The 66,590-nt window shown below is 51.7% G+C and overlaps 8 protein-coding genes across 20 annotated transcripts in view; 4 read left to right on the top strand and 4 right to left on the bottom strand.

The window, feature by feature from the left end:
• The first annotated feature begins 348 nt into the window (after positions 1 to 348).
• PRR30 (proline rich 30) lies at positions 349 to 2,936 on the top strand. Its single transcript, XM_059891804.1, has 3 exons — positions 349 to 707; positions 786 to 837; positions 1,118 to 2,936. The coding sequence occupies exon 3, from the start codon at positions 1,480 to 1,482 to the stop codon at positions 2,674 to 2,676; it is 1,197 nt and encodes a 398-aa protein (XP_059747787.1). The 5' UTR covers positions 349 to 707; positions 786 to 837; positions 1,118 to 1,479; the 3' UTR covers positions 2,677 to 2,936.
• A 1,010-nt stretch (positions 2,937 to 3,946) lies between these two features.
• PREB (prolactin regulatory element binding) lies at positions 3,947 to 8,044 on the top strand. Of its 2 annotated transcripts, NM_001076875.2 has the most exons (9): positions 3,947 to 4,308; positions 5,113 to 5,305; positions 5,493 to 5,713; positions 5,903 to 5,983; positions 6,084 to 6,208; positions 6,395 to 6,568; positions 6,699 to 6,771; positions 6,959 to 7,118; positions 7,296 to 8,044. In NM_001076875.2, the coding sequence occupies exons 1-9, from the start codon at positions 4,174 to 4,176 to the stop codon at positions 7,388 to 7,390; spliced, it is 1,257 nt and encodes a 418-aa protein (NP_001070343.2). In that variant the 5' UTR covers positions 3,947 to 4,173; the 3' UTR covers positions 7,391 to 8,044. The 2 variants fall into 2 exon arrangements, with proteins under 2 accessions (NP_001070343.2, XP_024854516.1); XM_024998748.2 differs by lacking the exon at positions 6,959 to 7,118 and having other exon boundaries at positions 3,968 to 4,308; positions 7,296 to 7,349.
• On the bottom strand, positions 8,001 to 14,963 carry ABHD1 (abhydrolase domain containing 1). Of its 2 annotated transcripts, NM_001035094.2 has the most exons (9): positions 14,817 to 14,963; positions 10,518 to 10,678; positions 9,723 to 9,902; positions 9,458 to 9,503; positions 9,187 to 9,299; positions 8,882 to 9,055; positions 8,664 to 8,712; positions 8,400 to 8,565; positions 8,005 to 8,268 (listed from the first exon to the last, which is right to left on the bottom strand). In NM_001035094.2, the coding sequence occupies exons 1-9, from the start codon at positions 14,928 to 14,930 to the stop codon at positions 8,057 to 8,059; spliced, it is 1,215 nt and encodes a 404-aa protein (NP_001030266.1). In that variant the 5' UTR covers positions 14,931 to 14,963; the 3' UTR covers positions 8,005 to 8,056. The 2 variants fall into 2 exon arrangements, with proteins under 2 accessions (XP_005213019.1, NP_001030266.1); XM_005212962.5 differs by lacking the exon at positions 8,664 to 8,712 and having other exon boundaries at positions 8,001 to 8,268.
• A 4,195-nt stretch (positions 14,964 to 19,158) lies between these two features.
• Positions 19,159 to 35,618, top strand: CGREF1 (cell growth regulator with EF-hand domain 1). Of its 3 annotated transcripts, none has more exons than XM_005212945.5 (6): positions 19,159 to 19,260; positions 32,395 to 32,485; positions 33,527 to 33,592; positions 33,670 to 33,740; positions 33,880 to 34,004; positions 34,499 to 35,618. In XM_005212945.5, exons 2-6 carry the CDS (start codon positions 32,406 to 32,408, stop codon positions 34,943 to 34,945), a joined length of 789 nt encoding a protein of 262 aa, XP_005213002.2. In that variant the 5' UTR covers positions 19,159 to 19,260; positions 32,395 to 32,405; the 3' UTR covers positions 34,946 to 35,618.
• A 1,043-nt stretch (positions 35,619 to 36,661) lies between these two features.
• Positions 36,662 to 49,850, bottom strand: KHK (ketohexokinase). Of its 5 annotated transcripts, none has more exon segments than NM_001076351.1 (9): positions 36,662 to 36,949; positions 37,036 to 37,193; positions 37,337 to 37,425; positions 38,471 to 38,617; positions 39,455 to 39,527; positions 41,364 to 41,498; positions 41,700 to 41,834; positions 45,754 to 45,870; positions 49,220 to 49,367. In NM_001076351.1, coding segments are annotated over 9 exon segments (1,032 nt in total). In that variant the 5' UTR covers positions 49,312 to 49,367; the 3' UTR covers positions 36,662 to 36,863.
• Positions 49,851 to 50,205: 355 nt separating this feature from the next.
• Positions 50,206 to 58,171, bottom strand: EMILIN1 (elastin microfibril interfacer 1). The gene is made up of 9 exons (NM_001192434.1): positions 57,997 to 58,171; positions 57,535 to 57,766; positions 56,471 to 56,596; positions 55,813 to 56,033; positions 52,558 to 54,477; positions 52,064 to 52,180; positions 51,669 to 51,686; positions 51,381 to 51,518; positions 50,206 to 50,954 (listed from the first exon to the last, which is right to left on the bottom strand). Exons 2-9 carry the CDS (start codon positions 57,702 to 57,704, stop codon positions 50,617 to 50,619), a joined length of 3,048 nt encoding a protein of 1,015 aa, NP_001179363.1. The 5' UTR covers positions 57,705 to 57,766; positions 57,997 to 58,171; the 3' UTR covers positions 50,206 to 50,616.
• Positions 58,172 to 65,285: 7,114 nt separating this feature from the next.
• Positions 65,286 to 66,495, top strand: OST4 (oligosaccharyltransferase complex subunit 4, non-catalytic). The gene is made up of 3 exons (XM_002691457.6): positions 65,286 to 65,361; positions 65,487 to 65,624; positions 66,258 to 66,495. Exon 2 carries the CDS (start codon positions 65,488 to 65,490, stop codon positions 65,599 to 65,601), a length of 114 nt encoding a protein of 37 aa, XP_002691503.3. The 5' UTR covers positions 65,286 to 65,361; position 65,487; the 3' UTR covers positions 65,602 to 65,624; positions 66,258 to 66,495.
• Positions 66,359 to 66,590, bottom strand: part of AGBL5 (AGBL carboxypeptidase 5) — a 19,208-nt gene continuing 18,976 nt past the window's right edge. For all 5 annotated transcript variants that reach the window (XM_024998942.2, XM_024998941.2, XM_024998947.2 and 2 more), the window contains one exon: positions 66,359 to 66,590. This exon is cut by the window's right edge and continues 297 nt beyond it. The gene's annotated coding sequence lies outside the window, so the exon portion shown is untranslated.

Here is a 66,590-nt window from a genome sequence, read left to right on the forward strand (position 1 = left end):
GATTTTATTTTATTTAAAAAAAAAAACAAAAAAACATATAAGCATATCCAAGGGGGGAAAGGTGTGGACCATGAACCACAGTCAGAAAGCAAAGGAAAACAAGAAGTTGAAGGGAGCACCCAGCCCAGACAGGCTGTACAGTTGGGGAGAACCCTGGCTGGAGGAGGTGTTGGGAGCTGTGAAGTACAAGCACAGAGAGCAGAGGTGGGGACTAGGCCCAGAAGGAGAGACTGAATGCCCCAAAGAATTGTGCTTGCTTCAGTTTCGCCAAGAGCCAGGCTTCGAATGATCTCTGAGAGAAGGTCCCAGAGCCTTGATGAGGAGAGCCTATGATGTCAGCACCCGGCCTTTGTGACATAGGCACTAGGTGCCAGGGAGAACTGCTCCAGGAAATGGGGCTCCCAGCTCCCAAGGGGGGCGGCAACGCCGCCCCTTAGACACAGTCTCTGTCTCCCAGAGGCTTTCACCAGCTGGCCCCACTGCTACTGCTGCTACTGAGTGTGAAAAGCCACCTGGGTTGGGGCCAGGCTGAGTCAGAGGACATCAGCATTAGGGAAGACAGGGATTAGGGCCACCAGAGTGCCACAAAACCAGGATGCTTGCAGAATCTGTGATTTGGATTTAAGAGAAAGAAAACCCGTAATAGAAGACCTCCTCCTGGCTGAACAAGGACTGAGGGCAAGACTCAGACCAAAATCTGAGTCAGAGTGAGTTTAGGTTGACAGACGCTGGGGGCAGAGAGGGGCATATCCACCATTTGTTGACTCTATTTCCCTCTCTCCAAGGTCCCCTCATTGCTGAAGTGCCTTGAGAAACAGCCCAGAGGAACCTTTATTGGTAAGAGTTCCCAGGACCAGAACACCCTCAATTCCTAGTTCCATCTCAGTCTCCATCTCCCAATTCCCCTCCTCTAACTCCATCCTCTCCACCCTACCCTCCCTTGCCTCTCCTCTCCTCCTCCATTCTCACCTTCTCTGGAGCTTTTTGCCAGCTCTTCTGACCCCAGGGGTGGTATGGATTTAGGATCGTGGTGAACCAGCCCATACACAGTACATAAACCAGAGCCAGAAATGGACCCAGTCTCCCCGTGTCATGGGCTCTGTTTCTTTCTCTACAGATCCTATGAGCTGTGTCTTCCTCCCTGGCCCACCCAGATAACTGTTGCTGCCCCTCAGCTCCCAAGAGGCAGTTCAGATCCTCCGTGCCCTCCACCCCTCATCAATGGCCGGCTGCAAAGAAGTGAGAGACCACATTTAGAGCCAAGCTCCTGCCTGAACACTCAGAGAACCTGCTGCTCCAGGGCTGGGTGGCTCCTTCGTATGCTACCAAGAGCCACACCAACTACCAGGCTGGAGCCACATTCTGTGCACAGAAGGTTTTGATTTCTCAGCCACTTCAGGCTTCAGAGATACTGGTCTTGCGTCTGCGAGGTCTCTCGTCTCTGGTCTTGAGGCCCCAGTCCCTTCCGGATTCAAGGCAATGTTGCCTCCAAACAAGGCCCAGGTGCTGCTACGGAACACAGCGTCCCCTGGGCGGCCCCCTCAGGGCCCCTCACAAACTGAAGACTCCCTTTTCTATAACCTACAACCTCAGCCTCGCCAACAATCACTCCGCTCCACCCAGCCATCTTGCTCTCCTCCCCCACGGTCCCACTCTGCGGGGTCCCATCTCTACTCTTCTGATTCAAATTCGGACTTTGTCCTACATCCCTACTCTTCTTCTCTCTCAAATTCCCCCACTTTCTTTCATCAGAATTGCCTCTCTCTCTCCCCTCCCTGTTCTTCCTCACCTTCCCGCCGGCTATACCCCTCTGCTACCCTCACTCACTCCTCGCCCTCTCAGCCACAGAATTCCTCTTTCCCCCACTCCCCTTGCCAGTCACCTTTCCACCTCGAAGATCTACCTACCTCCACTCTCACGTCCCCGAGCCCCAGCCCACCTTCTCGTGGGGTCCACTCTAACAGCCAGGCATGGCACTTGCATCAGTACAGGAACACCAGGTCCCCTGGGGCGGAGGGGGTATGCGTGGCAAGCGGGAAGGACCCTGCAGAGTTCAAGGACCCAGGAGCCCTGGCCCAAGCCCTGGTGCTCCATCTGGGGCACCGTCGTATCGCCCACGACTTGCAGCTACTGCTTTTGCAGCGCCTGTGGCTAGGCCAAACCGACAAGGCCCCGGTCGTGGAATACCCTGTATGCCTGGTGTGTCTCCGGCTCCGCACCCCCTCTTGCCCCATCCCCAGGTACAGGACTGGACCCAGGCTGCTTGCTTTCCCCCAGCTGCTGCCCTGTGCCCAGGGCAAGGAATCTGGACCACTCCGCATGGGCATTGGCTTTGGCCTCCGCCTGCCTCAGGGCCAGGCCAAGGCTCTACATCTGCTGCCAAAAAGAAGGCCGGAGGAAGCAGGGCCTCAGGCCAAGGCTGCTCAGGCCAGTGGGTGTCAAGCCCAGGTAGCTCAAGCCCCAGCAGCTCCAGCCAAGGCAGATCTAGGGGCAGGCACCCTGTCCCAGAACGGGAGCTTCAGGTCTGTAGACCGTCAGTCACTAAACTCCACACGCCATTCAGAGTCTCTAACTCAGGCACCAAAGCAGGCTACGGTCCACTTGAAGCCCAGGCCTTCCTCTGCCCCAAAGAGACCTGCCTCTCTAGGGCCCATTCCCCAAAAGTCACCACTCTAGTTCCAGAGCCACGGAGGCCCCCTGGAGCACCTCTTCTGAATCCCACCAGCCCTGCTCGGCTCCAGACCTCAGGGAGCCCCCGAGACACTCTGAAGGGCTGGCTGGCTGGAGGTCAGGTGTGTTCTCCAGTCCTGAACCCTGGGAGCCCCTTGTGGAGTCTGCTTTCTCCTGGCTGAAGAGGACCAAGGGCATCTGAGGCCCCACTCAGCCTTCTGTGTAACCAATTAAAAAAAAAAAAAAAAGCCTGACCCTGCAAAACTTGTGTTTGCATCTTGCTGAGCAGATACTGTGGGTGGCTGTACCTGCAGGGTGACCAGAACCCAACAAGGGGTGCAGGAGAGTCAAAGTTAACAGAATGGTCAAGGATAGTGCATGCAGTATATCTGAAGAGGTCAAGGGACCCACAAGACCTGAGCAACTGAGAGGTGCAGAAGGCTCTGCCAGGCCCTTCAAACATTTAACTCAATTTGATGGGACAGTTAATGGCATCCCCAGAGATGAAGCCACTGGGCCCCTTCCTCTGGTTACACTTCAGATTAACAAAGACTCATGCTGATGTCGCCAGGGGAGCAGCAGAAGGTGTTTCCTTGAAGGGAAGGGCAGGCCTAGGGTTCACTGCAGAGAAAGAGGGAATCCCCACATTGGATGGAGATCAAAAACCCAAGGGCCCTCTCAGGAGGATGGGGGCTAGGCAGAGACCTTCAACTGCCTGGGGGTCAAGTTGCCTATCTACCCATGAACCCTGAGGTGCCTGGAGAGGGTGTGGGGCGTAGAGAATAGCCAGCTCCCACCTCTGCAAACTTTGTAGGACTGGTGTTCATTGTAAATAGTAGCTTCCTCATACTACGAAGCGGTGGCATCGGGATTTGAAGCCAAGTTTCTTTTCAAGTCCACGCTGCCTCCGTTTAAGAGGCAAGACAGCCAGAAGTGTGACCTTGGATTAAATCACTTTGTCTCAGGGCGGGGCGGTAAACCTAAGGGCTACTGCTTGACGAGTCTGCATGTCACTCTTGAAGTGTGGACAGCCCTGATCCGAGGATTTATTAAAGGCTTATTAACCTCCCTTAATCTTTTAGCCTGCCCCCGCCCCGAGCCAGACGTTTCCGTGAAGCAGCCGCCCGCCTCCACCGCCCCGCAGAAAGATGGCGTAGTGTGCCATCATCTGAAAGCGGAGAACGGAATTCACACGGCCGGGTTCCGCCAGCCAGATGCCGGCTAGTGCTGACGCGTATCGGTGGCTCTGCGCCTGCGCGAGGAGAGCGGTCTGGGTGCGCTTGCGCGCTGCGCGTCTGCGAGACCGGGTTATACGGCCCCGAGCAGTGTTAGGGATACTTACAGTGTGATTAGAGTTTCGGCAGCTCGGCGGGTGTGAGAGGGTCTGGAGTCCTCTCGGCAGGGACCGGACCAAGGTCCACAGCGGCCGGGACAGCAGTCGAAGGCCGGGCGCGGCATGTCCCGGGGACCTTGGCGCCGACAGTGAAGCGCGCGGCGAGCGGGATGGGTCGGCGCCGGACGCCAGAGCTGTACCGGGCCCCGTTCCCGTTGTATGCGCTTCGGGTCGACCCCAGCGCGGGGCTGCTCATCGCTGCGGGCGGAGGAGGTGCCGCCAAGACCGGCATAAAGAATGGCGTGGTGAGTATATAGGCCCGCTGGGGCCGGGTCGCACAGCGGGCTGAGGGCGATTCCCGGAGGTCGGGGAGCGGGCCGCATCCCCGCTTCGGACCCTGCCCCTCCCGGGTGGGAACCGCGGCGTGCCGGGCGTCCCGGCGCGAATTTGTCTTGAACCACTCACTGGTGAATTGAGAGGCTCCTAAAGTAAAGTGAAAACTGCACACAGCGCTGCCTAGGCAGGAACGCTTCAATTCGATCTCAGGAATCAACTCCAGGGGTTGTAACCTGGCTTTCTTGTGGAGGCTGCATTAGACTTGTCTGTCTGCCCACTGGTAGCGGCGAGAGTGGAATATAAGGTAGGAGGATTCTTCACTCGTTTGAGAGTTACCATGTTGTTTTGCAGACTAGACATGATAATCCCAGCCTTGTTTGCTGTACGCAAGAAAGTGAAAAAAAAAGTGAAAATAATAGTCGCTCAGTCGTGTCCGATTCTGCTACCCCATGGACTGTAGACCGACAGGCTTCTCTTTCCATGGAATTCTTCAGGCAAGAATACTGGAGTGGGTAGCCATTCCCTTCTCCAGGGGATCTTCCCAACCCAGGGGTCGAACCTGGGTCTCCTACACTGCAGTAGATTCTTTACCGTCTGAGCCAGCAGCGAAGACCAGTACACATGAGTGAGGCTCAAAAAAGAAAAAAGTTTGGAAAAAGTCTTTAAACTAGAAAATGCAGGTAGCAGAGGGGTTGGGGCTTCTGACTACAGGATGTAAGTTTGCCCTTGAGGTGCTCTCTGAACCTTGCTTGTCCTGGTTCCCTCTCCCACAGCACTTTCTGCAGCTGGAGCAGATTAATGGGCGCCTCAGCGCCTCTTTACTACACTCTCATGACACAGAGACACGGGCCACCATGAACTTGGCGCTGGCTGGTAACATCCTTGCTGCAGGGCAGGATGCCCACTGTCAGCTCCTGCGCTTCCAGATCCATCAGCAGAAGGGCAAAAACAAGGCAGAGAAGGCAGGTGAGAGCCTCCCCGCTAGCTTTGGGCAAAGGGTTAAATTAGTGAATTCTTGCTCATCTTGGTCTCTGAAGAAGTGGGGCTGGAGGTGGGATTACGGTAGCAAGAGAGAAGCTGATGTTCACCACTGGAAAGGGCCAGTAGGACTTACTCTAGAAGCCTGGAACCTGGCAGGCTGTTTGTGTTGCAGGTTCCAAGGAGCAGGGGCCTCGGCAAAGGAAAGGGGCAGCCCCAGCAGAGAAGAAGTCTGGCGCTGAAACCCACCAGGAGGGGGTGGAATTCAGCGTAGAGAATTTGCACGAAGTGCAGACAGACTTCAGCCGTGATCCACTGCAGAAAGTTGTGTGCTTCAACCATGATAATACCTTGCTTGCCACTGGAGGGACAGATGGCTGCGTTCGTGTCTGGAAGGTGTGGTTTGGGGAGGTAGAGGATGAGTGTCAGTAACGGCAAGGCCAGAATTGTGAGAAACTGAACCTGGGTCCTGGGAAGCTTGTGAGTAAAGCCTGCACCGAGTGGCCATTAGTAGAGAAGAGGAGTGGGTATCATTTGCACTCTTGCTGGGTGCCTAGGCTGACTGTGGTGGTGGTTTGGCTGCAGGTACCCACCTTAGAGAAGGTTCTGGAGTTCAAAGCCCACGAAGGGGAGATCGAAGACCTAGCTCTGGGGCCTGATGGCAAGGTGAGGAGGTAACAGGGTGGAGAAAGTAGGTGATTATGCTGCTTGTCCAGTAAGTGGATCCCCCTAACTGTCCATCCTTGGAATCTTGATCCCTGACTAGTTGGTAACTGTGGGCTGGGACCTTAAGGCTTCCGTGTGGCAGAAGGATCAGCTGGTGACACAGCTGCACTGGCAAGAGAACGGACCCACGTTTTCTAACACGCCTTATCGCTACCAGGCCTGCAGGTGTGAAGACCCCAGAGGGTGGCTGAAAGAGGCACAGCCTAGATGTGGTGCGGGAGTGGGAAAAGGCCGGGGGGAAGCTGGTGGGGAGGGGATCGGAGCCTTGTTGGGTGTTACCCCAGACCTGACCAGGGTACAGGAGGGCTGGGCAGGCCCCGGGAGCTGAACAGCCTCTCGCCCGGCCCCAAGGTTTGGGCAGGTTCCAGACCAGCCTGCCGGTCTGCGACTCTTCACGGTGCAGATTCCCCACAAGCGTCTGCGCCAGCCCCCGCCCTGCTACCTCACAGCCTGGGATGGCTCCACGTTCCTGCCCCTTCGGACCAGGCCCTGTGGCCATGAAGTCATCTCCTGCCTTAGTGTCAGGTATGAGACAGCGGTGGCTTGGCTGGGTGTGAGGGTGCCCGGGGCAGCTTAAGGAGACATGCTGCCCACATCCCTGGGGGCTGTTGCTGCTGCACAGGATTCCAGGACAGTGAGCGTTTTTTTGTTGCAGTGAATCGGGCACTTTTCTGGGCCTGGGCACGGTCACTGGCTCTGTTGCCATCTACATAGCTTTCTCGCTCCAGGTAATGGATGGACCTGGGCACAGCCCTGAGGGCTCTCTGGGGTAGAGATTCTAGGCCTCCTTCACTGAGTGTGCACGAAGGTGTCGGGCCCAGCCTGTAGAGGGAAAGTCTGGGGGCAGAGCGTGTGTTTTCCAGAAGGAATCTTCCCAACTGGTCTTTCCCTCACTAGCTTTCCTCTTGTCCCCAGCGTCTGTACTATGTGAAGGAGGCCCATGGCATTGTGGTGACAGATGTGGCCTTTCTGCCTGAGAAAGGTCGTGGTCCAGAGCTCCTTGGGTCCCACGAAACTGCTCTGTTCTCTGTGGCTGTGGATAGTCGTTGCCAGCTGCACCTGCTGCCCTCACGACGTGAGTCCTTGAGGTGGGGTAGGAGTACCACTCCCCCTTTAGCTGGAGCAGAAACTTGCCCCCCCGGAGAATAGGATGCTTGTCTATAGTCACCTGTCCCCTCCTTGAATGGTTCTGTTCTCTGGGCTGCAATGCCACTCCTTTGCCTTCTGAATTCTTCCCTTCTCCCTCCTGCAGGAAGTGCTCCTGTGTGGCTGCTGCTGCTGCTGTGTGTTGGGCTTATTGTTATGACTATCCTGCTGCTCCAGAGTGCCTTTCCAGGTTTTCTTTAGCCTCCCTGCTCCCAGGGAACCAGGGGCTTGGACACTGCCACCTTCTAGACCAGAACAGGGGCCTGGAGCCCACTGCTCACTCCACCTGGGTCCACAGCTGAGGTTGCCACGATGAGACTGATGGGCAGTGCCTGCCCTTCCCAGTTAAAGCCTGGCTCTGGCCCTGTGCAACCCTGAGTCCTGGGAACCTTGTGTTCATCATCTGTGGATCCGCCCAGGACAGTGGTGTCTGAGGGCCAGGCCGTACCACTTGCCTCCTTCCCACTGTCTACCAGGGGCTCCAGAGTTGAGCTTGAACTTTTTCTCCAGAAATATGTGAAGATGCCCAAGAACTTGGAGGCACTGCTGTGCTGTCCTTCCTGCAGAAACAATCATTTTCTCCTCGTACCCCACAGCCTTATGGCCAGTTGCTCTTCACATGAGGCCCTGGGATTTGCTGGGGGCCTGCAGTGGCCTGGGACTTGCTATTAGGGAAGGAAGGAGCAGAATGAAGATGCAGGCAGTAATCTTTGGGTTCCACTGGGTAGCTCCAAGCCCACCAGGCCATATGCAGTAAGTTCCTGGAGAGTCTGCCCTAGCCTTGAGGAAAGGGAAAAGGAACTTCAGCCCATTTGGCATGAAAAGTTGATATTTAATAAACAAGGGAAGACTGAACTAAGACTCTTGTCAGCTCTTGCCTGCCTCTGAAGGGGTAGGTGACCTGGGGCCCGGCAACTCTGCCGGGTGCTGGAAGATGGCTTCGGCGTACTGATGCAGGAGGCGGCTCATGTAGCAATGCTGCCAGGGAAGCAGTCCTTCCAGGAAGCCGATGTGGCCGCCCCGGGCCGTGACTAGCAGTGCAACGTGGAGAGAGTGTTGGGCAGCCTGTAGGGGAAGAGCTGGGGCGAGAGGAGTCGGAAAGGAGGTTAGGAGCCCTGGCCTCTGCCAAGGGTCCAGGTGCTCTCCACTTGCACCTCACACACGGCCCATTTCCCCTGGGGCCTAAAGCATCTGGATCCCCGGTGCTCACCGTCAACGGGGGAGAAAGGGTCATCAGCTGCGTTGAGACAGAGCACAGGGATCTGGATGGCATTGACCTTGGTTCTTGGACTGGCTGCTTGGTAGTAGGCAGTACAGTCTTGATAGCCAAAGACCACAGCTGTGTAGCGCTCATCAAATTCGCGGATGGTGCGGGCCTGCAGGTGGTAGAAGGCGGGATAGGCTAGGATGAGGACAAGGGAATAAGATGTGGGAAGAACAATATGGGGCAAAGGGGAGAGCTGGAAGACCACACCTGTAGGACAAAGTCGACATTCACCACGTTATCCATCACCTTTCTGTTTCTACAAAAGAACAGAGGTTTGGCTCTGCACCCGGACCCGACCCAGAGCCACCCTCGGTCTTATCTCAATGGAGAAAAGTACACACACGGAGCTGACCCGAGCACTGGGAGGGCCTGGCATGTGCCATCCTTCCCTGTTCTCTGCCCTTTGCTGCTCATCAGGACCCTACCGGTTCACGACTTGACAGAGCCCAGCAGTGAGGCGGTGATTGAAGAGCAGGGAGTTCAGGGGGGTCTCCAGGGAGCGGGTGGTCTCAAAGGAGTCCCAGCACGCAGACAGAGTCAGTGCTGCCACCAGGCCTGCTGCCCGTCCCGTCCGAGCCAGGTGATTCAGCACTAATATCCTGCAGGGTTGGACCAGGCCGTGAGAGAAGGGTCGGCACTGGGGAGTCAGGACTGGAGATGGGGAGAGGATGTGGAGGAGGGAAGGGGGGAAGGAAGACTGGGCCTTTGGGTTAAGTGAGGCAATCTTTACCCTCCGAGAGAGATGCCCACAGCCAGCAGTGGGGCTTGGGGGTAGCGACTCTTTATGTGGTTGATGACTGTCACCAGATCTTCAGTGTTGCTGGCACAGAAGGCCCTATGGGTCTGAGGCAAACTGGATCATTGAGTAGAGAGGGGGGCCTTGGACAGAAGGCAGAAAAATGAAAGGACTCAAGAAATGGAAGACAGGTAGGTAGAGGTGCAGGACCCAGGATATCCGAAGAGGCGGAGTGAAGGACCACTAGAGGAAGGAGGGTACTCACCAGTAGTTCTTCCCCGCGGCAGCCCCGGTTATTAAATACAACAGCCCTGTGGCACACACAGGTACATGTTAGCCAGACCCTCCCTACAGGCTCTTCTCCCCTCCTGGTACCTTTCAGAAAGACCTCAGTCATAAAGTGCCCTTCATATGGCACCTCCCCAGAGCTAGCAGGGTCTGAATTGACACCGCCCCCATCCCACCCCACCACACACACAATTACAAGTTATTAGACATCACCCAGTTCTCTGGGCTGCTCCCATCCTTACCTGTAGCCATCCTTCAAAGCTTGATCAACTAGGTGCAAGATATATGTCTCCTGACTACTGCCTGTGATGCCAGGAAGCAGTAATACAGTGGGCTGGGTGCTAGGGTCGGGGTACTGACTGTTAGATTGGCTGGCCCAGTCTAGGAGGATCTGGCCTCCATCTGGAGTTTCGAGAACTTCACTGTGGTTTTGGAGAAAAAGGCACACAAAGATACTATTAGGATTAGGAAGTCCATGTACTTCAAAAGATTTTTTTACCTTCCTCTCCCTCCCCAATCAACTCCCACAATTTCTCATCATTTGAGGGCACGTATTGCACAAAACCTGAAGATCATAACAAGGTATAATGGGGACATAAAAGATTGAATATTAAATTACCTCATGGTTGTACATAAGCTCTTCCATATAGCCACCCTGGTTACCCTCAGCACACTGAGGTAGATGGAGTGAAGGTTACCTCCATTTTAAAAGAGGTAGATGAGGGACTAAGTTGGTGGTCCAGTGGTTAAGAATCCACCTTCCAGTGCAGAGGACGTGGATTCGATCCCTGGTTGGAGAACTAAGATCCCACATATCATGAAGCAACTTAGCCTCCGTGCCACAACTACTGAAGCCCATGTACTCTGGAGCCTGCAGGCCACAACCTGAGCTTGCCTGGCACAACTGGAGAATTAGTGTGCCGCAACAAAAGATCCCGAGTGCCACAATTAAGACCTGACACAGCCAAATAATTTTATTCCCTATAAAGATTTCCTTATATTTGCAGCTTCCTATTCACTCCATCTGTTTCTCTTACCTCGAGTAAGGGACTACCGGCCGGGACTGCAGTAAGACTCTGAAGATGGTTTGTAGCCGCCCCTCAAAACACCAGAGTGTAGGATAGAAAGTCTCCAGAGTGACTGGACAGTGTTGCTCCAGGAAGGCCAGAAATCGAGACCCAGTCACCAGCTGTGGCCTCTGTAACCACACAAAACCATTGGCCTCACTCCCCTGATATTTGCACCAAGCCAGTGAGGTGCCCAACACCAGAGAGACCTCTTCCCAGAGGCCAGCCTGGAGGGCACTGCCTCATCTGGGGGTGAGAAATCTAGCATACCTCAATCTGGAGTCCCACTAGAACTCTGGAAATTCCAGACCTAGAGTGCCACCTCTCCAGAACTGACCCTGAACCAGCTTCCACACTCAGCCTATCCATGCCCCAAACCCATTTTGGAGATAGCAAGTAATATAAGTTACCCAGCTGATCTCCTGCAGGAAAGGTTGGGGTCCTGAGCAGAGGCTGAAGAAATGCAGTACCATTCAACCTGTGACTTCTGCCTTGCAGTTGAATTACCCACACTGTCATCTCAAAACCATCTCTGGCCACACTGGCTCCTGATTTTAGCACTCCATTGTCATATGTTCCCATCCCTTACTGTGCATGCTTGCAACTGAAGGGCTTCTTTTTACCACAACACCTCGTTTTCTTAACAGCCCCTGCTGTTGACTGTACTTTAATGGAGGAATAGTCCCAGTGTAAACAGATTTTCTCTTCCTGCCAGCCAGGGGGAAGGTAACAGGGATAGGATGAGGGGGCAGATGAGGTCAGTGGGCGCTTAGCCCTAACTTTCAACCCCTCTGCTTGGTTCTTCTGGATATACATCAAGTAAATGAGAGGGCCTTGTCACATAGAAGGCTTGTAAATGGGGAGTATGCTGTACAAAGACAAAAGGTCTCAGAATCAAAAAACAGAAATGGCATTTCTGTTGCAGGCCTGAGGGGACCTGAGGACCAGACTCCTGTCTCTTCCTGTAGTCAAAAGGGGCCAAGTAAGTGATGAACTTGAGAGGCCAGGTTGGTAGTATGACTGTTGTGACTCATACCTTGGTTCTTAAGCCCTGGAATAATAACATCTGTGATTCACTATATGCTATTTGCTAGCACTAGGCTAAACCCAACCTTACTATAAATGAAACTATGACAAAGGTTAAGTTGTTTGCCCAGAGTCACACAGCAAGCAAAAGGCAAAGTGGAATTAATAATGATATTAAGCAAAACATTCTCTGACATAAATCATACCAATATTTTCTCAGGTCAGTTACCCAAGGCAATAGAAATAAAAACAAAAATAAGCAAATAGGATTTGATCAAGCTTACACCCTTTTGCACAGCAAAGGAAACCATAAACAAAATGAAAAACCAACCTATAGAATGAGAAAAAATATTTGGTAAAGAACGCAACCAACAAGGGCTTAATTTCCAAAATATACAAACAGTTCATACAACTCAGCAACAACAAAAATAGACAACCCAATCAAAAAATGGACAGAAGACCTAAATAGACATGTCTCCAAAGAAGAAATGCAAACGGCTAATAGGCACATGAAAAGATGCTCAGCATGTCTAATAGAGAAATGCAGATCAAAACTACAGTGAGGTATAGTGAACTACTACCAATCAAAATGGCCATCATTAAATGCTCTATAAATAATAAATGCTGACAAGGATGTGGTAAAAAGAGAACCCTCCTACACTGTTGGTGGGAATGTAAGTTGGTACAGCCACTATGGAAAACAGTATGGAGGTTCCACAGAAAACTAAATCTCATGATCCAGCAATTCCACTCCTGGGCATACAGCCACAAAAAATTCTAATTCAAAAAGATATATTCTATGTTCATATGTTCACAATAGCACTATTTATAATAGCCAAGATATAGAAACAAACTAAATGTCCATTGACAGATGGATAAAAAAGATACGATACCTATATACAATGGAATACTACTAAGCCATAAAAACCCAGGAAATAATGCCATTTGCAGCAACAAGGATGCAACTACAGATTATCATACTGACTGAAGTATGTCAGAAAGAGAAAGACAAATACCATGTGATATCACTTATATGTGAAATCTAAAATATGACACAAACAAACCTATCTTCAAAAGAGAAACAGACTCATGGACATAAAGAACAGATTTGTGGTCACCAAGGGGGAGGGGCCTGAGGGAGGGTTGGAGTGGAGGTTGGGTTAGCAAATGTAAGCATTTATATATAGAATGGATACACAACAAGATCCTACTGGATAGCACAGAGAACTATATTCAATATCCTATGATAAACCATAATGGAAAAGAATATTTTAAAAAATAATATATATAATATAACTGAATCACTTTTCTGTACAGCAGAAACTAAGACAACAAAGTAAATCAACTATACTTCAATTTAAAAATGTAAAAAATATGTATTATCTCTAATACTAGTAAGATTTGTTGAGTGCTCCTTATGTGCCAGATACTGTGCTAAGCACTGTACATGATTATATCCTGTAACCTTCACAACAGCTGTTTGAGATATCTTTGAAAATCCACACCTCACAATACCCTATAAACCTTACCTATGATCCCCCTGTGGAAACGTGTATGAATATGTGTCACAGGGCACAAAATGTGCCAAAGCCAGTTAGTGGTAGAGCTGGGAATTGAAACCCAAGTCTGTCTGACTCAAGAGCTTGTGCTCTTAATCATTATACTATATTATCTCCTAGTTGCCAAGATTTTGAGTCATCAATCTATTAAATATTTGGTCAATCACCTCAGAGGTGTAGAACAAGTGCTAATAAAATCACAGGTTTGATGTATGTGAATTTCCTTTTAACTCTATTAAAGTGTTTCCTGACTTATCCCTGAGAATTAATGAATAAGATGCCATTAATCACTGTTGGTGAATCAATACCAATCCATTGCCAAGCTGGACAATCTGAACAGCATGTCCTCAGAGCCTCCAGAATGACATTTGCCCTGGATTTTAACCAGGATTTGGAACTCACAGAAGGGCTTGTAGTATATAGTGGCAGAGGTCTCTGATTTCTCTGTGGCTGTTTGCAAACAAAGGAAAGTGTTTAGTTAAGGACACTGTGTTCTAACTGACTTTTCAAATCAGACATGTAAGGTTTATAGGGTATTGTAAAGTTTTGATTTTTAAAATTGCTTTTATTAAGGCAGAAATATTTTATAAACAATACATAGGATGTATAAAGCTCTGCAAATATAGGAAAATTTAGGTAACATTAAATTTCCCTATAGATCTTTTTAAAGGGCTTCAATCAAACTTCAGTCAAGCTGAGTTCTTGTTAGACTCAGCTGCTGCTGCTGCTAAGTCGTTTCATTCATGTCCGACTCTGTGCGATCCCATAGACGGCAGCCCACCAGGCTCACCCGTCCCTAGGATTCTCCAGGCAAGAACACTGGAGTTCTTGCCATTTCCTTCTCCAATGCATGAAAGTGAAAAGTGAAAGTAAAGTCGCTCAGTCGTGCCCGACTCTTCTCGACCCCATGGACTGCAGCCCACCAGGCTCCTCCGTCCATGGGATTTTCCAGGCAAGAGTACTGGAGTGGGTTGCCATTGCCTTCTCCGAGACTCAGCTACTGTGAGTTTAATGAAAATTAAAAGATTTTGATTGGGGGGATATGCAAATTTCAGTGAGAATAAACTCTCCAAGTTCATTAAAATCATCCTCTTCAGACTTTTCCACTGCACTATACATGGAGAGCCTAGAACTTAAAACAGGGCTCAATGAGTAAGGACAGTTAGGGTATTCCTGAGATAGGCAGGAACCTCTGCCAGTCCTTAAGAGAAGCAAGGTCCTACTGATGGGGTGATGTTAGGAGTTACCACCCCACAGACTGGTTTCTTCATTCAGTGCAACTAACGAGGAAGTCAGTAAACTGCCTAAAAAGAAAACCACAGTGTGTGTATCTCCCTGTCACCTCAGGATATCTTCCACCCCGCCTTTCCGCAAGCGTTGGTCCGCATAATAAGCAACAGCATCCTTCCGATACCTGAGAGGCCCAGCGAGTATAGGGAGTACGCGGAGAATGCAGAGAATCTAGGCAGACAAAGAATCAACTTTCTTTTCCGTGTTAATAGCAAAGCTGAGCCTGGTTGGAGCGCAGGGCAGGAGTAGTGGTGGGGTTGTGGCGTCAAAATTTCACCTGGACCTGGACAGCCAACCAAGCCAGCTCCCACAAAGGGCTCGAGCCCCGATTGGAAGTGGCCCCTGAACTCCAGTAACCTAAACCCGCCAGCGAGAGCTCTGGACCCGCACCCACCTGGGGTACCCATGTCCAGTAGTAGCCCAAGTAGAGGGCAGCGCCAAGTCCCAAAAGCAGAGAGAAGGACTCTGTCCAGGTGTCGTCCTGGGGGCTTTGAGAGGAGCTCAGCATCTTGTGTTGCCGAGTTTCGATTCCCAAGTTCTTGACTGGATCCGGAGCTTGAACTTCGATTAATAGACGCGCAGGTGCGCGCTGGGCCCCGCCCGTTACACGCCATTGGACGGCCTGTGCAAGTTCGGCCTCCACCGCCTGGCGGTTCGGGGATGTGGGCCCCGCCCACCGGCGGCGGGCGTGGCGAGGGGCGGTGCTAGGGCGCCGAGTAGGTGGTCGGGCTGCGCCGGCCACTCGGCGTGGAGCTGACCCGACTGACCTGCGAGTGGCTTTACTACTTGCGGCCCTGGTCTCGCGCCTCTGCGCCTCTTCCTTCCGCTTCACGGTCACCGGCCGTGCAGCCTCTTGTGAGGACTAGCGACCTGCAGTCGCCATCTTAGTGAAGGGCAGCTCCAGTTCCTTTTTCCGCAAACCCTGCCCTGGCGGCGCGGCGAGGCTGACAGCCTGGCTAGAGTCCCCCAGCCATTCATCAGTCACACACAAAGGGCACAGCCACTCGTGTGGTAACATCCTTCCCGTCCCAGTGTTCAACCATACACAGTGTCCTAGGACACATTCACACTGTGACACACACGGTGTCACTTAGGGTTCCGCTACTGAATGAGTGGCGTTCCACACTGTCACATTCACATGGGTTAAAGCCACGCATAGTGTCACTCTATGCTGTCCACACGTAAAGTAGATATTTACCCATCACTCTACCGCTTGGGATGCTGTTCCTGTCTTCAATGGGAGATGGAAACAAGTCAGTAATCTACTAGAGCAATAGCTCTCAATCCTGACTGAAGATTGGAATTGTGTGTGAGTTTCTAACACTGGAAGTGCCCAGGCCCCACCTCCTGATATGGTTGGTCTGGAGAGGAGCCTAGGTAGTAATATAACTCACAGGTTTTCTGGAAGACTCTAATGTGTAGTCAGGGTTGAACCCCTGCAATAGGGTATGGTGCTAGATAAGGGAAGTACTAGCTGCTGTGGGAGCCCTAGGGAAGGTGCCCAGACTCCATGAATCTGAGAAAGCATACCCAGATGTTAAATGACAACACATTTAAGGTGAATTTTTTTTTTTTTTAAGGAGTTTCCAAGGCAAGGTGGAAGAGGGGACAGAGTAGTTGTTCCAAAAGAGAGAACAGCACAAACCAAAGCCTGGATGTGAGGCTTCTGAAAGGAACCAAAATAAACTGGGTGTTGCTGGAGCATATGAGATGGTCAGGAATCTGGTGTGGGCAGCTGCATAAAGGATGCTAGAGCTTATCCCATGGGTGGAGGAAAGCCATCCAAGAGTTTTAGTGGGTGACTTGATTGGGCTTCCCATGTGCTGCTAGTGGTAAAGAACCTGCCTGCCAATGCAGGAGACATAAGAGATGCAGGTTCAATCCCTGGGTGGGGAAGATCCCCCAGAGAAGGAAATGGTAACCCCCTCCAGTATTCTAACCTGGAGAATCCCATGGACAGAGGAACCTGGCAGGCTACAGTCTAGGGTTATGAGCTGAAGCGACTTAGCATGCAGGGGTGACATGATCAGAGTTATGTTTTAGAAGAAACATTCGGGTTACTTGGAGAATGGACTGGAGGGGGATGAGAACAGAAGGTCAGTTAGAGGCTGTTAACAGAACTTTGGCATGGAGCGTGGCTGCCTGGCCTGGGGGAAGCTCAGGAGAAGCCTGAAGATTATTAAGATAGGAGGCAGAATTGATAGGACTTGGTAGTAGGTTGGAGGTGGGGGAAGAAGGAGGAATCATGAATGACCCCCAGTTTTCTGACTATGTAGATTCAGGGATGCATATGGGACTTGACCCTGGGATAGGGAAATGGGGGGAGGGGAAGTTTTGAAGAGGAAGATGGTGTATTCTGACTCAGACACATAGAGGCTGGGGTGCTGATAGGTGTTCTAATTGTGTTTTCTTAGATTCTGAATTTGTCTATTTGGCATCAATTAATCACAAGGCCAAACTAACAGCCAGAGTTGTTCACCTCCCTCCTGCAATCCAAAGGCTATCCTCTGGGATTTCCCTGGTGGCCCAGTGGTTAAGACTCCCAAGTTTGCATTGCAGGGGGTGAGAGGTTGATCCCTGGTTGGGGAACTAAGAGCCCACATGCTACACGGTGCAACCAAAAGATTAAAAAAAAAAAACAAACAAACAAACTTAGAGGCCATACTCTGAACCACTTCCTTTATCCAACTCTCACACACCAAACCAATATTCTCCCTTTCCTAAACCAACCAACTCGTCAACTAGGGACGGCCTCTGTGCCCCCAAAGCCCTCTGAAGTTTTTCAAGCTGGTCAACCCTAAACTGTTCACCCTGCCCTGTCTCGCTTTTCTAGCATAATAAAGGCTGTGGCTTGTGCCTTCCCCTTGCTCCTTTCTGCCTCTGACCTACATTGGTGCTTCCCTCTGTGGTCCTGTTTGGTAAGCTGTGCCTCTTCTTCTTAAAGGAACTGTAACATTAAACTTCTCTTTCATTGGCATTGACCTCTCTGTGCTGTCATTCAGTCACCTTTAAAACTTAAAATCTGACACAAGTCAGTAGGCTGTTCAGCTCCAGAAGTGTTCTGGGGCTAAGAGATTGCATTTGAGATATGGTAGTTATCAGCATTCAGATGATACATTAACTTGTAGGATTGCCATAACAAAGTGCTGCAAACTGGTATCTTGAAAAACAAACTTATTGTCTCACAGTTCTGGAAACTGGAAATCCAAGATCAAAGTGCCAGAAGGATTGGTTCCTTCTGAGACCAATGAGGAAGACTCTATTCCACACCTCTCTTCTTGCTTCTGGGGGTTCCCTGGAAATCTCCAGCATTCCTTGGCATGTAGAAGCTTCACTCTAATTTCTGCCCAAATCTCACATGCTGTTCTTCCTGTGTGTGTTTGTGTGTGTAAGAGAGAGAGAGGGAGGGAGGGAGGAAAGAGAGAGTATGTGTGTGTGTGTGTATGCGCACATGCCTGTGTATGTGTGTCCAAATTTCCACTTTTTATTGGAAAAAAAATATTGGATTAGGGACCCAACCTACTCCAGTATGACCCCATATTCACTAATTATATCTGCAACCACCCTATTTCCCAATACAGTCACCTTCTGAGGTACTAGGGGTTAGGACTCTAACATACGAATTTTTGAGGTACAGAATTCAACCCAGGAGAGATAGTGATGGAAGCTATGTGAATGGAAGAACACATGAGCAGATGGGGAATGAGGAAAGAGCCCAGAGGAACTCCATGACACAGAAGAAACTAAAAAGAAATGACTGGAGAGAGAGGAATAGTGTCGGCAAAACCAACGATACCATGACCAAAGGAGGTAGTGTCCAGCAGTGTCCACCACAGGAAGGAGGACCAGGTGACTTTGATGAGAGTGAGTTTGTTGTTGCAATGGACTCTGATGAGAAGGAGCTGATCCGGAGAGGGAGAAGTTGAAGATTCCAGGGAGATAAGTCATTCACTAAAAAGGTCCTGACCCAGTGAGTGAGAAAGTAGTCTGAAGCCTCATTGGAGGAACTGGCCACTGTGAGAAAACTGGGGATACTCCATTTAACCGCAAAGCTACAAACACACACTGCATCACTGTACCGGCAAACCATCGCCCTTAAGATGATGCTTTCCCAGGTCCCCTCCCCCCACCGTGGCTCAGATGGAGCGACCTCTCAGGGATGTGCAGTCACAGTCACACAATGATACCTTCACTGGAAGCCGACAGCTGCAAGTGTCACCTGAGCATCACAAACAGGAAGAGTTCACACAGATACCCTAACAGACACACTACTAACATCCTGTACTGTCACACACCCAGTCAGCCAGTCATGCACCGACCAAACTCTCTCAAGTACTGTCATACTGGATACACGGCCACACACAACACCCCTCCCTACGGTGTCACCAGCCCCTCATCCACACAGCTACATACACAGTCACAATTCCACAGGCTAACAGTAAGTTACCTTCTGTCTTGTCACACACATCTGGGTCCCAGCAGGGAGTGGGCCCCCCAGTTAAATATGCTTCTTATATACATCAACTTCATCATCTGTCTCTCTGCCTCTCTAGTTGTCTGTATCTGTCACGCGCGCACACCCACATACATATATATACACACACCACACACTCTCGCCGGGTGTGGGCCGGGGTCTGCGGGGCGGGGCAGGGATCCTGCCCGCAGCGCTGGCGCTCGGGACTCTGCCCGGGCCAGGGCGGCGGCCGCAACCCGGACGGCGACGTGGAGCGGCCACGTGGAGCGGTCCGGGGGAGGGCCGGGCGGCGGGAGCCGAGGCGCGGCGGCGGCGGCGGCGCACAGCCTCCAGCGACGACCCAGACGGACCGGCGCCGCCGCAGGTGGGTGCGAGCCCCGCCCGGTGGGTGGCCTGGGATCCCGCCGCGGGCAGCCGGGCGATGCTGCGCGCCGCGGGGCTGGACCGCGGGCGGGGGTGGCCTCCTGGCTCCGGGCCGGATGCTGAAGGCGCAGTCCCTCCGCATCCCTTGCGGCTCGGACGCAGCAGGAGCGCCGGCTCCAGCCTCTGGGCCCCTCTCCGAGGTTACCCCTGAGAGCAGGTAGAGGGAAGGCCTGGAAAGGGAGACCTGAGACCTGAGCTCCTTGGCGACGATGGGTCGGGGTGGGGGTGGGGAGGGTGAAGTTCATCATCCCCCCAAAGGCTTTTCCCTTCTGGTCTTATTCGTTGCTCTGACAATCCCGGGGGGAGGGGAGGCTGGCAGGAGTTTCATCCTCATTTGACAGAGGAGGAGAAGGAAGAACCGAGGGTTATCACCCTGATGGAAATGGCAGGGGAGCCCAGCTCTAAGGTGTGGGACTTCTTGGTCTGTATAGCCATTGCCTCTTCTCTTGCGAGGGGGTGGGGTTGTGCTAGAGTCACAGGCGGCTCTGGAGGGAAGAGTTAAGGGAGAAGATTGAGTTCCAAATAACTTCCAACAGTATTAGCTGGAAATGGAATGGATGCCCTGTGAGGTGCCAGGCTCCTATCCTGGGAAGTCCAGTGGAGGCTGATGGCCATTGACAGGGGTGCTGTGCAAGTAGTTTTGCACTAGATGGAAAGTCAAGCAATGAAAAGGCTCTCCCACATCCTAGAGTCTCTGAAATATTCAGGGAGCAATACTCACTGCCAATCACTCTACCTACATTTTCCAGTGCATCCTCCCTGAGCCCCTTCCAGATAGATAACGTTATCCTCATTTTTTGGGGGGGAGGGGGGTTGTATTTTTTAGGCCTCACTATGGGGCATGATGGAAAAGGCGATGGCACCCCACTCCAGTACTCTTGCCTGGAAAATCCCATGGATGGAGGAGCCTGGTAGGCTGAAGTCCATGGGGTTGCTCAGAGTCGGACAGGACTGAGCAACTTCACTCTTACTTTTCACCTTCATGCATTGGAGAAGGAAATGGCAACCCACTCCAGTATTCTTGCCTGGAGAATCCCAGGGACAGGGGAGCCTGGTGGGCTGCTGTCTATGGGGTCGCACAGAGTCGGACACGACTGAAGTGACTTAGCAGTAGCAGTAGCAGTATGGGGCATGAGGGGCTTCCCAGGTGGTCAGTGGTAAAGAACCTGCCGGCCAATGCAGGAGAGGTAAGAGACACCAGTTCCATCCCTGGGTGGGGAAGATCCCCTGGAGGAGGGCATGGCAACCCACTCCAGTATTCTTGCCTGGGAAATCCCATGGACAGAGGAGCCTGGCGGCTACAGTCCATAGAGTCAGGCAGAGTCGGACACGACTGAAGCGACTTAGCATGCACATGGGGCATGAGGGATATTAGTTTCCCAACGAGGGATCAAATCTGAGTCCCCGGAAACCAAGGCCCCTGCACTGGGAGCACAAGGTCTTAACCACTGGACTGCAAGAGAAGTCCCTATCCTCATTTTTTAGAGTGGAGGCCCCACAACACCTGCCGAGATCACACTGTTAGTACTATGACAGACTGGATTTGATTGGAATTCCAACTCCAAGGCCAGGCTCTCCTGCTATGCACTGATGCAAAGGCTGGAAGAAATCAAATACTGGAGGGTCATTGTGAATGTGTGTGTGTGTGTGTGTGTGTGTGATGTAAATAACTTTATTGGATTATATAACAACTCTAATAATTGTGGTGGCTTTTCTGTGGTCATTAGGGTAAATTGTGTTTAACCACATTGTAGTTATAGAAAATTATTAGGAACATATTTATTTGACAGGAAGTTTTCAATAACTGCTTTATTTCTGTTGCTTACAAGGGCTTCCCGGGTAGCTCAAATGGTAAAGAATCTGCCCACAATGCAGGAGACCCAGGTTTGATCCCAGAGTCAGGAAGATCCCCTGGAGAAGGACATGGCAAACAACTCTTCAATAAATAGTTAGAAATGTGAAAGGGTGAAGAAATCACATTACACCAACCTCATTAAATGTTACTTGAGCTGCCTTAGCCTGGTGGTGCTGGTGGTTTAGTCACTCAGTTGTGTCCGACTCTTTGTGACACCATGGACTGTAGCCCATCAGGCTCCTCTGTTTTTGAGATTTCCCAGGCAAGATACTGGAGTGGGTTGCCATACCTTCAACAGGGAATCTTCCCAATGCAGGGATCGAACCTGCATTACAAGTGTATTCTTTACCGACTGAGCCAGCAGGGAAGCATGTCTTAGTCTGGCTTCCTTTAAATCATAGAGGTGAGTTATCTGGGCTAAAAATGTCCCATTTGGAAGCATGACTTAGGAGAATATTACTGAGATGACACTGAAAGCCCATATGCAGTTATTTGCTTCTGCAGTGGACTGCAACCAGAGTGTTAAGGTTGTTAGGAAGGTCCAAGATATTTCAGGTAAGGGATGAAACAGCTTGGGCAAAAGAACTGCAAGGTGAAAGTGAAAAGTATTTCCACATACTCCTGAACCCATCTGTTTGAAGCAAAATGTTAGGATGATGGAAATTTGGAAGATGAGTCTAAAAATGGTAACATGATATCTGATCAGAGAAGGCCTTGAATGTTCAGGTGAAGACTGAACTATAATAGAAATAGGGACCCACTGAAAGTTTTGGAGCAGTGGAGTTCCAGCAAAAGATTACTCTGATGTGGGTGTGGTGGTGGTTTGGTCACTAATTCGAATCTGACTCTTGCCACCCCATGGACTGTAGCCCACCAGGCTCCTTTGTCCATGGAATATTCAAGCAAGAATATTGGAGTGGGTTGCCATTTCCTTCTCCAGGGGATCTTCCCGACCCAGGGACGGAACCTGGGTCTCCTACATTGCAGGCAGATGCTTTACTGACTGAGCCACCAGGGAAGCGGATGTGGCTATGGAGGGTTCTTTAAAACAAGAAGCTATCAGAGACAGGGACAAGAATAAGACTCCTTGTGCAAGGAGTAATTCGTTATCCACTTAGTATTCACTGGAACTCTGTGAAGTAAGTATTATTATTATATCCATCCTGCAGATAAGTTTACTGAGGGATAATTAACCTACTCAAGGTCACAGGGACAGTCTGTGGTGCAGCTGGGATCTGAACTTAGGTCTGGCTGGTTCCATAGCCCTGTCCACTGCACATGCTGAATAGTTGCCTGCATGTGACAAATACATAGGACCAAGAGGAGGAAAATAAGAGTAATTCATGTGGGCAGGGTTCAGGACCAGGTCATCCTTTTCAGGGCCCAATATAAGAAAATATTGAGAATTTCAAGACAGAGACAGCAGAACCTTAGTCTAAGCCCAGGGCCCTTCTGAGAGCAGAGTCCTGTGTGACTTCCAAGAAGCCAATCTATCATTATGACAACTGACAAATCGCCTCAAAGCTTAGTGGCCGAAAACAATAGCATTGACTATACCTGTGAGTGTACATTCTGTGCAGGACTGTGAAGACAAGCTCAGTTCTGCTCCGGCAGTGTTGGCTGGGATAGCTGGAAGGCTGGGGCTTGGAATCATCTGCAGTTTTGCTCTCTCACCTGCCTGGCCCTTGGGTGGGAAGTGAGCAGCTGGGAGCTGCAGGAATCACAACCAGGACCTCTCAAGCATCCCTCTCCTTATGTGCTTCCTCCGAGTGGTCTTTTCAGCACAGCAGACTTCTTCCACAGTGGTTCAAGGTGTAACTGTATGTCAAGAGAGGGAGAGAGAGAGAGCCAGAACCAGGCACAAACCCTGTTGCCTTTTATGACTCAGACTTGGAGGTCACGTGGCATCATTTCCGCTGTTCATTATAAGTGAGTTCCTAAGTCCGGATCACATACAAGGAAAGGCAAATTTGACTTCAGCTATTTCTCACAAGAAAGACTTGGTAAAAAAAAAAAAAAGAAAGAAAGACTTGGTAGATATGTTTTTCTTTTTTTTCCCTTTCCTTTTTTTCTGTATTTTATTTGATTTTTATTGGGGTATAATGGCTTTACAATGTTGTGTTAGTTTCTGCAGTACAATGAAGTAAATCAGCTATTTGTTGTTTAGTTGCTAAGTTGTGACTGACAGTTTTGCGACCCCATGGACTATAGCCCTCCAGGCTCTACTATCCCTGGGATTTTCCAGGCAAGAATACTGGAGTGGGTTGCCATTTCCTTCTCTAGGGGGTCTTCTCGACCCAGGGATCGAAACTGCATCTCCTACATTGTCAGGCAGGTTCTTTGCCACAGTGCCATACATATACATGTATCCCCTCCCTCTTGAACCTCCCTTCTACCCCCTCATCCCATCTCTCTAGGTCATCACGGAGCATCGAGCTGTGAGCTCCCTGTGCTGTACAGCAGCCTCCCACTAGCTAGCTATGGTAGTGTATATACACCAAGGCTACTCTTCCAACTCATCCCACCCTCCCCTTCCCTCACTGAGGGTAGACAGGTTTTTCAAACCAGCACCGTTGACCTAATGAGTGACTGGATCTGATGGGTGCTTCTCCTTTATGCCTGAACGGCTCCCACCAGTCATTCTTTGTAGTTTCCAAAAGGCAACTCCTAGTGGTGATAATGCATTAAGCCTGGATAATAGGTTTTGGCAGCTCTGGGGGATTTAAATTATTCCTGTGCCTCCTGTTGGCCCAGGTCTCGACAGTAAACAGATGGGGAGGAGAAAACAATTTAAAGATATCCAGGTGGGGAGACCAGAATGGTAGGTATGTGTGAAGCCCCTGCAGAGCAGTCCAGAAAAACTTCTGGGAGGAAAATTGCCTTATTGTATAATATCACCAGGTGCCGCGTTTTACACATCTTGTCTTATCGAACCTTCACCACACCCTGAGAGATGCTCTCATCATCCTCATGTTACAGATCAAGGTTCCAAAACACAGAAGTCACACAGTTGGTGAGTTTCAGAGTCTGCATTTGAACTTAGGCCAGCCTGAGGTTAGGGCCCATACCGTTAAACTTTGGGCTACATCCCCTATTCCTTAGCAATTCTGTGTTTCTGTTTTTCTCTTAAATTGTCGTTTTAACATTTGTATCTTTTCCTATTTATATAAATATGTAGTGTTATGGAGAAAAAAGAATGAGTAATTTTACCTAATATTATCATCTTACTTACAAGTTAGTGCCTACCATATAGTAGTGTGCTCATTAAATATAAGAATTGAAGAGAACTAGCCCTTATTCTATAGACTTATATTGACACTTGCCTTCCCTACGAAGGCTCACCTCCTTTGTCCTTGTCACCAAAGGTCTTGACTTGGGCTGCTGCTTCCCATGGCGTCCTCTGCCTCATCCAGACCAAAGTCTATGCCTACTGTCGTTCTCCTTTTGGCCTCTTCTGGCCAGCTGGCCTATTCAACCATTTTGTGCCCCTATTTCTACCCTAGAGCCTGGAGCCCTCAGCCTCCTATCTTCAAACCCGTAGCACACTGGGTACCAAGAATTGGGTGAGGCAGCCCTCCTGTCCACTCACCTAGACCCTTGCTAAGCCATTGCTTCCTAACCAGAAACCCACTGTGGGCAGGGCCTTTTCTCTGATCCTCACCCTCACATAATGCTGCAGTTCTTGGATTTTCACTCAGTCTCCATGGGGTTTCCATGGAGATTTCTATCTCAAAGCCCCTACTGGGAGTGGTGGTGAACAGCACATCCTGAAAACCCTAATAGCTTTGAACGCTGTTCCCTCCAGTCCTTCATCACTTGTCTTCTGAACTTGATTCATGATTTCTTTCATAATACAGAAGTTCATACTTTTAATATACTCAAATCTGTCCATTTTTTTCCTTTAAAACAAATTTAGAAATATTTATCATTTTTAATGGCTCTGTCACATAGTATGATTTGCTTAGCCTGTCTAAATGTTACACATTCAGGTTGTTTACAGTGCTTTGACTGCTATTAATAGCACAGCTATAAATATCTTTATAATTTCTTTTCTATTTGTGTTCTTCCTTATGTAATCCTCAGGATGACACTGTTAGATCAGAGTTTTATGCTAATTAATTGGCAGGTTGCTCTACTGCCGGGGTCCAGCCCCGGCTGATCCAGGGAGTTTGAAGCGGGGACGGCGTCATCGAGGATCAGGATACAATAGCTTCAATTAGATATTAATTAAAGATGTAAAGAGTAATAGGATGAGGATAGCTCAGTAGGAAAAATCAGTGGAGAAAAGAGGCTGAGTAGCTTGGTTTACGCGGGAGACCAATAAAACTTCAAGACAAGAAGCTTGCACCACTTACGTAGGTCGCAGGCGTCCTTCCGTTCTCCCGAAGGAGAGGAGACACTGAGGCCTCCCCGGTCAGATCTTAGAAGCCCAGACAAAATTAGTAAGCTTGGTGGGTTCCACACTCCAGATGGAGACTCAGCCAGAGTGTAAGAGAGACAGCGACATGGGGAGACCAGTATTTTGAGAAACTGATCCCAATTCTTTATTTTCCATGGTCTACTTTTATACACTGAGATGTTATGCAAAAGTCACGCGGGGTTAGCAGTCCTGACTTTTATCAAAGTCAGGTGCTTCATACAAATGTATACAGAGGTCTTAGGGGTGTTACATCATCTTCTGGCCAGGGGGCCTGCTGACAATTTATGACCCTCTCCTTGTGACAGCAGTCAGTCAACCAGGACACTTATTTCTCCAGGGGTGATTATTCTTAAAACAGACGCCACCCAAATAAAGTTACATTCCTATAGGGTGAGGGTATAGTAGGTTTTAGTTAAGGAAAGAGTTTACTTAGCCTAAGGTCTAACGTGATTTATATCAAAGGTTAATACTTATTTCTTCTATATATTCATTAATGTGTGTAAGGGCAGGGGATGTGGAGACTTAGCAACAAACATTGGCTCAACAAATGAAAAACCCTTCACCAATACAGTTTCTAATCAGCCCACTATACTTATACTAATGGTTTTCTAACTTTTCTAAGGAACCTGTTTTTAGAAGGTTTAAAGCCTCTCGTGCCTCTCACAGTTGGGAGGCTGTGAGCAATCACATGTGGCCGGACAAGCCTGTCAGGCAGGCTAGAGAACCTTCAGAGGAGTTTGTAGGTTAAAACACTCTTGTCATGCCCAGGAGTTTTTATTAACTGGAGCTCTAAGTTAACTCCTTCTCCGAAAGAGGTGGTGGGGGACAGCCCCTCGTAAAGTCAGAGGTGTAGGTGAGAGTACAAAGTAGTAAAGTGGGCAGGCTCTGGTTTTGGGGGTGGATGCTCAAGAATTTCCAGGGGGACTCCTGAGGCTTGATCCCACCTTTGCGTATGTCGAGCCTCCTTCCTCATGACCTTTGCCACGGGCCGAGTGCCTCACTCTGGCCCCCAACACTCTAGAAATAGTTCAGGTTTATAGCTTTAGTTTATAGTTTATAGCTCCTAAAACAATATAGGTTAATACTCATAATTCAATTTCTTCAAGGGTTGTAGGACTTTTAGAATTTGAAAAAAAAAGCAAAATTTGCTATTTCTTTTGATGTCAGTTTTGATGTTAAGTTTTTCTAGGAAAATGGCTATATCTGCTAAGTTTACAACTGTCTTCTATTTCTACAGTTATGTCTGCTTTTAATTCCTAATGTTGTTTATTTGTGCCTTTTCTCTTTGTTCTTAATGAAAATTGTTGGACGTTTTCTAACTTATTACTCCTTTTGAAGAAACACAGCTGTTTAGCTTTGGACGATCCTCTGTAGAAGGAAATGGCAATCCACTCCAGTACTCTTGCCTGAAAAATCCCATGAACAGAAGAGCCTGGTGGGCTACGTATAGTCCAGTCCGTGGAGTTGCAAAGTCAAACATGACTGGAGTGACTTAGCACACACAGATAGATGCATACTCCTTTCTATTGTATTTTAAATTTATTCTATCTTTTGTTATTTCATTTCTTTTAATTTCTTTAGGTTTATTCTCTTTTACTAGCTTCTTGAGTTGGAAACTTAACTCATTAGCTTTTAGCCTTTCTTTTAAGTTTTTAAGTCAATTCATTTCCCCTCTGTTTTAGCTATGTATCTTGCTTTGATGTAAATGTTTCCAGTATTATTCAATTTTAAGTACTGAAAAATTTCCATTATGATATTTTTCTCTGATGTATATTTAAATGTGCCTTTTACAGTTTTTATATAACTTATAATTTTTTTTTTTTGGCTGTACTATGCAGCTTGTGGAATCTTAGTTCCCCAACCAGAGACCCAGACCCTCATCAGTGAAAGCCCAGAGTTCTAACCACTATACTGCCAGAGAATTCCCTAAATGAGATTTTTTACATCATTTTTGTTACTGATTCCTAATGTAATTGCTTTTAATCTCATAACAGTATGAGACTGATTCTTTAATACTTGTTGAGTCACATTCTTTGGCCTTCTGCTTTTCAGTTTTTATAAATAATCCACATGTGTTGAGAATATGCATTTGCTAAGTGACTGGAGTTGGGTTTTCTATTTGTCCATTAGCTCAACTTTAGTAAATGTTTTATCCAATCATCTGTCTACGTTTTTACTAATTTGTAGTCTATTTAATCTTTCAGATACTGTTTGATATATGTTAAATTCTCCCCCATAATAGCAGATTAGATTTTTCTGATTGAGTTTATGCCAGCTTTTTTTCTAAAGACTTTGTTTTAGAGCAGTTCTAAGTTTGCAGCAAAACTGAGAAGTTTCCCATATAATTCCCTATATACGCACAGCCTTGTCCATTATCACTACGCCCACCAGAATGGTACATGATGAATTGAGAACTTAAACTGACACAGCATAATCATCCAAAGTCCACAGTCAACCACAGGGTTCATCCTTGGTGTTGTACATTCTATGGGTTTGAACAAATTCCCTGGAGGAGGAAATGGCAACCCACTCCAGTATACTTGCTTGGGAAATCCCATGGACAGAGGAGCCTGGCAGGCTACAGTCCATGGGGTCACAAAGAGTTGGGCATGAGTTAGCAGCTAAATAACAATAGGTGTGTAGTGTTATGCCATTTATCATTTTAGATGTTTTTAGGCTATGTTATTAGGTATCTACAGGTTCAGAATTATTATACCTTCCTAGGGGATTAAATTTTCATGCATTTTATAATGACATGCTTTTATCTATAATAATGCTTTTCACCTTAAGGTCCATTTATTCTAATATTGATAAAGCTATGTTGGTTTTCTTTTCTCTAGTATTGCTTTATGTATCCTTTTCCCACCATTTTGCTTTCAACTTTTCTGTGTTAATCTCTTAATCTCTTGAAAATTGCATGTGATTTGTATGTTGTTTTATGTAATTTTGATAATCTCTATTTCTTAACTGATGAATTTATACAATTTATGTTTATTATGATTACTGATACACTTGGATCTATTTTACTATCTTATTTTATGCTTTCTACTTGTCTTCCTTTTTAATCATTTAATTCATTTTTAGCTTCTCTTTTTTCTGTTTTCCTGCCTTCCTTTGGAATGATTTTAAAAAATTTCCATTCCTTTTTTTTCTGCTTGTTTGAGGTCAAACATTTCATTTCTATCTTTTAGCGGTTATTAGAAAAATTTTACATGCATAGTTAACAGTTGATCATTATGTCCACTGTCTTCCCAAAAAACTGTCCTCACCTTATATCTTAATGTTGTCCAATAATGTAGCTCCCACCATCTTTTTTTGCCCCATATAGTAATATAATTATAATTGTTTAACAATCTTTGTTAGATTTCCCCACATTCTGATTTGTGTGTGTGTGTGTGGTTGCGCTGGGTCTATTTTTGCGAGCAGGCTTTCTCTAGTTGCGCAAGCTAGGGCTACTCTTCATGGGAGTGCACTGGCTTCCTGATGTGATGGTTTCTCTGTGGAACACAGGCTCCAGGTGCATGAGCTGCAGTAGTTGCTGCACGCTGGCTCAATAGTTATGGTTCACAGGCTTAGTTGCTCTGCTCAGTGTGGAATCTTCCCAGGCCAGGGATTGAACCTGTGTCCCCTGCATTGGTAGTCAAATTCCTATCCACTGTACCACCAGAGAAGTCCCATTCTGATTTCTTCTTTCACCCTTTTCCCATGCATTCCAAATGTTCCTTCTGGGATCATTTTCCTTCTTCCTGAGTTATACCTCTTAGAATTTTCTTTAATAGAGAACTGTTGGTGGTAAATTCTGTTATCTAAAATTTGTCAAACATTTTTTGTTTAATCTCATTCTTAAAAGATAATTTTGCTGAGAATAAAAATCTAAAATGGCAATTTCCCCCACCTTTTTTGACACATTGAAATATTATACTACTGTGTTCTGGCATCACTGTTGCTGTTGTGAAATCAGCTGTCCATCTAATTATTCTTCCTTTTAGGTGATTTGTCTTTTCAGTTTGAGTACTTTTGAGATCTTCTCTTTTTCTTGGTTTTCTGTTTTTTCAGAACAGCAATTCTAGATGTGTATTTCTGTTTATTTAATCTGCCTGGGCTTGTTGGGCTTCCTGGATGGGAGTTAGTGTTTTGCAACATAGTAGAATAATCTCAGCTACTATTTCTTCAAATTCTGTTTTTAATCCAATTTTCTCTATTATCTCCTCCATGCTACTTTGTTTTATATTTTATATGTCTTTGACTCAATTAACTGTACTCTGGACCATTTATTTAGATCTATTCTCCAGTTCACTAATTCTTACATCATCTGTGTCTAATTTATTTAACTCACTCATTGCATTTAAAAGAGAATCAATCTTTTCTTTGTATAAGTTACATTTTGAGAGGATAGCTATTTGAATCCCAAAGATATGTAAGGAATCTCCTGTTAGTCTCTTCACATTGAATGGGCCCAAGCATTCTTTATCTCTGGTCTTTGCTATTGCATGAAGCATTCAGCTGATAATTCATGTTCAGTTGGCTTGGTTTGGCAGATACCCTAGGCAAAAGTTGACTTCAAGCACAGTTTTCCCCCAGGGATTACTGTTTCCACTGTGCCTTTATGCTCTGGGTATTTCTTACTTTCTTGCCAACTAAATGCATTTAAAAATATACTTTCTACTTTTATCTAACTTTGTAGTTACTTTCATTGGAATGTTTATTCTCATACTCCCAGACATGGAAGCCTGGATATTTTTCTAGTCCATCCTTTCATTGAGGTGTGTTCCCTGTGGCGGGACCGCTAAAGGTCCCCAAGCAGTATAGAGAGCTCAGTTCTGTCTCCCTTGGATGGGTCCAAGACCTATCTTCTCTCCTGGCTACAACAACTAAAGCCCAAGGATCTACGTTGCCAGCCAAAGTTCATGAACATTCTTATTTTTTTTTTAAATCTATATATTTACTTATTTTTGGTTACATTGGGTCTTGGCTGCAGCACAAAGGAACTTCTGTTGTGCTTGGTCTCAGTAGTTGAGGCGTGTGAGCTTAGTTGCCCCGCAGCATGTGGGATCTTAGTTCCTGGACCAGGGATTAAAACCATGTCCTCTGCATTGGAAGATGGATTCTTTACTGGATCACGAGGGGAGTCCCCATGAACAGCCTTAAGGCAGCTGTGCATCTACTTGACCACACCAACAAACCATGTAGATTTACTGTATCTTTTCGGGCCAACTTATGCATAGAAAAATGGGGACAGTGTCTATGACTTTCTGTAGCTTCACTTACTTGTGGTCTTCCATGCTCAAGACAGCTCTATTTGTGTAATAGCTACACAAGCATCTACCTGTTGGCCAGATGCTCACCAGCTTTAGGAAGATCTCTTAGGAAGATGATATCTTCCTTTACAGTGGTTCTGAACCTTGTCAGGGTCATGGAACTCCTTGAGAATTGGCTGAAAGCTATGCTCCTTTCTCCAGGAAAATTCAATGCCAGTCAGAACATAGGGCACTATTTCAGAGGGTTCCTAATTGTCTGCTGTAGATGATTAAGGACCTGTTGATTTATCTTCCTAGAAAGGAGTTTGAGGTTTCAGGCCTCAGCTCTGGAGGGCTTCTGCTTCCTCAGAAACTCACATGATATGTACACGATCCTGGAACTAATGAGAAAGCTTCTTGCTCTGTGCTTTGGTTGATCCTCTATTTGACTGTTTTTATTTAATCAATTGATTGTGCTGCCAATGGACCTACGCAATGTAGGCCTAAAAGAACATTTTTGTTTTTTTCCTTTATACTGAGATCTGGTTTCCCCAATTGCGTTTAGTAAATAGCAGTTCTTGGGACCACTGTTATATTGACCCTGATTTGTTGTGTTTTCAAACCTACCTGAGCGTTGACCTATTTCAAAGAGTCTGAGTTTCTTTTGATTTGTTCTTCAGTGAGTTTTTAATTAATGCAAACCAACAATTTGTTTCCCTTCCTATTTAAGGCTTTTTGTGACTCTCTGCACTTCTTTTTAAAAGATATTTATTTAACTGGCTACACCAGGTCTTCATTGCGGCATGTGGGATCTTTTAGTTTCAGGATGCAAACTCTTAGTTGTGGCCTGGTGGGATCTAGTTCCCCACCAGGGATTGAACCTAGGCCCCCTGCATTGGGAGCGTAGAGTCTTAGCCACGGGACGACCAGGGAAGTCCCACTCTTGGCATGTCTAGTTCGGCCTTTTTCTTAACCTCTCTGAACTAGTTTCCACCTGTAAAATAATTGGACTGAACTAAATCAGACATGCTTAAACTTCACTTCTCTGAGCACTCCCCCTGCCACACATTAATGTTACCTGTGAAATAGAGATTATTAGCATATCGTTTCTGTTTTATTTGGGTATCTTCCTCGAGGTTTTGTGCATTAATACTCTGCAGGGGTATGCAGGATGGAGTGGGGGATGATTATAGGAGCGGCAGTGAGGGCTAGTAGCTGTGACAAAAGTTGCTGTAACAGCTCCTGACAGCTCTCTGACATCACATGTCTGGAGTGACTTGGGCATGCACTTCTCTGGGGGGAACAGGAGTTGGGTGCAGGGAGAGGCTCCTGTCTGCAGCTCAGCTTCACCCAGCACAGGTCTGCAGTATGCCCTTTACATGCTGGATCTGAAATAAGATGTATTGGGGATCGCTGATGTCCTGTGTGGCTCCTCCCTGTGCAGGAGTCCTGTTCCCTGGATGGCAGGCAGAGGCAGAGGGAGGCGTTGCTGTCTAATCCATCGATCCCCACTCTGTGGCAGACCCCTTCCCTCTGCTTCCCTACTCCTGTTCCTACTTCCAGTTACAGGAAGGATGTTACCTGTGAAGATGAGAACGTTACTGCTGCTGCTCCTGCCCCTGAGTCAGGCTGCTCCCAAAGATGGCACCATGAGGTAATGGCATTCAGAGGGCAGGGCCATGGGCCGAGAGCAGGGGGAGTCTCAGGAGGGTGTGGTGTGGGCCCCTCTGGGAGCTGGGAGAGTGGGCATACACTCCTTGATTTCTGTGTCATCCCCACCACCTCAACCACTGCATTGTGCTTGTCGGAGTGTCCTCTCCAAAGTGGGCATCGACACCTGTTTTCTAGACTCACTTGGAAGTGGGAGCTCATTTCCAATGAGGTGTGAGGTTATGCGCTTCGGAAGGGGCTGCTTTTATCAGGAGCTTCTAACAGTAGAAGCTCCAAAGAAATAGAGATCCTTAGCATATCATTTGTGTTTTATTTGAGTATCTTCTTCGAGGTTTTGTGTATTAATACTATGCAGGGGGTATGCGGGCTGTGGTCAGGGGATGGATACACGAGTAGCAGCGAGGGCTGGCAGCAGTGACAAAAGTTGCTGTAACAGCTCCTGACAGTTCTCTGACATCACACGTCTGGAGTGACTTGAGCAAACAGGGATCCCTGTCCAGAACTATGAGAAAATCTTGAGCGTTATAAAAACCCTTGAGCAGATTGAAACTCTAAAACCAATGTCTACACCTCAACGTGGTGGGTGAAAAGGGTCCATTTTATGTTATAGAGCACATTGGGTCTATATAAAACTGGGCAGTACCAGGGCTCAGCTAGAGACCTGTCCCTTAACAACCAACATCACAGGAGAAGAGTTGCCACAATCCACATCGTCCTGCCACCCACTGTGTTGGTTTCCTGGGGCTCCACCTTGTGTCTACTGGGTGTGGCCTCCTCCAGCCACCACCTAACCAGATATTTTATTGGGATTTTCACTTAACATCTAAGCTAGGAATCTGCAAAGGCAGAATCTGGGGAGTAAGGTCGTGCTCCTGAGGCTCCCCCCAAGGCTTTTGGGGACCTGGAGAAGCAGCTCCTTTTGGGCCTGGGAGGTGATCTCTATCAGGAGCTTGGGAGTAGAAGGCTATGAGGCTGGGCCCTCGGGGAGGCTTTTTGCAAGGCCAGTCCTTCCCTCCCTCTCCAGGTTACACCCTGAAGCACAGCATCTGCCTCTGCCCAACCCCTTCGAGCCAGGCCAGGAGCAACTTCGGTGAGTAGGCTGGGGTGAAGCCAGGCCTGGGGCTGCAGACTGGTGTCTAGTGGGCTGATTTTCCATTTTTTTGCCAGACTTCTACAGAGCTACCTAAAGGGACTAGAGAGGATGGAAGAGGAGCCAGAGCACATGAGCCGAGAGCAGGGTAAGGGGCTGGGCCGATGGGACCAGTGGACGGGAGGCTCAGGGCAACCAGAGCTGGGACTGACATCAGGCGATCCCGTGACTCCTGCCTGATCCAGCTGTCCCCTGATGCCTCTTCTGATCCAGTTTCTCTTCCTTAGTTCTCCTCTACCTCTTTGCTCTCCACGACTACGACCAGAGTGGACAGCTGGATGGCCTGGAGCTGCTGTCCATGTTGACAGCCGCTCTGGCCCCTGGAGCTTCTGACTCTCCCACCACCAACCCGGTAAGCCCTTCTTCTTCTCCATGAAGAAGACCCAGCTCCTTGGGGATTTGGGTTTTTTTTTTATTTATTTATTTTTGGCTTCACTGGGTCTTCATTGCTGCAGGCGAGCTTTCTCTAGTTGTGGCAAGTAGGAGCTACTCTCCAGTTGTGGTCTTTGGGTTTCTCATTGTGGTGGCTTCTCTTGTCGCAGAGCACTGCCTAGGGTGCACAGGCTTCAGTAGTTGTGGTGTGTGGGCTTAGTTACCCCCAGGCACGTGGAATCTTCCTGGACCAGGGCTTGAACCCATGTCCCCTTCATTGGCAGGGGGATTCTTAACCACTGACCACCAGGGAAGACCACCAGGGAAGTCTGCTTTTGTTTTTGTCATCATGACTTTTTTTTTTAGTGAATCCCCTGTAAAAGGAGGGCTTAGAGCCCGCATGGCAGGGATGTAGGGTATATGGGGAGGGTCAGGGTTCCTGGGAGCATCCCGTCACTACAGACTCTTCCACAGGTGATCCTGGTAGTGGACAAGGTGCTGGAGACTCAGGACCTGAATGGGGATGGGCTTATGACCCCTGCAGAGCTTGTCAATTTCCCTGGAGAGGCTCCGAGGCACACAGAGCCCAGAGAGCCTCCGGAGCCACAAGATGTTGAGATGCAGCCTCTGTTGGCTAAAAGCCCATCGAGACAAGAAGAACATGACACTCTGAGTCCTGGAGAAGCAGCTGGAGGACAGGCAGAGGCCAGAAGGGAGTTCTTGGAGCCTGTACAGGAGGCTGGGGGACAGGCTGATGCTGTAAGAGAAGCCCCAGGCCCTGGAGGGGAGGTTGGGGGACAGGTAGAGACTGGGGACGCTGGAGAGAGAGCAGAAGAACTTCTAGGAGAAACACTGGGGTCTAAGAACTCCCCAAATGAGCTTGAGGTTCATGCTATTCAGCTGGAGAATAGTGAGATGTAAACCTTGAGGGTACAGGTTTGCACCACTAGAAGTCTCAGTGTTGGAACATAAGCTTTAAGGGTAGGGTGTGTATATTAGGATGACGACCACCTCTGTGCCCCCTCCTTGGCCCCAGTAGGTGGTAGGTCTTTCTGTGCAGTTCAGTTCAGTCTGTGCAGTTCAGGGAGACCCTAAGTTGAAGGGCAGCTTTAGGGCCCAGATGACCAATAAAGAACTGAATGAACCCATCCCCCTGGGCCATTGATCCTCTGGCCCAGCGTGCCCTGGCCTCAGACTGCAGGGGTCAGGGACCGGACAGGCCTCTTGGGAGGGCAGGAATTCAGTTTACCCAGTGTTCCTAGATGAGACACAGAAGAGTTCAGCACTAGGCCACAGCCAGCTGCAGACAACCGGGGAAGGGAGCTCAGCCTCTCCCCAGGGCCCAACCGCTGATGCACCCTCCTGTATTCAGGGCAGGTCTGCTCCATCACCCTGTATCGCTCCCCACACCTGAAAATATTAATAATAACTGCCACTTAGAGTGCCTAGTGCACACCAGGCATCATGCTGGGCATTTTATAGATTGTGATTTCACCCTCACCATAATTGTATGACCAGGTGCAATGATCTCTATTTGATGATAAAGAAATTGGGGAAGATGGAATTCAGTAACATACCCAAGGTGAAAGTGAAAGTCACTCAGTCGTGTCCTGCTCTTTGCAACCCCATACAGTTCATGGAATTCTCCAGGCCAGAATACTGGAGTGGGTAGCCTTTCCCTTCTCCAGGGGATCTTCCCAACCCAGGGACTGAACCCAGGTCTCCTGCATTGCGGGCGGATTCTTTACCAGCTGAGCCACAAGGGAAGCCCAAGAATACTGGAGTGGGTAGCCTATTCCTTTTCCAGGGGATCTTCCCAACCCAGGAATCGAACCAGGGTCTCCTGCATTGCAGGCAGATTCTTTACCAACTGAGCTATCAGGGAAACCCGTACCTAAGGTGACATAGCTAATTAGTGGCCGATTTGAATTCAGATCTGTCTGACCCTAAAACCCATACCTTTGATCACATTCTATGGCCTCACCCTGCTGCCCCAACTCCCACATGGACATTTGCTGATTCCCACATGCCTTCAGTCTGGGTCTCTCCCAGGGAAGGCACCACTGTATCCTGGGTCACATTTGTGGCCGAGGCACCTTCTTGACTCCAAGGCAACTTCCAGGGTGGGGCTTGGGGGAAGTTACTGGGGAGATATTTTTGGATTGCAGAGGCTCCACCAGACCACAGAGTAGGCTCCCTGCCTGCTGGCCTGTCAGGTTGCCTCAGCCACGTGGACATGCTTGTGGCCACTGGAGTCTTGTGACAGCACCAGCACCCAGAGGAGCTTGTCTCATAGCTTGTGGTTATTGGGAAGGCTCCCTGGGGTGGAAGGGGTTAAGTCTCTCCTCCCACTAGGAAGGCTCCAAGTCAGGCCCTCTATCCCTGCCTCCTGGGCACTGACACCCACACTGGTGGCTGCTCTGCACCAGGAAGACCTGGGCCTCCAGCAAGGGCACAGCTCATGGCAAGCCTGGGTCGCTTCCTGCTGCTCTGGTCTCTGCAGGCCCTCCTCTGGGCTTGGACAAGAGGTGAATTTGGGGAAATAGAGAAAAAGAGGGCAAAGGATTGTTGGATCAAAACCTCTGGAATCCCCAGCCAGAGCAGCTCAGTCATTGAAAACCCACAGACTGCCAGGAAGAAGCTGGCTCTGGGAAGATTTATTTGCTCTGCGACTCTGCCAAGTGAGATGCCAGGTCACAGGTGGAGCCCTCCCGCAACCCGGATCAGCCCAGGGAGAAGGGTAGCCCGATGCCAGGCTGGCCGCAGAGGAGAAGGCAACAGGAGCCAGTGATGCCAGCCTGGGGCGGGGTGTGAGCTGGTGCCCGCTGCCACAGGGCACTCATACAATGCCATCAAAACCCTGCAGACCGCACTTCTTGCCGGCCACCTGGCAGCCGAACCTCAGTGCCTCCTGCATGCTCTTCCCTAGAGAGAGGGACAAGTGGCCAGGTCAGCCGGGTCTTCGGGGCAGGGGCAGGCCCCAGCCCTGTGCCTCCTGCTGGGGTACTCACCCTGGGACAGGCTGAAGATGACCGCCGCGTTGAAGGTGTCTCCGGCCCCCAGAGTGTCCACCACGCGGGGCGGTGGGAAAGCATCGGAGTGGAGCAGCCGTCCATCAGGCCCCAGCGCGTCGGCGCCCTCCTCCGCCCAGGCACAGACCAGCGTGGCCCTGCGACACCCTCCTCTCAGCGAGCTGTTAGCCCAGCCCTGGCCCCAGCCTTGTCCCCCTCCCAGGGCAGACCCTGGATGCCAGGCTCCCTCACTGCTCACACCCGCACCGGGGCACAGCCTGGCTTCTGCAAGCTCGCTCACCCCTTCCTCACGCGGCTATACAGGCCCCTCAGGGCCTCCTTTGCTGACCGGAACCCGAAGTGCTTGGCCACATCTTTGCTGACAAACACCTGTGGGCAGTGGAAGAGAGGCTGATGGTTATCTGAGCTCTAGCCCCAGCTGTCCCATACAACCAGCCGCCTGGCATTGATATTATAACGCTGTTCCTCCAACATGGCCGCCTAAGCCCTCAGGTAGTACCCCGCCGTACCTCACGAAAGGTTTTCTCACTCGCTCAAGACATGCTGGAAAGCAGCCATGTAAGCTGTGACACAAAAGTCCCAGCCTATTTGTTCTAAGATCAACGAATCTCCTCACAATTGAAAACCCAGGGTGGGTCTTGAGCGCCATCTTGGGGTGCAGTCTACCATAAGCGGGTTAAATCACGGCTCTCAGGAGGGTTTTGGTTTTGTTTGGCTTTCCTCATACAACTATGCCCTCTAAGTCTGATTTCTTCATCTTTAAAACAAAGGGCTGGGGGGTTCTAGAGCTTTCTTAACACCAGCTACGCATTAGAATCACCAAGGAGTTTTATTAAAAAATACTTCAGGCTCCACCTCTATCAACCAAATTGAAAAAAAAAAAAATGAAGGTGGGGTTCAGGCATCCACATTTTTTTAATGTGCAGCCAAGAGCCCAACCTGCTTCACAATGGTGCTAGGATTATCACCCAGATTCCATTTATGTTCCAAGCTTATATGGGCAAGTCCCCTTCCCACCCTCCCTCACCCCCTAGTGGCTCCCACCCCATAGTTGGAGGGCACCTTGGAGAATGGTGCCATCCTGTCATTTGACAAGAGGAAAAGACAGGAGGCCCATTGAGGAGAGGCTGGCCCTGTGGCTGGCTGTCCTGGCCTTGTCCAATCCCTCTGGACATACCCATGAGCCCCCTGGGGTGGAGAAATTCTACTTCTTGGCTACTCTGGAGGTCTGTGCAAGAGCCCAAAGCACAGACCTCTGTCTCTTTGCTTTGCCCCCACCTGCCAACATCACCATGTGTGAAAGGCAGGACAAGGGAATACTCAGACTCCATTTAAGAACCAAATTAAGCTGGATGTGGCTGGGAGCTGGGGGGAGTGTGTGGGGTGGGGGGTGGGTGCTGCAGGGGACACTTACCACATCTCCATAACCAAACAGCTGGTACAGCTCCTCACGTGGCTTCTCCACCTCCACAGACACCTGGATCTTGCTTTCTGGAGGCTGCCTGGCATTGTGCTGTTCTATCCGCTGTAGCATCTTCACCTGCTCTGATGCGTTCCGGCCCTGGAGCAGAGCAGGGCAGGGCAGGAAGCTCAGGACCAGCCGGGCTCATTCGTCCCTTCCCGCTGGAACTATGGGTGGTGGGGGGAGAGGAGCCAGGGCTGCTGAGCGGGAACTCATCCTAAGTCTCAGAATTCCAATGCTGTTATGGACCTTGGAGACCTTATCAACCAGCCCTCCCATTTCACAGATGAGAAGACTAAAGAATAAAAGAGACTTTCCTGGGACTTCCCTGGCAGTCTAGTGGCTAAGACTTAGCACCCCCAATGCAAGGGGCATGGGTTCAATCCCTATTCAGGGAACTAAGGTCCCATATGCTACACAGTGTGACCAAAGAAAGAGAGAGACTTTCCTAAGGACTACAATAAATTAAATGACAAAGCTAGGACCAGAACTCAGGACTTCTCAAGATCTCCTTCCATCTAGATTCTAAAAGTTCTCTTGGAATGAAGACTCTAGTTTCCTTTATTTGGGAGCTGGGTTGGGGCCTCTCATTCCTGCCTTCCCCAGAGTTAACAGATCAGGTCTCCCACAGCCTGGCTCCTGCTGTGGGAGAGGAGGTGGGGCAGCCTGTAACACAGAAAGCACCGGACTTTGCCTAGAGCCAGCCTCCTGCTTCTGGTGCCTATATCCTGCTGTGTGATCTTGAGTACATCACTGAATCTTTCTGGGCCTCAGTTGCCCACCTGAAAACATAAATGAGGACAGAGAGGGGATGGGTTGGGCGGTGCTGGGCTCATTTATCTCTAAGGAACTCCATGGTTCGAAAACTAAGGAGGCAGAACATGCGGAGGGGCTGGAAGGTCGAGGCCCTCAAAACCCAGGTAGGGCAGGGCTTGCCTCAATGTGGATCCACTTGAACCGGGTCAGCTCAACCTTCTCAAAGTCTTTAGCGGACACATCTGGCAGGTTCCTGAGTCACAGAACAGAGAAGGCACAAGGTGAAGTCAGCCAGAGCCAGGATCTCTAACTTGTTGCTAGGGCCCCTATGCCTGGCACTGCCTGCAGCATGGCAGGAAGCTGGATCTACAGCACATGCTTCCGAGGCTCAGCCCTACCCTGTTCCAGGCTAAACTTGAGACCACTCCTTACTCCACTGAGCTCCATCCAGACAGGGAATTGGAGGCAGTTTCCTAGGGTGCCCCTTCCTGTGTTTGAGGCTGTGATATTATCTAAAGGCAAATTCATCCACTGCATGTGTTAAGTAAGCGGCCAATCCCACATGGTTTGGAGACCACATCTCCCAAAATGCTCTAAGAGCACCAGGGACTACAATTCCCAGAATTCCTCTTGCCAGCAGCCCACACAGCTCCCAGCATGCAGTGTCCCGGGAAACTACAAAGGCCACCGCCATTCTTCCCAGAGCTCGGGTCTGGTTCTACTCACTTCTGGCTGCCCCAGCAGTGTCAGCACTACTGTCCTGAGTTTGGCAGCTCCATGTTATGATCCTGAGATCAAGGTTGGTGATTGAGGATAAATTGATTTTTGGCTGACTTAGGTGTGGAAACCTGGGAAGGGTCTGCCTTGATCTTCCTTAGCCAGAGACCTACACACAGCCAGTGGCCTCCCCTCCCTGTTCTGCACTGAATCCTCCCTCGATTTAACTAGCTGCCTAACTGTGTCCCTTCTGAGGTGCTTCCCCATTGGTAAACGGGGCTGACCCCTAGCCTAACAGGCCTGCTGCAGCTAGAGATAACGTGTGTGGTTATGCCTGGACCGAGGCCAGTAGGCAATAGACAGTTCTCCTTGGAGCTTCTCTCCATCCCTTCCTGTGAACAGCCATATTGTGTCCCTGATCAAAGTTGCTACAGAGTGTTGCTCAATGGGCAGATGACTAAGCATTGCCCAATATGAAGATTGCCTCTAGGATGTATGCCTACCCACTCATTCGTTGGGACACAAAGAGCCCAGGGCCACTGGTTACAAATCTTGTCCTAGAATGACTGCCCCTCCCCCAGGCCCAGTGGTTATGCTGGGCAATAGGGTCAGCCGGAACCCCAGGGCAGTTGGGCTTGGGCCATCTCAGCCCTAACAGAGTACCTGGCACACACACACACTAGGTTCTCAGGAAACTAAACCTCTGAGATTCTTCAGGAGGGAATCTGGGAGAGATAAGTCTCTCCCTGGCAGCCTGTGACCCTAAAATGACCTCCCCCCCCCCGCCCCGCGCCACCAGGTAAGCAAATCATCAGATGGCCCTTATCTGCTGACCCAATGTCCCTCTTCCCTCTTTCAGCAATGGCTGTGGATGGTATGTGGCATTTGGTCTAGCCTTATTATGCTGGACCCTTGGGAGTGGCTCATCTTTTTTGAATACCCAAACCCCAGCTCCTGGTGCCATGCTGCAGGCTGGCAACCCTGGAAACTCCAGTGTGCCCCCTTCAGGGATCAAGATGGTTTGAATCACATCTCCCATCCCCCTGCCCTCAGAACGACTTACCCACCCCCACACCCAGGCTTCTGATTGGCTAATTATGGAGGAATCACATCATAAATTACGTTTTGTATAGGTCTGCCTGCCTCTCCTTGGTGTTGACCAAAGCTAAGTCACCAGGCAGAGCAAAGCTCACCCCTTCCCACCTCACTTGTCCCCTAATTGAAAACAATTCAAAAATCACTGAACAGTATGGCATAGGGACAATTTTTGGTACAAAGAGGGAGGCCACGAAGGGCAGGCAACTGGGATGCCTGCGTGGCAGGTGAGGAGGCTGATTGGTGGGCTATGGCGGGCCAGGCCAGGGGGCCTTACGTGTCGTAGAGTACAATGGTACGGGAGCCATTGGAGTTGTTGATGATGCAACAAGAGCACGGGGTCTCCCCTCTGCTCTGCCAGGCCACCTGAGACACGTCCACGCCCCGCTGCCTGAAGTCAGCCACCAGGAAGCTTGGTGGGGGGGAGCCCGAGCCAAGGGAAGGGCAAGGAGACACAGATTAGAGACTCCAAGTGGCCCGGGCCTTCCAGACCTTCCAGTGGGGAGCGGCGCTTCCACTAGGGAGCACACAGGCCTTGGAGAGGAGGGTCCTGCTCTGGGGGCTGAGTGATGGTGGCGGCAGCAGCTGGCAGGGTGCAGACAGGTGTACAAACCTGTAGGCATGTAGGATGGTGCGGCTACCGCTGGCCTCGCTGATGATGACTGTGGAGATGGGGACGGAGCCCGTGGTCTGAAAGACCATGTAGCGGAGGTCCACAGAATAGCGGCGAAGGTCGTCCAGGACAAAACTGCCAGGGCGGAGTAACCCGGGGAGGCGCAGTTCGGCGGGGGGTTGGGGATTAGAGGGTAGGTGGTGGGGCCACCAGGGGCCCTGGGGTGCAAGTGGAGAGGCTAGGAAGGGACTGGGGTTCGTCACAGGCTTAGGGGGGTAGGAGAGGTGGGAGAGCATGGCCAGAGCTCAGGGAGGAAAACCCTCACGGACATTCTTTTAGATCCTGACTGACCCTGGCCTTCAGTCTGATTCAAGCAGGAAAGATTTCGCTAGATGGGGTGGATTTTGGGACTGAGGATATGTACCCTGTTTGAACCAAGCAGGTGAGGGCACTGTGGCCTGCACCGTGCAAGACAAGGCAGTATTAATAATTACAAGGTGATACTTTGTCCCCCAGAATTCCAATTAAGCTATTTCAAATCCTAAAAGATGATGCTGTGAAAGTGCTGCACTCAATATGCCAGGAAATCTGGAAAACTCAGCAGTGGCCACAGGACTGGAAAAGGTCAGTTTTCATTCCAATCCCAAAGAAAGGCAATGCCAAAGAATGCTCAAACTACCACACAATTGCACTCATCTCACACGGTAGCAAAGTAATGCTCAAAATTCTCCAAGCCAGGCTTCAACAGTATGTGAACTGTGAAATTCCAGATGTTTAAGCTGAATTTAGAAAAGGCAGAGGAACCAGAGGTCAAATTGCCAACATCCGCTGGATCATGGAAAAAGCAAGAGAGTTCCAGAAAAACATCTATTTCTGCTTTATTGACTATGCCAAAGCCTTTGACTGTGTGGATCAAAATAAACTGTGGAAAATTCTGAAAGAGATGGGAATACCAGACCACCTGACCTGCCTCTTGAGAAATCTGTATGCAGGTCAGGAAGCAACAGTTAGAACTGGACATGGAACAACAGACTGGTTCCAAACAAGAAAAGGAGTATGTCAAGGCTGTATATTGTCACCCTGCTTATTTAACTTCTATGCAGAGTACATCATGAGAAACGCTGGACTGGAAGAAACACAAGCTGGAATCAAGATTGCCAGAAGGAATATCAGTAACCTCAGATACACAGATGACACCACACTTACGGCAGAAAGTGAAGAACTCTTGATGAAAGTGAAAGAGGAGGAGAGTGAAAAAGTTGGCTTAAAACTCAACATTCAGAAAACAAAGATCACAGCGTCCAGTCCCATCACTTTATGGCAAATAGACAAGAAACAATGGAAACAGTGAGAGACTTTATTTTGGGGGGCACCAAAATCACTGCAGATGGTGACTGCAGCCATGAAATGAAGAGACACTTGCTCCTTGGAAGAAAAACTATGACCAACCTGCTGCTGCTACTGCTGCTAAGTCGCTTCAGTTGTGTCCAACTCTGTGCGACTCCATAGACGGCAGCCCACCAGGCTCCCCCGTCCCTGGGATTCTCCAGGCAAGAACACTGGAGTGGGTTGCCATTTCCTTCTCCAATGCATGAAAGTGAAAAGTGAAAGTGAAGTCGCTCAGCCGTGTCCGACTCTTAGCGACCCCATGGACTGTAGCCCACCAGGCTCCTCCATCCATGGGATTTTCCAGGCAAGAGTACTGGAGTGGGGTGCCATTGCCTTCTCCTATGACCAACCTAGACAGCATATTAAAAAGCAGAGACATTACTTTATCAACAAAGGACTGTCTAGTCAAAGCTATGATTTTTCCAGTAGTCACGTATGGATGTGAGAGTTGGACTATAAAGAAAGCTGAGTGCCAAAGAATGGATGCTTCTGAACTGTGGTGTGGGAGAAGACTCTTTCGAGTCCCTTGGACTTCAAGGAGATCCAACCAGTCCATCCTAAAGGAAATCAGTCATGAATATTCACTGGAAGGACTGATGCTGAAGCTAAAACTCCAATACTTTGGCCACATAATGTGAAGAACCAACTCATTTGAAAAAACCCTGATGCTGGGAAAGATTGAAGGTGGGAGGAGAAGGGGACGACAGAGGATGAGATGGTTGGATGGCATCACCAACACAATGGACATGAGCTTGAGTAGGCTCCGGGGGTTGGTGATGGAGAGGGAGGCCTGGCATGCTTCAGTCCGTGGGTCACAAAGAGTCAGACACAACTGAGCAACTGAACTGAACTTTGTCCCCCGGTTCCCTCTGCCTGCCCATCCCCCGGTACTCCTCTCTTGGAAGTCCTTCCTGTCCTCATGTGATTCCTCTCATTCCACACCTGCCTTCATGATGCCCAGCCAGGAGGTGGTGCTGCCTTGGTGGGGGCCGGGGGGCCCACTCACTGCCCTCACCTTCCACGATGGTGAGCCCACCCAGTGCCTGAGGTCCCTCAGTATGGGTCCAGAACTCCTGCTCAGAATCCCCTCTGATCAGAACGAGGTGTGGGGGCAGTCCCTCAGGAAGACTGCACCAGCAAAACAAGGAGACCACCCCGCCTCTCCCAGCTCTTTGGAAATGCAGAGTCCTGTCACCAGGAGCTGGCAACTACACCCAGTGGTGCAGCCACCATCCTGGCCTTTCTCACTATGACTGGACCCCACTTTCAGCAACACCCAAGCTGGAAAATACAGATTGGTATAAAGGTACCACATCAGGGCATCATTCTTTGTCTTACACCTTAAGGATCCTTTAAACAGTAGCTTTCCCAGGTGGCTTAGATGGTAAAGAATCTGCCTGCCATGCAGGAGACCCAGGTTTGATCCCTGGGTGGGGAAGATCCCCTGGAGAAGGGCATGGCAACTCACTCCAGTATTCTTGCCTGGAGAATCCCATGGACAGAGGAGCCTGGGGGACTACCATCTGTGGGATTGCAGAATTGAACGTGACTGAGTGACTGACACTTTTCTACTGCATGGATGGAATATAGGATTTGGTTTGCCACATACCTTTTAGTCCCCACAGTGCCAGGGACACGGGAGGTGCTCACACAGTGTTTGCTGAGCATGTGGGGAGAATTTGGAATGGCACACTTATCAGCATGACTGCTACTCAAAGTAGGGCTGGTCTCGCTCTAGCTGGGAGGAAAGGCAGCTGCTGAAGAGGGTTGGCAAGTGAGCAGCTGTTGGCTCTGGGTCCCTCTGTCCCACCCCAGAGGGCAGGCTCTAGCCCCATTATTTGCTCCATGCCGGTTCCTAGGGAAGGGAACCTGGCTGCAACTTGGGGCTGGGCTCTAACAGCGTTCAAAGGGCTGTGCTTTCCAGGCCAACAACCTGGCAGCCTGCCCCTGTGCCCACAGTGGGCAAAGTGTGGGCCTCACCTCCTGATAAGCGCTTGCTGAGTTGGCAGTGCCAGGGGTCAAAGAGCTCTTGGGTCCCTGCAGCAGCCAACACAGAGCAAGTGCATGGGCCACTATGGGTGGCAGCCTTCTGGCCAATGGAAGCATGGGTCTGGGCCCATTTTTAGCACGTGGCATCAGGGTGTCCTTGGGCAGGGAGCTCTCGCTGCTTCAGTGAACATCAGGGACACAAACACTGGCCCTGCCCCCTCAGTTAAGAAAGAAACCGTGGGCCTGGACCCTGGGACCACGAATGCAGGACATCCTGGAGGGAGGGTGGGTACAGCACATCCCTAACCGCCTTCTGCCACAAGCACAGGCAGGACAAGGGACGTGAGAAGGGCAAAGTCATATCCACCGCAGAGAGTCTGTTGGAAGCAAGGAAGGAGAAGGTGGGAAGCTGAAGCAGGCTCCAGGGAGTGGCCAAGGAAACAGGCTGTGAAAATGAAACCTTGACAAGAGCAACATTAATGACTGAGCAGCAGATAAGCCACACCAGGGAAAGTCTGGGATGCTGGTCCTCCACTCCCCACCGCCCCCCGCACCACCACCCATTTCTGGAGGTCACAAACCATTTCTCAGAGACTGTCCAAGGCTGTCCAAAACTAGCCAAGGCTTCCTTCTGCCCCCACCCTGAGGGCCGCCCTTCCCTGCTCCCACCACTTACTCAGCAACGTGGCCCCGGGCCAGCGAGCCCATGAAGGCGCAGGGGGCTCCAAGCAGGGAGAGGACAGTGCAGGAGTTGGATGCATTGCCTCCGCGTTGCCATCTCTGGGACAAGCACCTGCAAAACACAAGGAGGGTCCCTGCAGCTCCAGCAGACTGAGCCCTGGGTAGGGCCCCCAGAATGAAAAAGCCAGGAGGTCCCCCTCAGAAAGCATCCGGGCCAGCCTTAGGCTCAGCGAAGGGAAGAGGCTCAGGTGAGGACGAGATCTGTTCCCCAGCCCAGGCTAAATTCAAGCTCACAGTGATTAATATCTGTCTCCCAATATTCTTATGACATCAGGAAAGCACTCCCTCGGTGTCACCACAGTTTGAGGGTTCCACTGACTCTAGGTTACCTCCTCCTCTGTAACAGTGACCCAGTTCCCCACCTTCCCCCTCCTCCCATCAAGCCTCCTCCTTGAGAGCTGCCTCTTCCCAAAGGTGGCAAATCTACTGCTGCTCCTATCTTAGGAGAGGCCATTTCAGTAACAATTTAGACTAAAATGATTAAGACAAGAAGCAAACCTGGACACTGTGATCATTTAAGAAGGTGGGGTGGGGGCGTTGCATGGTAACTTTTACTTGTCAAAAGTTAAACAGACTGTTGAGTGAAGACAAGTGTTTCTCCATCTTTGTTTTTCTTTTTTTCAGCTTTATTGTGATGTTATTAATATATAACATTCTGTACGTTTAAGGTGAAGAGAGGGATGATTTGATGTATGTATATACTGTGAAATGATTACTACAATAAGGTTAGTTAACACATCCATGCCAGCACATAGTTGCCTTTTATTTTCCTTTGTTTTTCTCCATCTTTACTGAAAATCTAGCAAAAGGAAACGAAGTCAGGATACACCTGATGGGCTGTCATCATCAACAAAAATGATAACACACATATACAGTCAAATCACTGGAACAATTTTTCATTTGTGTTCCAATAATACTGTGAGGTAAACAGTGCAGGCTGTTGTTTCTATTCTTCCAGTTTCAAAAAGGATAACAATAATAACTCGGTAGCTTACCATAAGGGGGACAAGCACCAAAGAACCACTGATTAAGAGAAATAAATGAAGGAGAATTTTTAGACTAAGGTATATTTGTACACAAAACTTAACACTGAAGTTCCCTTTAGCCTTTGGAAAAGGGGGCCATGATCCCATGAGAAAAGGATACTAATCTGTAAAGGATCCAACATTTCTCAAGCTATGAGCTTTAGAGAAATTTTCATGCTGCGAAGAGAGGAGAAGCCTGGAGGGACTGAACTTGCTCAGAATCACACCAACAGTTAAGGACAATGCTGATACCAGAATGCAGGTCTCCTGATCCCAAACCACTCCAAATGCTTTGTATTTTTGACTGGGTCCCAGCCTGAGGAGGTTTCAGAGAAAGGGACTATAGCTTTACTCTGTGGAAACCCTTCAAAGTCACACGGACACCCAACTTTCTGTGCAGAAACGCTCTGCTGAGCGTGAAGATGCTTTCTGGAAGGGCCTTTATGCTTGGACTCTGAGAGGCCAGGCCATTCCTCAGGGCCCTGGCCGAGTTCCAGGTAGCACCTCCTGAGAGTTCTCCACTGCCCAGGGAGAGAGCCTGGGACAGGAGGGGCTGAGACGCTAGGAAGGCCTGGGTTCCCACTCAGGTCTGCCCATCTGGGAGGCACAACAGAGTCCAGGAGCTGGGCTGGGTGGGATGGGCGCATGGGAGAGAGGCCCTGAAGACAAGCAGACTGCTCCACAAAGGAGCAGAACCATGGGTCTAGGGGATGGGGAGGCACCCCCTGAAGGGCAGGGGGCGTGGAGGACATGGGAAGGGTCTCTTCAGAGAGGCACCTTGCTTAGTGCCCATCTTCGGAACCGGCCCCCATCAGGGGGACTAGTAGGTTCTGGTCCCAGCCTCCTGACAAGCAAGCTCGAAGGGACTGGGACTCAGCTCTAGTGAAGCAGGCACTCTAGGTTTCCCTGAGGTCCCCCACAGTTCATGGAGAACCTGTAGCCCTAGAATTCACTGTTCTCCTGAGAGTAAGCCTATCCCTCACTGTGAACCAAGTCCTGGGGCCGACTTGACCTTGGCAGGTGGGTGAGGTACATATAGCAGCACACCCTTGTGCCCAGCCCCCACTGTGCCTTCACCCTTTGCTGGAGGCTCTAACGTCTGGCAAACAAACAGCCCAAAGCAAAGGGTCACCTCCATGAGATGGGCAGCAACAAAGGAACAGGGAGCACCTGAGAGGGTAGAGGGCTGGAGACCTAGAATTAGGACACGTGGGTTTTACTACTGTCCTGCCACTCATTAGCTATGTGGCCCCTTACAAAAACTGTCTCATTTCTCCAAATCCTTAGCTTCCTCATCTATAAAGACAGAACAGGACTGATCCTTACATGTTTCCCATGGGCTGCTGTGAGGAAAGCATGTAATAATGCCTGTGATAGTGCTGTATGGATCCAAGGCCTGAAGAACTCCCGGCGCTCTCCCTCAGTGAGCCTCATGGTTACTGGCACTGCAGCATCTTCCCAAGCTCAGTCTTGAACTCGCCTTTTATCCAGTTCTTGGCTCTGACAACTGAGAGCCAAGAAGCAATTCTTCTCTGTATTCTAAGCACTAGACTACCCCAAGAGAAAGTCACAGATTCCACTGCACTGGAGTGTCTTGGGATGACGTGTAATGGTGCAGTTCTTATCAAGAGTAAATACAGGAACCAAAAAATGACTCTTCAACTTCCACCAGACAACCATGAAGGATGTTTTCCATTATGTTGTTCACTGAGTACTGTAAAAAGGACTTCTGGTAAGCTCCTTTTGGAATTCAGCACAAGGAAAAAGTCTGTATGGCTTATGAACCAGCTGGACCATAACTCATAGCATCTCCAAATTTGCCTGCAGCGCCAGCAAGCCCTGAGATACGATGAAGCTCAAAGACCATGGTTTTCAATGTTTTTGAACAGTCTAACTGCACGTACTTCTTATTGTAAGCTACCTCAAAAACACTTTAAAAGAAACAGATGAGATCTATAAGTGGTAAATAAATTAGAAGTAAATGCTGGTGATAGGCACGTGCACAGGTCTTGTTAAAAAGGAAGGCACTGCTTTTGCACCTTCCTAGCTGTGTGCCCTTCAGTTAAGTCACTGTGTCTCTCAGGGTCTCTACTTGCTTAGTCTACTTGGTAAAATGGGGATAATGATGTCTGACAGGTCCCAGGGTTGGGAATGGGAAGTGGAGAACACAATGCTATCCAAAGCCTGGAACTTAATACTAAAGGCCTCAATTCTTTCCCCAGGTCCCGGGCAGAGGGCATGAGACACGGGCTCCCAAGGCGACTTTCACAACCTCGCTGCGGGGCCCCGGCTTTGCATCCCTGCAGTCTTGGCCGCATGGCACAACGCGGGGCTGCAGCGGCCCCTGGGGTCACCAAGGGGCCCGGGCGCCCCTACCTGCTGTCCGTGTCCTCCTCTGGGTATTTGTCCATCACATTGATGATGTCCAGCACCACTAGCCCCACGCACAGAATCTGTTTCTCTTCCATGAAGCTGCTCCCGGAGCTTTCTGCCTGGCTGACGGGGTTCCTCCCTGGTTCTGCCTCCTATCCGGGTGAATGGTGTCCCGGCTCCCAGAGTCTGGCTCCTCCTCCGCGTTCGGAACTCCTCCTCCAGGGAGCCTCCGGCGGCGGCGAGGGGTGCCGTGGGGTGCAGGGGACGGAGCCGGGCCCTTGCTCCCCACGACCACCCACTCCAGAGGACCTGGGAGCGCAGACCCCAAGGTCTCGGTACCCGGCCTCTCCTTGGCAGTCTGCGTGGCCCAGGAGATGGCTACGTCTTCCACTTCTTGCCCTCAGTTTCCTCACTTGTCAGATGGACTCGGAGCTGATGCAAAGCTCTCTAAAGCGTAGCTAGGCAACCTCCTGAACGCCAAGAGAAAGTACAGCAGAAAAGCATCCCGTGAGCCGCCCGCTCCCGCACCAGCCAATCTCTCTCCGGACTCCAAGCCCGCGGGGTTGAGTCGGGCCTCGCAGCTGCGGCCTGACCCGCAAGCATCCCCAGCCGCGGCTCGCGCTGTCCCGGCTGCCCCGCCCCGCCCCCGAGGTCGGGCCAATCCCAGGCCGAGGCCTCGCCTCTGCCGCGGAGCAGCCGGGGCACGCAAGGTGGGCCGCGGCGGTCACGTGACGGGAGACCCCGCCCAGCGGCGCCGAGGTCGCGGGTCCCGGCGCCCTCTGGCGGACTCGGGTGGAAAGGGCGTGAGCAGGCGGAGGGCCTGGCTGGGGCTCTAAGCGGAGGAGTTGCTTCGCGCTCGCGCGTCTAGAGCAGGTGCGGGCAGAGCTACTCCGGCCCGAGCTGAGGGCGCGAATCTGGTCGGGGGCTCCCTCACTCCGTCCCCTGTGTACTCCTGTCGACCCATGAACACATAGTAGAGCAGACGGCTTGTTTAGTTTTTTTTTTTTTTTAGAAAAACCAAGTGTCTTTATTCCTGAATAGTTTAGTATGGCGGTGGGGGCCGGATCCCCCTCGACAGAGCCCTGGAGCCGAGGGACTCGGCCTGGAGGCCAGTTGGGGGAGCAGAGGGTGCCAGGATGGGCCCCTCCGCAGTCTGGGTCCTGCAGGGACGGCGATCAGGCCAACGGTCTGGACGAGGGGACCCCAGAGTCCCCGACCCGGTGCACTCCAACCATGGGGAGGACGCCGCTCGGCTCGGGGCGCCTCTGCTGCGGCTCCCCGGGGGTCGGCACCGCGTCCCAGGCGCGACCCCGGGGAGCCCGCCCCCTGGCTGGCTGTTTGGTCGCGTAGACACTTCGAGCGGGTGGGACCCGATCCCCCCAGCTTCCCCACCCCGCCGTCTACGCCTGTTCGAGCTCCAGGTCTCCGTAGAGCAGGGCTCCGCTGAAAATGGTGAGCGGTTCCTCCGAGTGCGCCAGCTGCCCCATGACCAGGTCGATGCAGACCGTGTCCCCGACCTGCAGCGGCAGGATGAGGCTGAACACACCTAGGGCGCCTGGGCTGGGCTGGCTCTCGGCCACCGGCTTATTCTCCAGGCCCTCCGGCTCGTAGCCACCGGAGTCTATGCGCGCCACGCCCAGGTTGGAGCGGGACAGTACAGCCTCCACCTTCTCGTGCCGGTGCCCCGTGAGCACCGCGCTCAGCAAGTAGCGCCCGGCCAGTGGCGCCGTGAACACGCCTGGGGACAAGAGTGACAGTGAGGAGGGGGACAGGTGGCAGGGGCTGGGAAGGCGTCCGGGAGCCCTTCCAGAACTGTACTACGGAGGGACCCTCTGGGTCTTTTCTGCCTCTCTTCTACCAGGACCTGAGCTCCACAGACGGCAGGGAAGTCGGTGTTTTTGTTCATTTCCGCATCCCCAGCACTTGAGGAGTGCCTGGGCAATAGCAGGTCCCCAGAAAGAGCTGTGGAAGGATAGGCTCTTCCCCTCCCCACCCACCCCTCAATCCAAGTTATGGTGTGAAGGGATAAATGAAGGAGAGAACAGGGTCTCCCCAAACCAGAGAATGAAAGAATCCAGCTTGTCTGAAAGGGCAAGAATGTGGACATGTCACCACACAGCCTCCCCGATCCCCCCAGTGCCCAGCTCCCCGCTTCTAGGCTCACCAGTCTCTGGATCATAGTAGCCCCCATCGTTGAGCAGGACTCTGTCAAAGGGCACCGTGCCTGGTTCAGACCGTGGCAAGCTCAGGGCAGCTGAAAAGGCTACCCGGGGCACAGAGGCTGCTGGTGCCCCCTCGGGTCCTGGGGTGGGGGGAAGGTGTCAGAGTGGATGCTCAGTGCAGCCCCCTTCTACTCCTCGGTCTCCACCCCACCCAGGGCTGCCTGAGGCCCTCCATCCTCCAAATCCTGGTTCGGGTCCCCTCCCTCCAGCGCTGAATGAGGGGAACTTACCCTGTTCACCTTGGGGACCTGTGGGGAGAGAAAAGGGAGCAGTGAGAACTGGGGCAGCTCTCGCTGAGTCACTCAGCAAACACCTGCTTTCCCACTGTGCCAGGTGCTATGCAGTCCCCCAAAGCAGAAATGGGGAGACAGATGGGATCTATTCTCTTCAACCTTGTAGGCTCAGCCACAGCCTTCAACACAGCAGGGAGGCCACCCACAGTCAACTGGCCAGCACGCTGACTATCCTATCTCCTAGTTACTTTCCTAGTTAATGTGAGCCACGTAGGAGCCCCAGTTCCTCACCCTTTTCCCTCTTCTCTGTCAAGTTCAGAGTAGAATGTCAAGCCCAGGGCTGCCAAGGGGGGTGGCAGCCCTGGCTGCACCAAGGATCTCAGCCCGCTCACCTGGTGGCCCCATGGGCCCCTTTTGTCCATCCTTGCCTGGAGGTCCTGGAGGCCCAGCAGGGCCAGGGGGTCCCTGCATCCCAGGAGGCCCTGGTGGCCCAGCTTCACCTGCAGGCCCTACAGTGACAAAACTGGGTTGAAGGGGAGCCATAAAAACGAGTTTCCAAAAGACAAGGAAGGTGGTGGATCCAGGGACAGGGTGATGGGCCCCCTTGCTGCCCACACTGGGTACGTAGGCGGCAGAGCAGCACCCCACCTCCACCCACAGGCCTGTCTGAGCCATCAAGGAGGGTGGGGAGCTGGGACCTTGGGTCATCTCTTGTGGACAAGCCTAGCCCTGGGACAGCGGTGGGTATGCAATTCATGCAGAGCAGGGCAAAGAGCAAGTAAACGAGGTTAAGGCTAGGCTGTTGTTAGGGTCAGGGGAGGAGAAAGAGAAGACTTGAAAAAGGTCCTCCCCCCGCTCCCCTCAGTGCCTCCTCTTGCCCACTCACCGGTGAGGTCCTTCAGGCTGAACTGGTGAAGCTGGTCCTCCAGCAGCAGCAGGGAGCTATTAAGGGCACCCAGCCGCTTGCCCAAGCCGGCCTGCCCCTCCAGCAGCTTCTCCAGCAAGGCTGCCTGTGTCTGGCTGGTGCTGTTGGTTTCCCGTAGTCCAGCCCAGAGCCCAGCCACATGTCTGGAAAGGCCTTCACGCAGGCCCTGCAGTCCCCCGGCCACCGTGTCCAGCCGCTCACAGACTCCCTCCAGGCGGCCCAATCGGCCCTCTAGGCTGGGGCACTGGCCGGCCTGTGCCTGTCCCTCCTCCAGGCCTCGGAAGCGCTCCTCACTTTCTGTGGCGTGCTCTGTGGCCTCCTGTTGCAGTCTATTGATCTCAGAGATGATGCGGTCCTTGGTGGCTCCCAGGTCAGCCAGATCAGCACCCTGGCCCTCCACGGTGGTCTGCAGCTCATGCAGCGAGTCATTGAGGGAGCTGAAGGTGAGAATGACCTCAGAGAGCTCTCCTTGCAGGGCTTGGAGGGCTGAGCCTGAGCTGCCCCCGAACACACTGAAGCCATCCAGCGGCCCACGGCTCGGTCCCCCAACCCCAGGGCCGGCCCCAGGGCCCCGGGGGGGTAACAGCGGGCAGGAGCAGCGCTCCACACCATCCCGCAGGCGGCCGAGTTCCTCTTGTACACCTCCGCAGGCACCGCAACCCTCCTCCCCACGGGCCTGCAGCAGCCCCTCCAGTTGGCCCAGCCGTGCAGCTGTGAGATTCAGCTGCAGTGCGAACTCTGCAGCTGTTTCGCCCAATGCATCGACGCGACCATGGAGTAGGCCCACCGCCCCTTGCAGTTGCTCCAGCGCGGCCTGCTGGGCCTCCCCAGCTGCTCCCAGCTTGTGCAGGTCTGAACCCACCAGCCTCAGCTGCCCCTCACTGTCCAGCACCCTGCGCTCCAAGGCACTGAGGATCTCCCTGACCTGGGAGTCCTGCTCCCCAGGGGCCCCAGAGCAGAGCTGCCCACATGCCTGCACTGCCCCTGCCACCTGCTCTTCCAGCTGATTCAGCCGCCCCCCTAGCTCCCCGCTCACATTGGTCAGCCGCCCCTCCAGCTTCTCTAGTTTTCCTCGGGCAGCAGGCAGCCAGTGGCCCAGCCCCCCAGGACGCCCCGGCCAGCCCTCCTCCTGTTCCTCCGAGGGGCCCAAGGTAGAGTTGAATCGGTCCTCCAGGCGGGACAGGCGGGATGCTAAGCTGGTGTAGCCTGGTGGGTGGCCACCCTGCCCAGATGCTCCTCCCAGGTGGGTGCCTCGCCGCCCACTCAGCACTGTCACCGAGCCAGCCACAACATCCAGCCTCCGCTCCAGCTCGGCCAGTCGCCGGCCCAGCTCTGGAGGGCAGCATTCCTGAGGGGCCCAGCGGCCCAGGGCTTGCCCCGTGAGGTGACGCTGCCGCTCCTCCACAGAGGCCAGCAGCTTCTCCAGCGCTCGCAGCCGCTCCCTGTCTTGCTGCTGCTGTCGTCGAAAGCCATCCAGCCCCGCCAGGCACACGGAGCACGACTCCTGCAGCCGCTGCTCCAGCTCCCGCAGCAGCTCCTCACTGCGGCCAGGAGGGGCCGGGGTGGGATCCGGAGCCCTGCTGCTGCCGCCACCGCTGTGATGGTTGTTCAGATGGCCCAGCTCCTGGTCATGGGTGGAGACACGGTTGTCCAGGAGTTGCAGCTGCTGCTGGATCTCATTGAGGGTTTCGTGCACACCCGGGCGGGCCGCTGCATCTGCCGGCTGTTGCCTCCCGTTAAAGGCCGTCTCCACAGCCCTCTGGACGTCTTCGGTCAGGCGCCCGCTCAGTCCCTGCAGGACACCCCGAAGGCCCTGAAGCTCCTTTGTCAGGCTCTGCACCTGCTCTTCCAGCTGCTGGACTTTCTCGGACTCCCCAGGACCTGGCAGGGAAGGGGAGGGATAAGGCTGAGGGGCTGGACCACAGAGTTCAGTGCCTACCTCCTAGGGACCTTCTCTCCCCAGCTCCAGCGAAAGAGCAGAGTCCCAGCTGATTTGGCCATTCCTTAGCTGGGTGACCTGGGCAAGAAAAGATGGAAGGAAAGAGAAAGCAAAACAAAACCCCAAAAAAGAAAAGATGCAAAGAAACTCCATTCACTGAATGCCTCTAAGTCAAATATTCACCATGGCTCCTTCCCCTTTACAACAACTGCATTGCACAAATACGACTGTGTGTTTTAGTCGCTCAGTCATGTCTAACTCTTTGTGACCCCATGGACTGTAGCTCGCCAGGCTACTCCGTGCATGGGATTCTCCAGGCAAGAATACTGGAGTGGGTTGCCATTTCCTCCTCCTCATTCCTTCCTTCCCAAACCAGGAATCAAACCCAGGTCTCCCTTGTTGCAGGCAGATTCTTTACCATCTGAGCCACCAGGGAAACCCATTAGCTCTTCCCTTTTGGTAGACTGGGAGATAGAGGACCAGAGAGGTTAATTAACTGGGCCATGGATTACAAATTTAATATGGTTCTATCATCCGGAATGCCTTCTAACTTTATGTAAACTGTTTCTGCAGCTGAAAAAAAGGAACTGACAATGCATCACTTCAGCAGGGTGAGTGAAATGTGAATGTGGGAGGCCCCTCTTCACACCACCACAGGGACAAACACAACTCTGAAGCAAGCTGCAGGGGATCTGGCTGGGTGTTGGAAGAGTCAGCCAGCAGTTCCTGTTTCCATAATTACAGCACAGCTATCTCCCTGGCAGGCAACACAACACATCTGCAGTGCTGGGCAACGGGGACTGCTGCATTCTGGGACCTACAGTCTCTAGAGGCCATTGGGGCGCCTGGGACCTGTAGTCAGCTGCAGTGCATGCTAGGACTTGTAGTCCCAAGTGTCTATCCCCTTGGACCAAGCTTGTCCGAGGAATTCCCCCTTCCTCCCGCAGCTGTTCCCAACTAGGAAGTATCTTGGCCACACGTGGGCGTGTGCGAGCACATTCTCTTTCTCTGCCTTCCTTTTCTCTGGGTCTCACTCAATCTCTCTTTCTCACACACACACACATACACACAACCCACACACAGACATTCTCTCTGTCTCTTGCTCTCAAGTATGGAAAGGAACCTCAGGGATCTCATTAACTATATTCTGTTCTGCGCACTCCTCCACCCCCAGCCCCCAGCCCTAACCTGGAGCAGGGGTCTCCCTGTAGCAGCCTGGCCCCGTGCTTTTCCCCAGCATTGTCCCCATTCTTCTCCCCAGCGACTCCCATACTCACCTTCCCCTCCCAGCCCACTCAGGTGGCTGCCTGCACTGGAGCCGGAGAGGTTGGGGCGGGCGGGCTGGGGCCGGGGCCGCGGGGTGGTGGGTGCAGGGCCCAGCGCCGGGGCAGGGCCCTCTGCACAGTCATCGCCCCCGTACCCCTGGCAGCACCTCCATTCCATATCTGTCACCGTTTTGTAGGCCACGCGGTAGCGAGGGCGGAGGAAGCTGCGGTACCTGGGAGAGGCAGAGGGAGGCCCCTTACTCCTCCTGCAGTCAGTGATGCTGGCCCCTGTCCTCAGAGATGGGCCGCTGTTCGTGGGCTAGGTCTGTCCCTCAGGCTAGGTCCCCCTTACTGGCCAGCATGTGGCCTTGCTCAGTTGACAGTTGTCAGCCGGTTGGCCAAAGGCCAAATCCCTATTCTTCCTCCCCTTGTCCTGTGCTGGAGCTTTGAACTCCTCTCCTTGAATGTGGCCAGGCCCAGAAGATGCATTCCCAAGGCTGGCAGGGTGGTCCAAATGAGTTTGCCCTCAGTATCCCACCAGCCAAAGAGTTGCCTCAGCATCTCAAATGGCTCTCAGCGGAGCCCCTGGTCCTGCCCCTGGCTACCTGCTTTGTACAAATCCCCCAGGTTGGTGGCCCTAGCCCAGGCCCCACCAAGGACCCATCCTCACATGATGCTGCGGGAACACTGGGGCTGGCCCCAGCCACAGGGCTGGTAGTCAGGCTTGATGAAGGTCTCCACTCCATCCTCAAGGACACAGCTCACTGTCCGGGTCACCACATAGGCACACCAGTTCCTGCAGGGACAACCCCACCTGGGTCTCAGAGCCAGAGACACACATTCCGTGGGGAGGTCTAGGGGCTACCAGAGGGGCTGAGGGAGGGTCACAAGATGAAAGGCCTCTGGGGACCAGGGGGAGCTAGGGCTTTGGCAGGGACAGCTCCTCACCCCACCCCACCCCCCACGCCTTCCCGTGTAGTAGGAGGCAATAAAGACTTTTCAAGATGGGAACAGGAGGCCCAGAAGTCAAAACCACAACTACGGGGATGTTGATCTTCATGGCTGGGGCGCCTGGGGAGCGTCTGAATTCACGCATTCATTCATGTCCCTTTCTGTCTCAACCCCCAGCTTGGCGTGGCCTGCGTGAGCTCGCTGGCCAGGTTCCCTGGTGATCCCCTGGCTTCTCCTCACCCCTCAGGGGAGTGGTCAGAGCAGGCAGGGGTCCAGCTCAGGGTTAAGGAGAGAATAAGCCATTGATGAGCCCTGCCCACCCTGGGGCTTTCAGTTCTACACTCTTGGCCCCCCTCCTCCCCCCACCAGCCTCCAGTCCATGTCCGCTGGAGAAAGGAAAGGAGCAGAGAAGTGGTGTGGGAAGCGTGGGTTACTGCATGGGGCTGAGGGGGCCCTAGCGTGGGATGAGAGGTCTGCCGAGACTCCCAGGCTGGTGTGGGCTGGCAGTGACAGGAAGGCCTAGCCCGTGGCTCTCAGGATAGTTTCCCTGGGCACCTAACGTGGAAGTGATTCCCCCTGAGGTTAGATGGGGTGGGGGGGTACCTGGGCTCCACGGGGCCCTGAAGGAAGGCGGGCATTCGAAGAGCCACCTGGTGGCTTGGTTTCCTCTTCCCCCTTCCTTTGCCTTAGTGTGGACAGTCCAGAAGAATGTACCCAGGGCAGGGGCCAGGACACCCACCCTCCCACCTACCTCCAGCCTTGGGCTGAGACCCAGACTCCTACCTGTGGCGGCTGGCAGGTCGGGGGGCACTCTGGGCCTGGGTGCCCCCAGAGCTGAGGGCCCCGCCACTCCCAGTGTAGAGGCTGTAGCCGCGAGGAGGGTAGCTTGCTGCCCCCACGGCGGTGGCTAGCAGGCAGCAGAGGTAGCAGCTCCAGAGGGTTCCGGGGGCCATGGTGGGGGCGCTCCGCGGCGGCCCTCAGAGGCACATCCTGGCCTGACCACTGGCGCCTCTGCCTGGAGCGAGGGGTGGGGGGGATGCCGCTGCTCTGAGGGACAGCAGGTCCTGTCCCCAGCTTCCTGCCGGCAGCCCCCAGCCACACGCCTCCTCCTTGGCTGCCTGGCCTGACCCCTCTCCCCCTCCTCTTTCCTCCTCAGGCTCCTGTCTGTCCCTCCTTCGATTCCTTCCGCTCTCCTCTTCTCCACTTCTGAGGGGAGTTTGTTCTCTGTGCCCCCCCTACACACACCCTGGCCTCCTGCGCCTGGTCCTTGGCTCTCTCAGATGCTGCCTCCTGGGCCTCCACCCCCTCGCTCCATCTGGCCCTCCTCTGGTCTCTGCTGTCGGTTTTCCCCAGTGACCAGATCCTGGGGGTGACAGGGCTTTGCCCCTGTGGCTGCTCAGAGGCGCAAGAGTGGCTGTGGGGCGGGCCCTGGCCTCCTGCCTCTCTCTCCCTCACTCCCCTCCCTTCCCCCCCTGTCTGGCTGGCGGTCCAGCCTCCCTCTTCCTCCCCCCACCTCTCCAACCATCGTGCGCCACATCTGCTTCTTGTTAACTCCGGGAAAGAGAGAGAAAAAAAAAAAAGGAAAAACAGAGAAATGTGGAGTTGCCGCCGGGCTTGGGGCCAGCCTCTCAGACAGGCCACATGGAGCAGAGCCGGGGCCAGAGCTGGGGAGGAGGCCCAGGGCTGGTCGCTTAGACAGGGAACGGGAGCTGGAACCACAGCTCTCCTGGGGCCAGGGCAGGGCCCCCCCTAGGAGAGGAGCCCTAGGAGAGGTGGAGAGGAGAGCTGTAAAAGGGAGCATGAACTTGCAGGGGCTCAGCAGAACCGCCACTCTCCATCTAGTACAGCTGCCTCCTTTTATAGATGTGACAATTGAGGCCCAGAGTGGGAAAGTAACTTGTCCAAGGTAACACCGCAAATCAAGAGCATGGCTCAGATTAGAATCTAAATAGTACCCAGGCTTGGGAGGAAAGAGGAGGAGAGAAGCAAAAGCTACTGGACCAGGGAGCAAAAGGAGAAGGACTCCACTGAGGCCGGCAGGAAATTCAGAGAAGCCAGAGAAAGAAAGGAGTCCGGCAATGGAGAGCAGCTTCTGTCAAACATGGAGAGGACATGGGCAAGAGGAGAAAGACTTCATTCTCCAAAGGCCAAGAGATCATGGGTGTCAGGCTTGTCCTGGTGAAAGCCATGAGTGGGGGAGGGGAGGCAGGGAGATGAGTTGGGCCCTATCTGTTTAGCCTAAAGGAAGTCACTCCCTACTCTGGAGCCAAGTCTGATAGCCTCTGAGGCAGGCAAGGAAGTTGACTCAACCACCAGCCTGTGCGGTAGGCTCCTCGTGAGATGTCCGAATCTGTCAGCTGGCCCCCCTCACCATCTGGCCCTCTGCACTGTGTTCTGTCCAGGTCTCCCTGCACGGTGGGCCACTTGGGAGACAGAGGCAGAAGTACTAAACTGAAATCAGGAGAGTGCGGGGTGTGGGCGCTGACGAGGTGCCCAGGGAGCAAAGGCCCACGAAGGACTCAGTAAGGAGCTGGTCCTGTTGGTGGACAGGACACAAGAGAGAATGAACACAGGCTGGACGGACAGAAGGCCAGGGGGCCAGACAGATGGGTACTGCGCTCCGGTTAAGAGGAGGAGAAAGACAGCTGACTGCTTCGGGGAGTCAGAGAAGAGCTGTTTGAAGAAAGAGAACCTGATCCATGTTGGAGGGAAAAGTGAACCACAGAGAAAAGGGGAGGGGAGAGATTTCAGGTTGGCAAAAGCGGTCTGTCTCAGTTTCCTCATCTGTAACATGGGAATAATAGTACTCTCCTCCTTCCTAGTTTTGTGAGGATTCAGTTAATCCATGTAAAGCATTTGGAATAGTGCCTGACACGTGGTAAATGCTACATAAGTGTTAGCTCTTCTCTGTGTCAGAAAGTCAATTGTGAAAAAAATCAGAGAGAGCCTCAGAAGACTGGTTAAGAGCTTGGGTTACAAGTTTTTAGTATGGGGGTGAACACACACACAGAAGATATTCTCGGCAAGAGCAATGGACTGAGTGTTAGAGCACAAGAATGCTGGTTCCGGCTTCTCCTCCAAATAGTGTTATCACTTTGAACAAATCCCCTGACTCCACTGTGGGTCTGCTATCCGTCTGTCATCTCAGGTCCCTTCCAAATTCTATATTGCAAAGTGATGCCAACCTGGGAGAGCAGGTTGTGGCTGCTTGGTGAGTGCCTGGGGAATGAGGGACCAGATGAAGGAAGAAGATTCCAGGGTTTGAGCCAGGATGGGAAAGTTGAGAAGAGGAGCTGGTTTGAAGGGAAGAAAGATGATCTTAGTTTGGGCATTCCAAGTTTAAGAGGAGAGTGACCAGGCTGTGATCTTCCCAGTGGTCACGTATGGTTGTGAGAGCTGGACTGTAATGAAGGCAGAACACCAAAGAACTGATGCCTTTGAACTGTGGTGCTGGCACCCCACTCCAGTACTGTTGCCTGGAAAATCCATGGACAGAGGAGCCTGGTAGGCTGAGGTCCATGGGGACACTGAGTGACTTCACTTTTCACTTTCATGCGCTGGAGAAGGAAATGGCAACCCACTCCATTGTTCTTGCCTGGAGAATCCCAGGTACGGGGGAGCCTGGTGGGTTGACGTCTATGGGGTCGCACAGAGTTGGACACAACTGAAGTGACTTAGCAGCAGCAGCAACTGTGGTGCTGAAGACTCCTGAAAGTATCTTGGAGAGCAAGGAGATCAAACCAGTCGACCTTAAGGGAGATCAACCCTGAATAGTCAATGGAAGGACTGATGCTGAAGCTGAAGCTCCAGTATTTTGGTCATCTGATGTGAACAGACAACCCATTGGAAAAGTCCCTGATGCTGGGAAAGATCGAGGGCAGGAGGACAAGAAGGCTTCAGAGGATGAGATGGCTGGACAGCATCACCAATGCAATGAACATGAACTTGAGCAAACTCTGGGGGTGAGGGACAGGGAGGCCTGGCATGCTGCAGTCCATGGGGTCGCAAAGAGTTGGACATGACTGGGCAACTGAACAACAACAACACATCTTGATGGAAATAAACATCCAAAGGAGATGGTTAGCAAAGTGGGTCTTCATTCTGAGAATCATTTGTAGGGCAATAGTTGGAAACTATGAGGATGGGTAGGGCTTCCCAGGTGGTGCTGGTGGTAGAGAACCTATCTGCCAATGCAAGAGACATGAGACATGGTTCAATCCCTGGGTGGGGAAGATCCCCTAGAGGAGGGCATGGCAACCCTCCAATATTCTTGCCTGGAGAATCTCATGGACAGAGGAGCCTGGTGTACTACAGTCCGAAAGGTTGCAAAGAGTTGGACAGGACTGAAGAGACTTAGCACATACATGAGAATGGGTGCCACCGTGTCAATGTGACTCTTCATGATGCACCCCTGGGGTCCTTTGGCCCAGAATATGATCCTGATGACTGGCAGAAATGTTGCCATAAAGACGTGATGGTGAAAGCAAACACTGGAACCATTAGAAATGGAAATCTGTGGATGTTCCTTAGAGGTGAGGGGCCCAAACCTAGGGAGACTTGAAGGAAATGATCTTGGAAGGTCCTGATTTCAAAGTCACTTTCACTGGAAGGCTGCGGCTCTGTCCCTGGTCTCCACATAAGTTCTAGGCCCGGCCTCTGGCCCCGGTAGGAAGCCAACTTGCTTCCCCTCCAGCAGCCTCTGGCAACCTGAAGTCATCCCAGCCATCTTGTCACCACCCAGTTGTCACCCATTCCTTTGCCTGTCCCCTCAAGTTAAAAAATCTGTTGTATCTTAAGTGTGTCAAGTTAAAAATGTGGGCTTTGAGATATAATGGCCGTAGGTTGCATTTTGTTTAGTCCTGTAATTAGGAGCCAAAATCTAGGGACTGACATGAATGTTTATGAGATCTCAAAGAAATCAGTGGCTCTGGGTTCACTGCCGGGTGTTGGGGGGGAGACAATTCCTGGGTTCACTGGGGAGGCCTGAGGTGTTGGACAAGCAGGCTGCACTGGAGACTAAGTTTTCAGGGAAGGCAGTGGCGGCAGTGGTGGTATTGATAGGCAGCCATAAATTTCCAGAGACTGGCAAGAGAATTCTTGAGACCAAAAAAGGCTAAGCGTCCCTGGGGCAGTAGGACAAGGTCTATTTTATAACCACTCCAAGATAGGAAATTGCCAAAGGTCTAGTGCCAATAGGAAATCTTGGCTACAGCAGGGGACTAACTCATTCAGTCAACCATCACTGACAGCGGTGAGCTTCTACATCGGGGCCAGGACAAACAGGGGCATGGGCAGTAAGGAACGTTTTATGGCTACCACCCTCTGTCCGAAGGCTGAATAGTGGGAGGAAAAAAGGGGGAATAATATGAACTGGGTCTTGGGTCATACAAATTCAGAGGGGAATTCCAGCTTGTGGGGACTCTTAGGCAAAGGTCCACTCTGGCACAAATACACACATATACCTTTTCCTTCCAATCCTTCCCATAGGTGTCATATTTAGGAGCCAACCTCCCTGGACTCAGAACCCAGTCCCCTTTTCCAGGTCTTGTTGCTTTTTCACTCCTGAGCCTAATCCTGACCATGACTTCTTGAAAATGTCACCTTAATCACAGAGACTAAGCTCCACATTTCCCCACTCTTTGTCCCCCCTATCCTCTCTCTCCCCTAATGCCCCCCAGGATAAGGCTTTACCTGACTCACTTCCCTCATGCTTTTTCACCCAAGATTTTTTTGATTTGTTAGTTCCTAGCTTAGTCCTCTTGCATGGAAAATCCCATGGACGGAGGAGCCTGGTCGGCTGCAGTCCATGGGGTCGCTAAGAGTCGGACATGACTGAGGGACTTCACTTTCACTTTTCACTTTCATGTATGAGAGAAGGAAATGGCAACCCACTCCAGTGTTCTTGCCTGGAGAATCCCAGGGACGGGGGAGCCTGGTGGGCTGCTGTCTATGGGGTTGCACAGAGTCGGACACGACTGAAGCAACTTAGCAGCAGCAGCAGCAGCTTAGTCCTGGGCTTCCCAGGTGGTGCTAGCAGTAGAGAACCCGCCTGTCAATGTAGGAGACATAAGAGATGTGGGTTTGATCCCTGGGTCAGGAAGATCTCCTGGAGGAGGGCATGGCAACCCACTCCAGTACTCTGGCCTGGAGAATCCCATGGACAGAGGAGCCTGGTGGGCTACTGTCCACAGCATCTCAAAGAGTTGGACACAACTAAAGTGACTTAGCACGCATGCACAGCTTAGTCCTAGAGACCATTCTGATTTTATTTATGTATTTTTGGCTGCACTGGATCTTTGTTACTGCACTTGGGCTTTCTCTAGTTGCAGTGAGCAGGGGCTACTCTTTGTTGTGGTGTGAGGGTTTCTCGTTGTGGTGGCTTCTGAAGGTGGCGGAGCCCGGGTTCTAGGTGTGCGGGCTTCAGTAGTTGCAGCACATGGGCTCTGTAACTGCAGCACACAGGCTTAGTTGCCCTGCAGCATGTGAAATGTTACCAGACCAGGGATTGAACCCGTGTCCCCTGCACTGGCAGGCAGATTCTTAACCACTGGACCACCAGGGAAGTCCCTGGAGACCAGTTTTAACTTGGTTAAAAAGTTCCTCCAGGCACTAGGCCAAGTGACCCATTCAAGGCTGATTAAGACTCGCTGAACCAGGCACAGGAAGTTCTGGGAGGTGAAGGACATTTCTGGATGATTCTAAAAAACAAATCCTATTCCGCTTGTCCCTGACCCTAGGCCAATCTATTGAGTCCTCTATCTGACAGGCAGTACGGAACAGGAGCAGGAATCAGGGGACACTGTCTTTAGCCATTTGTAGAAATTTGGTCAAATCAATTACCTTCTGGGCTCCAGTTTCCTGCCTCATAAAATGACCTTGAAGGCCCCCTTCAGCTCTGAGAGTCTAGTTTACTTTGCACCGGGGTCAGCTGGTTTTTAGGACAGCCTTGAGAAGCTGAAGCACTTCCAAGGTCTTCCCTCATGTTCTTTATATTCTAGAAAGTGTACTTTCTAGGATCTAGTTCTGTTTCAACACTAGATCTAAATGTTTGGCTGCACTTGGATCTGCTTTAAATTTCTAGGAGATGCAAAGCATAACATGTGTAATCCCTTAAGACCCAGACCCTCCTTCTCCCAGAGCAGAGCTGGGAACAGACTGCTCACTGAGGGACATGTGAGGGAGTGAGTACACGGCTGAGGTTTCACTTTGTTATGTGCAGGGAACACGGGCTTGGGATTCTAAATAGGAAACTTCTGGGAAATACTGGGTGGGGGCTGGGTGATGAGGTAGGGGAGGCCGGGGAACTACAGACCGCTAAAGGCAGAGAGGGAGTTTAGGAGTCACTGGGCTGGAGTGTGGAGGATAAACTGCTGATGGTCCCAAGTCAGGGAAGCCCACTCCCGGCTAGTGAGTGCACCCTTAGCTCATCGTGCACTCAGGGAGCGAGTCAGCCCCCTCACCCAGCTGTTCCAGCCCCATAGCGGCTCCTGTAGTTTTCTTTGGCTCAGAGAACCAGAGGCGTCCCCTGAGCCCTGGCCCCCCTCTACCGCAAAGCAACTGGCTTCCATTACCCCTGACAGCTCCAGAGCAACAGCCCAGCCCCCGGCCCCAGCCTGGCTTAGTGCCGTTCCCTTTTATGGTGAAGCTGAGGGAAAGCAAGAAGTGAGGGGGAGTAGGTTTGGGCTGGGCAGAGGGTTGTAAAGCCCCGGGCTGCCTCTCCCTCAGGAGAGACCCTCGGACATCTACCCACTGTCATCTTTTTTCTCCTCGGAGGCCCACTCTGCTTACCACCCACACGACCCCTTTTGCCGCTCCCAGCCCTTCCTCCTTTCCCCACTCCCTGACATCCGGGGGGTGATTTCCCACTTGGCCGAAGTCCCACGGTTTGGGTTTTGATTCCAGGAGGGTCCGCCCCATTTCCGACGCCCACCTCTTGGGGTGGGATGGAGGGAGGGAGTCCGACTAAGGGAGGCATCGGTCAGATCACAGGCAGGATCGTTCTTTTTGGCGTATGTGGGGCAGAAAGGCTGGCGCGCCAAGGAGAGGGACCCGGCCGCCCCACTCCAGTCCCCATTCTACACCGCCTCTCATCCCTCTCCCCGCCGCCCGGGCCAGGGAGGGGACCCTGAGGGCAGGGCGCAAAGGAAGCACCTGGCCGGGCCGGGAAGCGAAGGATGAGCAGCAGCGCGGGGGCCCGGGACAGGAGAGGAGGGGGGCACCGACTAGACTCAAGCCAAGCTCCTCGCCCGGCCCGGCCGCCGCACCCTCACTCTAGCCCACTCCTTAGCTCCAGCGAGGTTGCCCTAAGGCCGCTAACCGCGTTCCGGGAAGCGCCAGCTGCAGTCAGCTGCGCCGCACTGAGTCTGGAGTGCGCGTCCGCCCAGCGACCCACACGACAGCCCCGCCCTCTTCGGCCAGACCCAAGACCCCGCCCCTCGCGAGAGCGCCACGGGAGCAGGCGAGACGCTGAGGCTAGAGAGGCCTTACCGACCGAGCCTCACAACCGGAAATGCCTGGTTTGGAGCCGAATTGGCGCTGCAAACTTCCGGTCCAGGTTTACTACCTCAAGCTCGTCCACAGACCGCGTCGGAGCCGAGCCCAGCTGATCAGGTAAGAGGAACGCAGGCGCGATCCCCGACCCATAGGCTGTGACTGGACCAGCGGGGGCAAGGACGGGTCCTGGTTTGGGCGAGGAGTCCGCTGGCCCGCGTCTCAGGCCCTCCTCTTCTCCTCAGCATGATCACGGACGTGCAGCTCGCCATCTTCGCCAACATGCTGGGCGTGTCGCTCTTCCTACTTGTCGTTCTCTATCACTACGTGGCCGTCAACAATCCCAAGAAGCAGGAATGAGAGTGGCGCTTTTTCTGCCCCAGGTAACGGTCCGGGGCTGTAGCGCCTAGACCCTGGAGAGTGAGCGGGAAGGCCGCGCCAGGACCTGCAGGGTTCGAGACTTCAAATCAGAACGTGTTGGGCCAAGCGTGATACAGTCCAGAACTGGGCCCCTTTATCCGCACAAAGTAGCGAGTGCCCAGCCCCCTTAAACTGCTCCCTGCTAGAACGGGGTGGGTACCGTCAACTCACTCAGTCCCCATCTTTATGTGGTTCCCGATTTCCAAGTTGATAGTATGGGTGCAAGGAGGTACTGACACCCTAAGTAATAAAGGTAATGATGCCATCCAAGTATGAGGATTTGGGCTCTTCACTTAAAATAGTCCTTTTCCAAGGTTGTGAGGTCTTTAGGCATACTTTTTTTGTGAGGGGTTGCAGAAATAGAGAATTCTATTTCAGGGGCACAGGGTGCTTATGTAGGGGGTGGCTACTATAGACCTAAGTCATAGATAAGAGTGGGATGGGGGTAGGTTGTATGAAGGGCTTGTAAACCAACCTGTAACAGTGGGTGAGGACTGTAAGGGGGAACAGGCTGGATGGGAGTTGATTCTGAAAGATAGCGCCAGAGGAAAGCTGCAGCATTTTCCTTACCTCAGGTCTTTCCCCCTCTTTTCTAGGGTTCCAGGACATAGTCTGAGGCAAGATGGAGGGTGTGAGGGGCCTTCACACTTCACTTCATCCCTTCTACCCATCACAGCATACAAAGCAACTACACCTGGATTTTTCCAAACAACTTTTATTTCCTCAAAGTCTTCCTTAACCCTATGGAACAAGAAGCTGCCACTGAATAGGGCCCAGTATAGGGGCTACTTTCTTTTCTACTCCCTCCCCCCAATATAAAAAAATATATATGTTTTTGTGGTCCCAAAATCTTGTGCTGTGGAGGGAGGGAAGGGGTGGCAGGTCCCTGCTTTGTCCTGTCTCAAGGTGATGCTTTGCAATGTCTCAGA

The sequence above is a fragment of the Bos taurus genome, chromosome 11 (assembly GCF_002263795.3).
Source record: "Bos taurus isolate L1 Dominette 01449 registration number 42190680 breed Hereford chromosome 11, ARS-UCD2.0, whole genome shotgun sequence".
NCBI lineage: Eukaryota > Metazoa > Chordata > Mammalia > Artiodactyla > Bovidae > Bos > Bos taurus.

What these genes read in the sequence shown, in the direction of transcription:
- EMILIN1 (NM_001192434.1), bottom strand. Translation starts at nt 57,704, where the DNA reads ATGGCCCCCGGAACCCTCTGGAGCTGCTACCTCTGCTGCCTGCTAGCC. An exon ending in CGACCTGCCAGCCGCCACAG is followed by an intron (nt 56,597 to 57,534) that starts GTAGGAGTCTGG and finishes TTGTCCCTGCAG; the next exon opens with GAACTGGTGTGCCTATGTGG. An exon ending in CAGTGTTCCCGCAGCATCAT is followed by an intron (nt 56,034 to 56,470) that starts GTGAGGATGGGT and finishes TGCCTCTCCCAG; the next exon opens with GTACCGCAGCTTCCTCCGCC.
- OST4 (XM_002691457.6), top strand. Translation starts at nt 65,488, where the DNA reads ATGATCACGGACGTGCAGCTCGCCATCTTCGCCAACATGCTGGGCGTG.
- ABHD1 (NM_001035094.2), bottom strand. Translation starts at nt 14,930, where the DNA reads ATGCTGAGCTCCTCTCAAAGCCCCCAGGACGACACCTGGACAGAGTCC. An exon ending in ACTGGACATGGGTACCCCAG is followed by an intron (nt 10,679 to 14,816) that starts GTGGGTGCGGGT and finishes GTGTGGTTACAG; the next exon opens with AGGCCACAGCTGGTGACTGG. An exon ending in CCGGTAGTCCCTTACTCGAG is followed by an intron (nt 9,903 to 10,517) that starts GTAAGAGAAACA and finishes CCAAAACCACAG; the next exon opens with TGAAGTTCTCGAAACTCCAG.
- PRR30 (XM_059891804.1), top strand. Translation starts at nt 1,480, where the DNA reads ATGTTGCCTCCAAACAAGGCCCAGGTGCTGCTACGGAACACAGCGTCC.
- CGREF1 (XM_010810178.4), top strand. Translation starts at nt 24,145, where the DNA reads ATGTTACAGATCAAGGTTCCAAAACACAGAAGTCACACAGTTG. An exon ending in CCCAAAGATGGCACCATGAG is followed by an intron (nt 32,486 to 33,526) that starts GTAATGGCATTC and finishes CTCCCTCTCCAG; the next exon opens with GTTACACCCTGAAGCACAGC. An exon ending in GCACATGAGCCGAGAGCAGG is followed by an intron (nt 33,741 to 33,879) that starts GTAAGGGGCTGG and finishes TCTCTTCCTTAG; the next exon opens with TTCTCCTCTACCTCTTTGCT.
- KHK (XM_024999148.2), bottom strand. Translation starts at nt 48,201, where the DNA reads ATGCTTTCCTCACAGCAGCCCATGGGAAACAT. An exon ending in ACCATCCTACATGCCTACAG is followed by an intron (nt 41,499 to 41,699) that starts GTTTGTACACCT and finishes CCCCCCACCAAG; the next exon opens with CTTCCTGGTGGCTGACTTCA. An exon ending in ACCATTGTACTCTACGACAC is followed by an intron (nt 39,528 to 41,363) that starts GTAAGGCCCCCT and finishes TCTGTGACTCAG; the next exon opens with GAACCTGCCAGATGTGTCCG.
- PREB (NM_001076875.2), top strand. Translation starts at nt 4,174, where the DNA reads ATGGGTCGGCGCCGGACGCCAGAGCTGTACCGGGCCCCGTTCCCGTTG. An exon ending in AAACAAGGCAGAGAAGGCAG is followed by an intron (nt 5,306 to 5,492) that starts GTGAGAGCCTCC and finishes TTTGTGTTGCAG; the next exon opens with GTTCCAAGGAGCAGGGGCCT. An exon ending in ATCTCCTGCCTTAGTGTCAG is followed by an intron (nt 6,569 to 6,698) that starts GTATGAGACAGC and finishes TTTTTGTTGCAG; the next exon opens with TGAATCGGGCACTTTTCTGG.